The sequence below is a fragment of the Ixodes scapularis genome, unplaced genomic scaffold, assembly GCF_016920785.2.
Source record: "Ixodes scapularis isolate PalLabHiFi unplaced genomic scaffold, ASM1692078v2 PGA_scaffold4__175_contigs__length_147842914, whole genome shotgun sequence".
NCBI lineage: Eukaryota > Metazoa > Arthropoda > Arachnida > Ixodida > Ixodidae > Ixodes > Ixodes scapularis.
In genome coordinates this window covers 70,343,613-70,415,701 of record NW_024609879.1, presented here as the reverse complement: position 1 = coordinate 70,415,701, position 72,089 = coordinate 70,343,613, and the positions used below count along the sequence as shown (strand labels likewise).

At 47.6% G+C, this 72,089-nt stretch overlaps 2 protein-coding genes across 2 annotated transcripts; both read left to right on the top strand.

Annotated features, from left to right (window-relative positions):
• The first annotated feature begins 49,076 nt into the window (after positions 1 to 49,076).
• LOC115328035 lies at positions 49,077 to 53,780 on the top strand. The gene is made up of 3 exons (XM_029989123.4): positions 49,077 to 49,261; positions 49,963 to 50,225; positions 52,243 to 53,780. The coding sequence occupies exons 1-3, from the start codon at positions 49,172 to 49,174 to the stop codon at positions 53,273 to 53,275; spliced, it is 1,386 nt and encodes a 461-aa protein (XP_029844983.4). The 5' UTR covers positions 49,077 to 49,171; the 3' UTR covers positions 53,276 to 53,780.
• A 10,487-nt stretch (positions 53,781 to 64,267) lies between these two features.
• On the top strand, positions 64,268 to 65,343 carry LOC120847629. The gene is made up of 3 exons (XM_042293595.1): positions 64,268 to 64,303; positions 64,371 to 65,207; positions 65,326 to 65,343. Exons 1-3 carry the CDS (start codon positions 64,268 to 64,270, stop codon positions 65,341 to 65,343), a joined length of 891 nt encoding a protein of 296 aa, XP_042149529.1.
• Positions 65,344 to 72,089: the final 6,746 nt, after the last annotated feature.

Genomic DNA, 72,089 nt, shown 5'->3' with positions numbered 1-72,089 from the left:
ATTTGTTCGAAAGAACTTTCGTGTCCGACATTTTTTCTCGTTTAATTTTTTTTTTCTATTCGATATTGAAATGTGTGTCATCGAATTGGGGCCAACGCTATGCTTCACCGACAAACAAGCCACACTCCAGTATCCTCGAATGGTTCATTGTTCCCCGCAGCCAATGGTTCGTTGAGAAATTATACATTTTGTGCGAGATGAACTTCCACAAAAATATGAGCTTTCTAGAGTTTGCCCACTGTCGTAGCAAACGATGAAAGCCTCAGTGTCTTTGAGAACGAATTCGTTCAATAATACAATGAATTATTTATATACTTTTAAAGACATAAGCATTACAATAAACAGTGGGTTATATCAATAACAACCAAATATACTAAAAGTTGGGTTATGCATCGATTCAAATTTTACTGCGATTCATCGGTTTTATAATCGTTTAATCGACCTTGTTCCTTTTCATGAATACCATTTTTAGAACGTAAAATTTATTTTTATTTTCCCTTTGTTCAATATATGATATGGGCCGCAATATGCAATTTTATTTGTGAATCAACCTCGATGTATAGCTTACAACAGCTAAACAAACCACTCAGACTCAAAGATTCTTACTTCAGCTGCATAAGGCAAAGGGGTTTGTTGATACTCTCTGGCAAGATTGACTTCTTTGGAACATTTACAAGTCTCTGCAGCGCTTAAACACTCGCACGGCGTTGATGTGGCCGGGACACGTGTAACCAAGCTTCTGCAGTTTATAGTTTACACACTGTTGTAGACAACGGTGACAACCTCGGGGCATCATTATTTTATTTACATATTATTAAAGACGGAAGCAACACAAAGAAGAGTGGGTTGCATTAATCACAACGACAAATAATCATATTAAAAGTACGGCTGGACGTCCATTGTAATTTTCACACGATTAATCGCTACCCTTTAATTAATTAATTAATATATTATTCGGTCTCGTTTATTTTATGAAAAATATTTTTAGAAACCAAATTAACTTTTTTGGCTATGCTGAATTTGTGATAGACGTCGCAATAGATATTTTCGAATAAGAATGAATTGCGATGAGTAGTTGAGAACAGTTCAAAACACTCAGAATCATAGAGTATTGCTTCCGCTGCATGCGGCAAAGGACTTCGTAGATATTCTCTGGCAAGAGTGGCCTCCTTCGAATGTTCCCAATGAAGTCTGCAGCGCTGAAAGAGCACCCGCATGGCGTTGAAATGGCCGGGACACGTGTAACCTTCTGCACTGTTATGGAGTAAGAAATCTCACCCCTACGGTTTACTTTAGAATGGAATTCCACCTAAAGTTTGCCCTTTCAGTGGATGCAGACATTATTGAATATTCAGTGTTCTATCTGTTCTTCGAAGGCGATTGGAGGCGCTTCCAACACACCTTTGACCTGTGCTTTACTTTGCTTTTATTGTGTTACTTTGTTTCTCTTCGATTTTAGCGTTGACTTGTGCGCCAAAGTGAATGCCTCCGGGTTGTTTTTGGGCACATAAAAGTAAAGATTATAATTATTATTATTATTATTATTTAGGCACGTGGGCTCGTCCACGTCTTCATTGCGAAAGCGCTTAATCTTTTTTATTTATTTTGGTACATCAAAAATTTAGCGATAAACCGGCTAAAATTTTAGTCTCGATTAAAGCATTAATTGATTCATCGGTAAGTCAATCGATCAATTGCACAATAATTTAAATAGATTATACAAACGTATTAGAAATGGCTGATTTAAACAAGTACTGCCGGTGATCAAGCCAATGGAGGAGAGGGGGGAAGGGATTCAAATTGGCGGAAGTCTTCTGGGTGAAGTAACCGAAGTGCACATTGGTGCGGCCGAACGTCACACCTGAACTGATGGTCGATGTTGAGTAAGATATATGGTGATGACACAGGGAGGCGCTAAGGGTAGGATTAGCTTATTAAATCGAATGAAATAGACGAAGGCAAGCAATTTTGCAGCGCTATGAGAGGTCAGGTATAACCACCCTAGATTTCATTGAGCTAACACTGGCAGCTGAAACGTAGTCCGAAAAATTCGTCAAGACCAAGAGATCGCCAAAGAAATCGCTGTTGTTGCCTGTAGTTTGGTGACATGATCAACAGAACAGCGCACAGAAAGACAAGGACAGAGAAAAGGAACATGCACGACACAGAGCGCTTGTGTGTGGTGCATGTTCCTTTTCTCTGTCCTTGTCTTTGTGTGCGCTGTTCTGTTCATCATGTTATCATACCAACTCGCCCAACTTCCAACACTTCTTTTATATGGTCATGTTTGGCGCAGCACTACAGGCTATAGCCCCTCCACGTCCTTGTGTGAATGTCTAGATGGTATTCTCATCATTCATTATAACGTATAAATATGCCTAAGCATTTTGTTTGCGATGTCCCCTAAATTCGTGACGGTGATTGATTGTTGGACCATAATGCCCTGCTGTTAATTTTTGCGTGTTTAAATAAACATATCACCTCTCTCTTTAGGTGCGAAAAATCAGCAAATATTCTCTTCTGCAAAATGTATTGAACAAAAGATGAAGAAATACCTAATCAAAATAACCGCCGGATACTACCCACAGAGTAAAAAAACATTCTGAAATCAGGAAAAACATAGTTCAAGGGCATGTACTTGTTCGACCAATGTACACGCAGCAAAGCTGGTGAGCGGAGCTGCTATTCAATCTCCACAACGTACGTTATGATTCAAAACGTTTTTTTTTCTTTTCTCACGGTCCCGAAGCATCCATGTCATAAATGGCTGACTCGTGATAGACGGCTTGAACCTGCAGGAAAATTGAGGGTTTGGTGCTACAACCGATATACCAGAAACGGGGCGAGGTACTGTCGGAAGCAAAAGATTGGATAACGCCGCAGCGCCGACTGAATTCCATCGCCCCATGATAACTGACGGCACGCCGACTGCTGCCTACACTCTAAAAAATGTCTGTGCGTCTATTTTCACACACAACAGTCGGACAGCCTATCATCGCAACCTACGGAGGCAGCTCAGCGAATGACGATGCTGAAACATATGTTTGGACCAAAAAACGCAGTCTGAGTTGTGACATTAAGCAATACAAGCGTTACGTTTTGCATTGCTAAATGTCACTACTCAGACTGCGTTTTTTGGTCTAAATTTATGTTTCGGAATCCTCATTCGCAGAGCTGCCTCCGAAAGTTGCTGTGATTGGTTCTCCGTGTTGTGTGCGTGAAAGTACACGCGCAGACTTTTTTTATAGTGTAGACCAGCGCAGGTGTTAGTGTGTAGGCGTTGTAGCAGGATATTAGGGAGGAGGGGGGGAGTGAGAGCCAATACTGTACACGAACACTATTTGCTCTCACTTTCCCCCTTCATTTCCTTCTGCACTCTAAAAAAAGTCTGTGATTCTACTTTCACGCACAACACTCGGAGAACCAATCAGCGCAACTTACGGAGGCAGCTCAGCGAATGACGATGCAGGAACATATATTTAGAATAAAAAAATGCATTCTGAGTTGTGACATTAAGCAATGCAAGCGTGGCGTTTTGCATTGCTTAATGTCACAACTCACACTGCGTTTTTTTGTCTAAACAAATGTTTCGGCATCGTAATTCACTGAGCTGCCTCCGTAAGTGGCGCTGATTGGCTCTCCGAGTGTTGTGCGTCAAAGTAGACATAAATACTTTTTTTAGAGTGAACAACGCCTACACGCACACACTGCGCGAGTCTCGTCAGCAGGCGGCGTGCCGTCAGATAGAGTGGCGATCCAATTCGGTCGCTGCTCCGGTGTTTTTTATTCCTTATTCGGAGAACTCATGCATCGCCTAGAAGGCATTATTGCAAGGGGGCGAATAATAACGAAAAGAACGTTTCAGCATTTGCAGCACAAACTCTACATTCCTTTAAACCGTTCCAGTCTTTGACCGTGCTCACAAAAAACAAATTTTCGCAGACCTCCGTCCTAGTGCAATATTCGCGTATCTTGTGCACATGATCATTACGTTTGGAAATATAATTTGGTTTTAAGAGGTATGCTGAGCTATTATTACCACTAGCTTCATGATGAATGCTTTATAAAAATTTCAACCTTAAATTTTTTCGCCAAAGATCCAATGACGACCATCCTAGTGATTGTTTCATGTTAGTTACACTAGAAAAACGGTCGTACTGGCCCAGGACGAAGCATGCCGCACGTTGTGTATTTTTTCCAAGCCATCAATGCGATTTTTTAAGGGTCCCACACAGTGCATGCGTAATCTAGAAGTAGCCCTACATAGGCGAGATGTGCTAGTTCTTTTATATTTTTGTTTGTAGCGTTCTTTAGGTTTATTTGGACGAAGCCAAGTGCGCGACCCGCCCTCACATTGACATCATCACTCTGCGAATCCCACTGCAGTCGCATGACGAAACGACTCTGAAGTATTTTACTTTATTCTCTTTCGTTACTAGCTCATTGCATAAATAATACTATGTCTCAGTTTTTTTTTTACGTGTGACGCAAACATGAACACATTTCTCTATGCTAAGTTGCATCCCGCATTCACAGTACATATGTTCTATTTGATCTAGGTCAGCCTGCAGTTGTCCGGAACCCTCCCGTTCTTTATACGCGTATACGCAGCGCAATCATCTGCAAATAATTTCAGCCGGGAAATTGCATTGACATGAATATCGTTGATAAATATTAAGAATAACAATAGCCCCAGAACCGACCCATGTGGTACAGCAGACGTAACTTCAACAGAATGAGACGCCTCGCCGTTTTAAATTACACATTGCTGACGCGAACTCAAGTATGACTGAATCCCTTTTAGAGAGCAGTATCTGTTTTCAAACAATTCAATTTGTGAAGTACGTACGGGTGTGACATTGTGTCAAACGCTTCCCTACAATAAGAAGAAAAAAAATCAGACTGTTCACCTTCATCTGCGGACGTGACAAGATCGCGATAGAGCTCGGTTGGTTGCGTGACACAAGCATAACTTCTCCTAAGCCCATGTAGAGAATCGATAAAAAATATGGTAACTAAGATGCTGCATTATCTGGCTGAACAAAATGTGCGCAAGTATTTTGCAACAAATTAATGTTGAAGAAGTTGGTCTGTAATTTATACCAACTTTTTGGGGTACCTTCTTGGGCATTGGTATTACATGAGCTACTTTCCAATCATTCGTTAATGGCCCCTCAAGCAAACACTAGTTCATGATTATAAAAAAATATGGGGCAATGGCGTCAGCACAGTGCTTCAGAACCCTAGGCGAAATTTGATCAGGGCCAATCGTTTTAGTTTTGTCTAAATTTTTAATAGCTTTGGGACTTCCTCCACACCAACCTCCACCTGGAGGCATATCTTCGTATCTGTTTGTAAGCGTTACTGGCGTTATATTGTTTGCAGACAAGAAAACAGTTGAAAATACTCATTAAAGATGCATGCTTTTTGACGGGCATCTGTTATTAGCTCGTTATTTTCTAATAAGTCAGGTATTCCCATCTGGTCATTTCCGCAACGTTTCATAAACTTACAGAACTGTTTATTGTTATTTTTCATTCCGTATTCGAGCCGCTGTAGGTAATCGCCTTTTGCTTTCTTGGCGATGACCTTTCCACTTCTTCGTCAGTTCTTACAGTTTCCCACGGTTTACTGCTGAGTTTTTCTTCTTGTACCGTGCGTAAGCACGCATTAGTTATCTTTGTGTTTTTTTGTTTTTTTTGTCAATCGTAGAACGCTTCCGTTGATCCATGGTTTTCGATAGTTTTTTCATTTGGATGCATCAATACATGGTATGTATTTCTTTGATAGCTTCATCACTCTGCCTGAACAGTAACCACGTGTTCTGCACATCTGTTTCTTCAGCAACGCATTCAAACGAAAGAAAGCCACTAGGATGCTCGGAGCTAATGCCCTCATAACTTAAGGTATTCTGTCTGGTGTGTTTGTATGGTGACTTAAGTTCGCAAAGTGCATGGTGCCCTTTAAATAAAAGCACACTAATGAAGGTATGTGTTTATATATGCCATTTTGTGTACTGCTAATGCCTGCCCAAAAGCAACATGAAAGCTATCACTACCAGGATGCACTGCATTTCAATGCGTAACCAAACAACGTGAACAATAAAAAGAATGCGAATAAGTGTCATAGTGCGTTCTCCCATTATAGACGCAGTTGTCGGCATTTCGTGTGGTAGCTGTAGCCATCATTTAAAGGGACACTTAAGGCTAGTTCACACAGACCCGTTTTTTTTTGCGTTACGTTACGGAAAGTGACCGGGAAATCGGTGCTTCGTAATAAGCGTGGCTACTAATTCAAGGAGATAGCCTGGGGCGAGACATTCAAGACACGAATGTTTCGGTGACGACGAGAGATGACGGTGAGTCACCGTGGATACCAAGGACACAAGGCTTGCGGTAGCGTTACGTAAGGTGTTGAGCTCGGTTCAACTTTTAAAAGTGGTTCACATGGCACCGTCTTCTTACGTTACGACTATGTCACCGAAACATTCGTGTCTCGAATGTCGCGTGGCAGGCTATCTCCTTGAATTAGTAGCCACGCTTAATACGAAGCACCGATTTCCCGGTCACTTTCCGTAACGTAACGCAAAAAAAACTGGTCTGTGTGAACGAGCCTTTACAGGGTATTTATGCTCGCCAAGGTTTTTATTTGAACACGCCCTATAAGAGCTCATCTGCCCAGAACACAATTTTCGGCTCAAAATTTGTTTTCTTTCCGCCCGAAAACAGCCGGTCGAGAATTGGTCGTCTTCAGTCGCGCTCTCTTTTCATTGGTCACGTGGCGTTCAAAATATGTATGCCGAATATATTTGAATTCGTTGTTCATATAAGGCCCACATCTATTATCAAAAATAGAAAAGGTGTAAACCTCATATAGAATTAAAAACAACGCGAACAAGGCGAATGACAAGAGGAGACGCAGACAGACAGAGCTCTGTCCGTCTACGTCTCCTCTTTTCCCTAGTCTTGTTCGCGCTGATTCTAATCCTTCAAAATGCAAAACCAACTCGCCCAAGCCTTCACCCTACTATAAGCCTAATTTTTGTAACCTCCAAGAAGCTGCAAATAGATTGATCGGAAAAAAATGTTGCACATGTCACAGGAAGTACATGCTCACGTCATTCCCAATATGGCAACGTACCGTAAGTGGCTGACGCAATGGCGGTGCCTGACAGACCGACGTTGCGAGGGACGTAAGGCCGCTACTTTGGAACTGTCGTTCGCGTACCGGCAAATCATTCTTCCAGTGCAGAACATCGAGAGGAAGGGACATAAGTCCGAAACAATAGAAAGTTTTAGTGGACCGTACGCTATAGCATTGCGTACGCAAGGAAATTGCGGGTCATAAGTGCGCATGTGCAGAACGCAATAGGAGGACTAGCATATTGCGTACGCACGCAACGTTGGGTATTTTGCGTTGCGGGCTAGCGGGCTTTGCGGGATGCTGTCTAGAAATCTCGGGCCCAACGAGTGCGCCAGTTTCAAGATGGCGGTTACCACGACTGGCGCAGCAGGGACGACGTGGTGTTTCTCAAGTTCTGCGTTAAATGAAATTGCGTGGTGTTCAGCCCGGCAATGCTTCTGGAACCTAGCGTCACCGAATCAGATCGCCGTGCAGCTGACGGAGTACGCTATGAAACTGTTCACCGTTCCGAATGTGCGTCGACTTTGCGATCTGTTCAACGCTAAGCCTATTCGCCCAGTTCATCGCCGACGGACGAACGACTTTAGAAGAAACCGCCGAAGTTATCGCTATGCACTGGACTTCCGCCAGAGCATTGGTAAAAGGTGCCGTCTTTACGAGACGACTGACGGAGGCTCCGTGATCGAATTTGGCAAACGCACTCGTACTCGTAGTCTCGGTACCCCACAGGAAACCGCTCTTGACGAGGCCGCTGCGGCTTGGTTTAACCTGAAATAAAATGTTTGGACACGTTTCCATTTTAATATTTCTTTCCAGGAGCATGGAGGCGCTATAAGCACGCGAAATTCAACGGCTCTCTCAAATTCAATAGAGAAGATTATGCGGGATGTTCACTCGGAAACGTAACGCATAAGTAAATTCGGTCCGTGCAGGTCATTTTCAGCGTACGCTATACTATTGCGTATTGCGTACGTAAGATCCAGCAAGGCTATACTTAAACTTTCTGATGGCATGACAAACGGTTACACGGAAGTTTGTCGTCGCTTGCTTCAGATGTCGCAAAATCGGAAAAAAAAAAGAAAACTGTGTCGGGTGTAGCCACGTGACTTCGGGCCATGAGCTTCCGTGCTCGTATTTCGGTTTCCGTTTCGAGCGGTTCAGCTTTTCCGCTTCACGAAATATATTCGTGACTCTGCAGCAAAACAGTGATTCGGTCGTCTGCCGACATCAATTTAAGTCACCTGGCCAAAACTGAAACAGCCCTTGGGCTGGGGGGCGGGGGGGGGGGGGGGGGGGGGGGGGAGTCTTTTTAAGTAATTATAGATTATTGTTGTTTGTGTGCCCGTCTTTGTAGCGTTTTAAGCGCCTCACGGCGTACTGTTGTGAGTCTGCGGGGAACTTTAACTCGAAATAGAAGCTGCCGGGGCTATATATATAGGGTGGTTCAAGTCGCCAGGCTCGATCTAAAATGGTCCGTAAAATTCAACGCCTGCACGTAGCAATCTAAACATTTCGTCAAAGGTGTATTTCACAGGTCGGTTTTTTTTTGTAAAATTATAAAGCGTAGGTCTGTTTCTGTAAAAAAACAAGGCCAAGAAACTTACCAGGGTTTACGGCGGGCAGCGACGTAGACGACAGGGGTTCAGTAGCGGGGTGTGTTTGGCGTTCGTACTGATAGAAGGCGCTACCTCCTAGTCGCGACGGCTCGCGACCACCGTGGGTTATTAAAATGAATATAATATTTTTGAAATGTACCTTCGGCTAAAAAATGAATGCGAACAATAAAAGCAAAACGTAAAGTTAAAAAACGCGTCTGCATAACGGCGGCGCTTTTGCTGCCAATGGATTTCGTCTGCGTGTCGTCTGCTATCTTTCGCTGGTCGGCTGCACCTTCAGACGCTGCTCCCGACGCCATCTATCAGTACGAACGGAAAATACAGCCCGCTACTCGACTTGGTCATCTGGGTCACCGCCCGCCGTAGACCCTGGAAATTATCTTGGCCATGTTTTTTACTAAAAGAGAACTACGCTTTGTAAGTTTACAAGAAACAACTGACCGGTGAAGTACACCTTTGACGAAAAGTTTAGTTGACTACGTCGTTCGTCGATTTTTACGGTCCATTTTAGATCGAGCCTGGTGACTTGAACCACCCTATATAACTTTACCAGGTTTCCTCGCCAGCCCAGAGAGACGGTATTGAAGACTATCCAATGCTGTGTCTAGACGCTTGCGTACGAATCATAGGAATTTGAGCTGCGGTGCTTTTTTCGTGCACCTTTTCCCAGAATTTGATATTCTGTGACTTTAGCTACGCTGGTTAGATGACTTGTATTCTGATTGACTTCGTCAAACCTCAACTTCCTTAGTGATCAATATGAATAAAGCGACAGTAAGCGTCAATTACATCCGTTATGGCAGGTACCATAACAGTTATACTTATGTAAGTTGCGTCTGTAGTTTAAACAGAGCATACCCATGTTCCTGGAATCTGACGGTCGTTACAACTGTTTTTATCTGACTTCATTGGTTCCCCAAGTTCATTCCACAATACCTTCTCCGGGTTAACTTTCGTATTTTTGTTCCGGCGTACTGAGTACGCGAATTGCATCGTAGATATATTTAATGCTCACACCACTTACCAAGTGCACATACACGGAAGTAACAGAAAGCAGGCAGCTTTGCTACTTTATGTGGCCGAAACATAACTTGTGTACTTGTGTATATTCTTTAGACAGCAGCAAGCTAGTCAGCCCCAACGGGTGTATGGTGCCTTCACTGCAGATTATAAACTATCAGGAGTCTACCACTCTTAGCCAAAGGTCATAACGAGCATCACGCAGCATAGTGATACACGACGGCATGCCGGTACGATGCTCATCCAGATCGAAGCGGGCAGAAGTGGGAATAGAACCCATGATCTCTGGGCTCTGCACTGCTCCGAGCTGCTTTCACTCGGTCACCGATCCCTCTTCGGAAGCTACATTCAGCCAGCCGGGCAAATGTTATCGAAATGCGTAAACAAATTAAGTCGGTGCCAGTGTAGTCTGTACCAAAAATATCCCAAGCAGTACAAAAACACAAAAAAAAAGAAAACACACACACAGTTTTCATTCTATGTAGATTGATTTTGCTAAAATCTGGTTTCAACTGTTCGATATCTCTTTTACAGAATGGTAAAAAAAGAACACCACGTGTTTTGTTGTCGCCGCTTTTCTCTCGGCTAGTGGTCAGATACGCACTACATAGTTTCCGTGTATTTGTGTCCAGCCGAAAAAAAAAGGTAATTGACTGTCAACGTACAAAGTCAACTTTTTATTTTTTGTTCATCACTGTTTCTTTTTTTGCTGTTTTTACTGAGTATTATATTATCATCTTCCTTACCATACGCGTTCTATCGTCTGCCAAGGAAAACTAACCATACCTTTGGTTCCAACGAGACATATCCATCTTATGTGCATAAAATTTCCGCATAACACTGACTGAGCCAATCACCGCAATCGACGCAACGATATCTGCAAATGACGAAGATCAATGAAACAGCTTCGAGCTAAAAATAGGCTTCACTGGGTTACTTTTATATCGCAAAGCTCTCATCGTAGATTGTACACATTGGTTTTTGTTACTGCTCGGAGGAAAACTATGGTCACTTGCTGATGCGTCTACATGGATTCGACAATAGCGCATCGATTTGAGATGGAACCAATCACAGGTACCCAGTACCTCTGATTCTTTCTGTTCTGCCCGATTCCAGTCTTCATATGTCTATTAGGAGCGATGGTAACATTCATCCAAGTATCCGCACCGACTGACAGCTTAAAGAACACGGTGAGCGGCTCATTATCTTTGTGTGTCTTGCTTAGTGATTCGTTCTTTGGCGTTGTTATCACCAAATGTTGCAAATTTCGTTGCCTACGCAAAGACAATAAAATACTCGTGACTAGCCAAGCCCTCAGTTTCTTCAAATGTCAGTGACTATAAACGCATCTACAATTTGAAATGGCAAAATATGTTTGTCGGCCACCAGGGGTGCGATATACCACACACAAATATATCTTCAACGTGGCTGGCGGCTGGACTGACATTGTTGATTCGAGATTTTTTCCTATGTGTTCATATATTCGTGTATTTCTTATTTAGCTTTGACCAGAAAGTGCTAAAAATTGCACAGGGAATCGGTTTTTGAGAAATTTATTTTTTACTGGAACATGCCAAATAGACGAAAGTCACACCGAATAAAAATAATGATCAATTATTATTTTCGTCATTTAGTGGGCACTGGGGCTAAGATTTAAACTCGATCGACAAGAACCCGCCGCAGAGGAGGGATGGGGCTGACGTGGAAGTCGATCGTAATAAATGGCGTTTTCCAAAGGTCAGGATATTTTCTCTTGCTTTTCAGGAAAATGTCAGAAACTGGAGTGCTTCTTCGAAGCCTCTGCTCTTTTCATTATAAACATCTGGCGACTTCTTTTTGTTCGAAAAAACTTTCGTGTCGAACATTGCTTATCGTTCATTTTTTTATTGATCGAAGCCGAACTGTGTGTTATTGAATTGGTGGCAACGCCATGCTTCAGTATCGTCAAGTGGTTCACTGTTCTGCGCGGACAAGGGTTTGTTGAGAAATTATGCGTTTTGTGCGAGACGAAGTTCAGCAAAGGTTTGAGCATTTTATAGTTTACGCACTGTCGTAGACAACGACAACAGCCTCAGGGTCTTCGAGAACGAATTCGTTCATTAATACATTAAATTATTTGTTTACTCTTGAAGACATAAGCATTACTAAAGGAGTTGGTTCAACCAATAACGACAAAATATATTGAAAGTTAGGTTAGGTTTCGATTAAAATTTTACTGCGACTAACATCCTCTTAATCGGTTCACGAATCGTTTAATCGACCTAGTTCATTTTTATTAATACTATTTTTAGAACGTCAAATTCACTTTTTTCCCTTTTTCCGAGCATGTGATATGTGCCGCAATATGCAATATCGATTAGGAATAACCTCGATGAGTAGTTGAGAACAGTTAAAAAAACACTCAGACTCAAAGATTCTTGCTTCATCTGAATAAGGCAAAGGGGTTTATTGATACTCTCTGGCAAGAGTGTCCTCTTTCGAATGTTCACAATAGTCTCTGCAGCGCCTAAACCCTCGCACGGCGTTGAAGTGACCGGGACACGTGTATCCAAGCTGTAGTTTATAATTTACACACTGCTGTAGACAACGGTGACAACCTCGGGGCCTTCGAGAACGAATGCATTTATCAATTAATTATTTTATTTATATACTATTAAAGGCGAAAGCAACACAAGCAGGAGTGGCTTGCATTAATCACAACGAAAAATAATCATATTAAAATTACGGCTGGACGTCCATTACAGTTTTTGCCCGATTACTCTCCACTTTTTAATCAATTGGCTACTATTGTCACGAATGATAACTGAGGAGGCGGCGAATGGCTGAATCAACTGAACGCTTGAAGGGGCGAAATTGTGCCCGAAAATAAAACAAGGAACAGAAGATGACAGCAGAGCGTCGCGGGCGTCGAAGTCGGCGTAACAGCTAAGTCGAACGCTTGGGCTAGACTGACTGCAGATCGCCACGCGGAGCCCCTTATGTACGCGCGTTAGTTTCTGAAACAATCTGCCTAGAACGTTCGGGGACTCGAACATTCGTAACTCGAACAGTCCAGAGTGTTCTAGAACTCACGAGAACGCAATGTTGAAAGAATGAATAAAAGAAGACTCCACCGTGTGGAATCGAACCTAGACTTTCCGCGCGACAGTCAAGCGCGGTACCCACTCTGCCACGCACGCGGTCTTTTTTTTATTATTGCCGATTATGACAGTGAGCACAAACTCAACAATCAATGATAATTACATTAATAAAAAAACACGTGCACAACACAGGGCTCGAGCATGAATGTTAAAATTGACTCAAGTCGTCTAGAGCGTCCAATATTGGCAACCGGTCGGGCGGACACTAACGTGGGGTACACAAATTTCAGGCGGCTAACAGATGCAGTAAAATACAATCCAACGGGCCGCGCGTCCACAGCAGCATGCCTTACAGCCATTTTACTGCACCCTATTGCATGCAGGCCCAGACGCATAAAAAGGTCAACCAGAGTTCCGTAGTCTTTGTGAACAGGAAGGAAACTGATACCATGCGGGTGTTAATGTAAAATCTTTTTAATAGTTCTCTGGAGAACATCATAAAATAGAAAGGCGTCCCAGCAGTCTAAAATTACATGTTCCGTAGTTTCGGGCTTTTCGCACAGTAGACAATCAACGCCCCGGGGACAAACAGTTTTTTTCGTGGAGTCAAGTTTTAACTGGGAGAGCGTTTGTGTGTAACTTAAAGAAGAAGGTTTTAATAGAAGGTAGGATTGCCATTCTCTTAACTCTAGATAACACGTCCTGCCCTGGGCCAGCATTAAACATACAACGATAGACAGGTACAGGAAAGACAGCATCTATAATATCTCGCGTAAGGCGTTTTCGGGCGACACCCGACAAGCATTCAAAAGAGGACCGTACAATCAAAAACCGGCATGCGTCAATCACCTCGCAAAGAAAACTGCCAAATCGCCTTTGCTTTTTGTAACACGTAGAAACAACGAACGAGGAAATTTCCTCCCAAAGTCTAGTCTGAATGACAGCACGAAGGAAAAACTTTGTTTGATTTCTAAAAAACAAAACCGCGATACCACTCGCTTAACAAATAGTTGTGATAGGGACAGCCCACCTTTCTTGATGCAGCGAAAGAGATTTTCGCGACATGCTCTTTCCCACCCAAACCGCCAAATGAATACAGCAAAAACACGATGTAATTTTGTACGTTTACTCTAGCGCAAGCCAAAACTTGAAGTACATACCAAAATTTTGCAATTCAAAAAGTGTTGCAGACAGTGGCACGCGTAAAAATTGGCATATCCCACCCACCCCATTTACCCGCTTTCTCTCGCGTCTCTTGAATTACCGTCGACCAGTATTCATTTGATCGTTTTTAATGTTGCAGCGGAACACCAAGATACTTTGATGGCGTTGACATATAAACAGATATCTTCAGAGTTCGGGCTTCGTGGCCCATGCCCCATGCCAGAGGCCACAGCATTTCTGCCAATTAACGGTAGCGCCGGTTAACTCGCAATAGGACTTTATTCACGGACCGCTTCGACAATGCTTGTCTTATCTTTACAAAAAAGAGCAACATCATCGGCAAAAGCTAAACGTTTTACTTCTATATCTTGGAGAAAAAATCCATCTATAAATCTATTTTTAATTATGTTTCTACAAAAGGGCTCGAGAAATATACCGAATAGCAACGGGGACAGTGGGCAACCTTGCCTGACGGGTGACTATACACCAACACGCGTTGTAAGCTTCCCGTTAATTGTCAGCTGGGTAGTACACCCTGTATATGCCAAGCGCACGACATTCAATAATATTTGCCTACTCTAACGTGATGTAATATTTTATACAATACGCTGTGTTGTACACGATCGAAGGCATTTTCTAGGTCGGTCTGAATCATGGCAACTTGATCTAGTTCCTCGTCACCAGGGGTGGGAAAAATGCATGCCAATATGTATCGAAATGCAAATACAAAATACTTCGTCAGAAATGTATTCAATTACTATTCTAATCACATTTAAAAAATCATTAAAGTACAAGATGCAAATAAAACCAAATGTATTTGGTCTCCTCCAAATACTTTTTTTAAATACATTCCTCAAAATTGGCTTCAGTGACTTCAGGGCACCTGCAACGGGTTTCTGGGTATCTCATTTTAATTTTGCATCGCACACTCGGGAGTTAGTGTGTACCCTACTGAAAAAAAACATTTGAAATTCAAACGGGTGGCAAACTGGTCGCCCGTTTGAAATCAAACCTGTCGATCCGTTTGGATCAAACGTGATTATGGGATACGGGTACCCGTTTGGAAACGGTACCCGTTCGAAACGGTACCCGTTTGATACAGGTGCCCGTTTGATACGGGTGCCGTATGGTACGAGTACCCGTTTGACATGGCACGTGACCACACGTTTGAACGTGCCCTTCGAAATGGAAAATTATGCGCTAGCCCTAAATGGGTATCGTCTGGGAGGTTGGTTATCTTAAACATATTTAAGACGTCCCGAAACTCATAAACGTATTTATAACATGGAGAAAACACGTAGAACAAATGCACTCGCGTAGGGGCTTGTAAGTGGACAGGAAAACCGACACAAAAGATTGTTTTCAATTCTCCTCGAAGTTTATTACCTCTTCTGTAGACAAGTACAAACGTGCAAGCGATCTGTGAACACTATACAGGTAGACTTTCGGGGAAATTATTCTCCTGGCTGCCGCGCGAATAGGCGCTGCATAATTCTTTAGATAATTTAGAAGAGTACGCGTAGAAGAACGGTCAATCGTTGCCAACACGTAGGTTGCAGTGCACTTACCATAACAACAGCGGACTTGAAAGAGGTAATCCGTGATATTTGTCGACACGGTCAAAGCAGGACAACCACACAAACACAAACGAGAGGGAACGGCTCCTTGGAAGTTTCAACACGATGCCGCGCACAAGCTGTCATTTGCCGAACCCAACCAAACCGCGAGAATTTGCGACTTCTTTGAAGAATCGCTCGTTGCCGACATACACGTGGGTCTTTTCGAACACTGATAGCTTTGGTGCACATCCAATACGTTGTCGAGAGAGATCCCAATAAGACCGCAGGGTTAGGCGACAGATTGAAGCAGGTAGGACGAGCGAACTTCGAGCAGCAACTGACAACAAGCAGACAAAGAAAAAAGCGGCTGCAAGGCGCGCCCTTCCGGATCTCGATGCTTATCAGGGTGTAGCTCGCGCGCTGCTGGGGGTCACGTGACAGGGGTGACAAGAGAGGAGGGAGGGGGCGAGGTCAAGGCGCTGGGACCACCGGGACAGCCCCTCTCCCTCTCCCCAGGCATTCCAGGGAGATGCGTTTTTGCAGTCCCGAAGAACAAACGCGCGCGCGCGCGCGCGCACTCGAACTTTGGAAATGGCGGCGGGGCTGCCAGAAGCTCGGCTTGCGCCCGAGCGAAGAAAGAACTCAGCGCAAGCTCGTAGTTTGAGTGCTGCAACGGCGGCCGTGCTCTCGCAATGCTCGATGTTCTTGCAGCCGCGTGTACGCGTGCTACCTTCGCTGCGTCTTGAATTAAAGTGAAACGGAGTCTAAACGTACATTCTTTCACGCGGTCGCGTCTTCTGCGAGAGAGATTCGAGCTGAATAAGTAAATTGAAACAACGAAGATGGACAAAGTATTAAAGGTCTGTCAAAAATATCGGCTCACCAACGTCGCGCGTTTACGTAAAACAAAAAAAAAGGTGTTAGTTTTAGTTGCAGTATAATCGAAAATGAGCGCAATTGAAATATAAATATAATTACTTGCATTACGCGGACGATCTGAAATCGATGAACCGGCGCTCCCAGCCTTCCGGAAAACATTGGCTGCCACGGCTGAAACGCTAGGCGTGCCCACGCCGCCGATCTGTACGTTCAATATCAAACGGGCTCCGGAGAGCCGTTTGATTAAACCGGTGCAGTTTGCAACATGGTCGCCGGTTTGAGCAAACGTGCGACAACTTTGCCCAAACGAGTCGCCCATTTGCCCAGACGAGCGACCCGTTTGCCAAATAGGTGACCGTTATGGCTCATACGGGGGACCCCTTTGAGCCATATGGGCGACCCCTTTGACAAACTGGTGACCAGTATGGTTAAACGGTTACCGGTATGGACCCGTTTATTTTCATATGGGCGCCAAATGGTTTTTTTCAGTAGGGTAATGCTCTAGTAACGTAATAGAAATTTAATCACAAAAAATGTAATCAGCTTGGACGTAATAGATGAAAAAGTACAGAGCTTCAAGCAGCTCTTTCTGTCGATTACATTTTCGTATAGACCAACAAAGAACCGAGACGACCAAGACGCGCAGCAGTAAATAGAGAATTGTTTATTTTTGCAACTCGCACCAGTTACAAAAATCTGTACGACCCGCGCATTTAGAATGTTCCAGGCAAAAATATGGATGAAAATCAAGCTGGAAAGCATCACAGCTTGTCACAGGCACTTATTTAGACAGTCTACCTGTGAACGTCGATTTCGTCACAATTCTTGACCTGGACTAGCACCGTAATCACAAAGTCACTAAACGCTTCTGCTTGATTGAGAGACACTCCATTCGGTGCAGAACGTAGTTTTCTTCCTGCTCTGCAAAGTGACAATACGCTTGAAGCATGTATTTTCGCCCACAAAATTGTATCTAATTACAACTGTATTTGAAATGCCCACGTTTTAGTATTTAAATACACATGTCAAATACAATACCCAATTTGTTACTAAATACCAATAGAAAATACACAAAGTATTTGAAATACGTATTCCAAATACTTGCATTTGAAATACTTTCCATCCCTGCTCGTCGCATACCTCTTATATACTTCGCGCAATGTGAGCATTTTTTAGAATTGAACGACCTTTGATACCAGAAGTTTGATGCTCACCCAAAATCTTACAAATAACGTTCTGCAACCCCCGGGCTAAAACTTTCATTATAACCTTCTAATCAACATTACCAAGGGCTATTGGCCTGTAGTTTTTAATTTTTTTTTTAAATTTTTGTTTATAGTTAACTTTGGGTATGAGAAGAGCGTGTTTTTAAGAAAGACGGTGGTATTGTAGTTTGTGTCACATGCTTCAATTATTACAGCATGAAGGTGGCCTGAAATTACGTCGTTGTACTTTTTATAAAAAGCCGCCGTCAGACCGTCGGGCCCAGGACACTTTTTTGATGGAAGGTCATCGATTGCACGAGCGATTTCTTCCACACTTATCGGAGCTTCCATCCATTCCTTTATTTCATCACTTAGACGGGGCATTGCCGCCAGATAATTTTTAAGCTGCGAGTCACTGCCGTGCTCCCATTGCCGAAAGAGACTGCTATAATATTAGATAAAAGACCTTTCAGTAACTGCAGAGGGAAATATAGGTAATGTACGTGTTACTGACTAAAAAAAAAAGAATCGGGGCTTTCTTGGCCGTACTGTAAAAATTCGTTGTTTTCTTTATGTGGTCTTTGATACGTACTTTAGCTATCTAAAAAAGTTATTTGACACCGTTATCACGCCCCTTCGTAAAATTCGGGGCCGTCTGTTCGACTACAGGACGCTGTACGTCGAATTGAAGTTTTGCGGTGTATTATATGGGACAATACACTCTTTTACACCCTTTTCTGTTGAGAGTGTGGGGCTCTCTCTACCGTCATGCATCCTAACTAATAATGAATCTATAGACTCATTAAACACGTCATTCTTAAGCAGGCTATTATTAAGTTTCCGCAATACCCATTGAAAGCCGGTGTCTTTTATGTTTTCCCCCGACAAAGAAAGCAACCAACGCATGATCGGAGAAATAAAAGGGTGACACACTGTAGTCATCGAAACCAGTTAAACGTTCAATCGACACATACGCTCTGTCGAGACGGGTATGACTGGTCCCTTGAAAATGTGTGCACCGCAACGCCAGGTCATTTCTTTGGTAATTTGCCACATTATATATAGTGAAATCGGTAATCATTTCATTTAAAATACCCCTGCTAATATCATGTTGCCGTGTTTTACAAGAGGGATCTCTTATGTCACAAACGCAGTTGAAACCTCCTATCATAATGATTTTCCTTTGGCAGTCTAGATACGCATCAATCCTTTCAAAAATATTTTCCTAGAATTAACGTCGTTTGGCGCGTACAAATTTATTATTCTGTATTCAACATTGCTCAAGCTGCTATCACAAATAACAAATCTGCCCTCGCTATCAATAGTGAGGGACAGGTCGCGCGCGTTTAAAAACTTCTTTAAAAACAATATACATCCTCCAGACAGTCCGTTGGCACGAGCGACGCAAACCTCGAAGTAATGTAAAAAGGGACCAGCAGGGAAGCGGTTGCCTCATCGCTTTAAACCTTTGTCTCCTGAATCGCGAGGATGTCTATGCCATTATCAGTTAGCAGCCTTCTAACCTGGTACTGTTTCTGACGCGAGGCGAACCCGCGAACATTTAACGTCGCTATTTTCAGATTTCCGATAAGACTATCCCCGCGTGTCAGTGACTTGCTTGGGAGCCGTACCCTCACAAGGAGCTGGCCCGGGGACGCTTCAACCGACCTGCTTGTCCGGTTCCCTGGGTTCAGGCGCAGGTTTTGGAGAGGGTCGAAGTAGCTTCTTTTTAGGCGGTGCCGCCTTCACCGGTGCTTCCGTCAGGATCGGTCTGCCGTCAAGTTGCTGAGTCCGAGTCTTCAGGATACGGGCGTTTCGTAGCCAGCGCGCTGGCGTCGACCATGTGAACCTCGTTAACCGGTGGGACCGCAGTGTTTAACTGAAGCCGTTGATTCTTCAACGTCGACGGTTCATTTCCTGTCGCCGTCTCGTCGTTATTGGTCGTCGCCTCTTCCCGGTTTCCCGTGGGTGCGTCCACCGATGAAGCAGCGACCACCTTCAGCGGGTGCTCAGACGTGGCCCGGTCGGCCTCCGTGCCTGTGCTTTCCGGCGACTTGGTGGCGGGGCCCGCCCCTTCGAGTGCTTTCTGCGCGTCCGTTTTATCCATGACATGCTGGGCGTTGGCGTCTTGTCCACCCGATCATGTGGCCGTTGCGTAGGTCTTAATGCAGTTATCCGCGTCATGGCCGAACCGGTGGAAGGTTGCGCACTTTGGCACATGGCAGTCCCGGCGGATGTGCACGGTCCGCTGACAGCGCAGGCAAAGCGGGGGTCTGCCCGGCGCCACGACGAGAGCCGGTCCTCAGGGTGTAGGCAGCTGGTGGGGCAGGTCTTCCAACCCTATCCCTGGCTTGAGACGGATAACAGCCGTTCGTGTCATCGAAACGCAGCCCATGACTCCTTCAACCAGCTACTTCTCAGTTCCTATATCAATCACCTGGTTATAAGGTGCAAGTGCCACCCTCACCTCGTTGCCGGGAACGTAATGAAGCAGCCAATGAATCTTGACTCGGACGTCCCTGTTCGCCGGGTCCACAACGACGCATCGTCGTCCCTTGATGACGAAGTTGCCAGCATTGATGATTTTCTGCTTACCCTCGGGAGACCTGAAGGTCACAGCTTAGACGTGGTTCATCTGATATGCCCTTAAGGTAAGAACCTCGGGGAGCAGTGCCAGACGACTCAGGGTGTCGCGGAAGTCCCCCACACGGTACGGGCGTCCTCGGTTATCGGCGTGAAGAAACACGGTGTTGAGCACCGTAGGTCCAGTAGGCAGAGGCGGGAAAATTATCTGATACTCCGAAAACGCAGAGTAATTTCTGTCACCGCGGACCGACTGGGCCGATATCGCTGCTCCAGCGGAGCCTGCCATCCCACGTCCGCACTCGGTGAAAGCCGGAAATGGAATGCCACGCACGCGGTCACTCACCGACGGGCGTGGCATTACTACCCGCTTTAAAAAGGCATCGCCTTGATGCCACATGAAAGGCAACAAAACAGAGCAAGACAAACAAAAGAATGGGAAAATACGGAAGCTGGCAGTACACAATCCTATCAAGCGTTGCGCAAGATCGCAGTTCACAGTCTTATCGCGCCTTGTACGGCTTGAGACGCACGACGTGGACGACTTCCGGTCGTGGGGGGCGGCGTGACGAAGTTCGTGTTCCGTCGGGCATCAACTCGTTGTTCAGATAACCGAGTCGACGAAGCACTTTGTAGGTCCGAAGTAGCGCTTCAGGAGTGTCTCGCTTAGACCACGTCGTCGTATCGGGGTCCAGACCCACACACGGTCTCCGGGCATGAAGCGAACTTCGATGCGGCGAAGGTTCTACCGGGTAGCGTCGACACGTTGTTGATCTTGAATTCGGAGTCGGGCGAGCTAGCGAACTTCTTCGGCTCGTTGAGCAACCACCTGGGCGTCGGGGTCCCATCGCCAGCTGGTTCGTGGGGTAGCGTTGCGTCAAGCATGGTCGTTACTTTTCTGCCATGCGCCAGTTGAAACGGGGTTACTCCTGTGGTCTCTTGCACCGCCTTGTTGTAAGCAAACGTGACGCAGGGTAACACCTCGTCCCAAGTTTTGTGCTCTACGTCGACATACACGGAGACCATGTCCGCGATAGCCTTGTTTAGCCGTTCTCTTAGACCATTTGTCTGCGGATGGTACGCAGTGGTTCGACGGTGGCCGGTGCCACTAAGACGAAGGGTCTCTTGCGTCCGCTGGGCCATGAACGATGATCCCAAGTCTGTAATGACGACTTCCGGGGCACCGTGCCGGAGGACAATTGATTTGATGAAAAACTTGGCCTCTTCCACAGCCGTACATGGTGCAGGGTTTCCGTTTCGGCGTATCCTGTGAGATAACCTGTGGCGATGATTATCCAGCGGTTTCCCGATGTTGACGGCGGGAAAGGGCCAAGTAAATCCATTCCGATCTGCTGGAAGGGCCTGGGCGGGGGATCAATCGGAAGCAGAGGTCCTGACGGCTTCTTCAGCGGTTCTTTGCGTTGCTGACACTCGTGGTATGATTGAATGCAGAGGTGAACGGTCTTCGGTAGCCTCCGCCAGTAATACTTTTCTCAAATCCCGGCAAACGTCCTGCTGAAGCCAAGGTGTCCTGCCGTTGGGTCGTCATGGCACCCTTGGAAGATTTCGTCTCGAAGGCTGGTAGGAATAATGAACAGCCATGCTGTGTTGTTGTTAACGAAGTTATTGTACGGTACCCCTTGCCGCATGGAGAAGGCGTGCAGGATTCTCAAGAAAGGACGGGGTGAGTACTCGCTTGTCCCTCTGAGTGATCGATGAGCGCTCGCAGTTCAGGGTCGTCTCGTAGGAGTGCTGCCATGTCGCTGACGTCCAAAGCGCCGAGGAAACACTCATAGTCGTCGTCTTCGATACTGACAGGACCGGCCTCCACAGGAGTTCTTGACAGGCAGTCGGCATCATTGTGCTTCCGGTCGCACTTAGCACTTATACACAACGGTCATGTCGAACTCCTGCAGTAGTTGGCTCCACCGGGCGAGGCGTACGGAAGGGTCTTTCCGATTCGCGAGCCAGCAGAGCGAGTGGTGGTCTGTGACCACGCGAAAAGGACTTCCATACAAATATGGGCGAAACTTTGTTATTTCCCAGACGACAGCAAGGCACTCCTTTTCAGTTGTAGAGTAGTTCCTCTTCGCCTTAGACAGCGTCCGACTCGCGCGCTCTGCCCCGTCCTACCTTTGAACCTATAGCACCGCGCCAAGTCCGGTGTTCCTGGCGTCCGTGTGGATCTCTGTATCAGCAAACTGGTCGAAATGGCCAAGAATCGGGGGCGTTTCGAGTCTTCGTTTCAGCTCATCGAATGACCACTGGTGTTCTTCTGTCCATTCGAACTTCACGGCGCCCTTCATGAGGTGAACCAGCGGTGCGGACAGCTTGGCGAAGTCCCGAACAAATCGTCTGTAGTAGGCACAGAGTCCGAGGAATCTTCTCACGGCCACTTGACAGACGGCGGCGTCAATGCAGCTACGGCGCGGGTCTTCTCGGTTCAAGAAGAAAACAGCAGAGCTTCGTGGGCGTCGATGTCGGCGAAACCGCAGGATCGAGTGCAGGGGCAAGACTGACTCCGGCTCGCCACGCGGGCCCCTTTTGTACACGCGTGGGCTTCTGGAACAATCGGCCTAGAAGATTCGGCGCGTAGAACATTCTGACCTAGAACAAGCAACACGGTTTTCGAAATTAAAGGAAATCTGAACTGAAAGAAAATAAAAGATGCGGCGCTCTCAGGAATCGAGCCCTGGGCTACCCACGAGAGTCAACTCCGGCAACCACTCGGCCACGCACGCGCTCGCTCGCCGACGCGTGTGGCAATATTGCTCTTAAATGAATAATTGTGCGCGAGGGTTTTTTGTGGCAACGTAAGTCTCACTGAAAATGTTATGAATTGAAGAACAGGAAAAAGTTCGAAAACTTAATGTCTACCTAAATCTCAAAAACAAAAGTGTAAATGCTGGAAATCCGAAAGTGCATGCGCAACAACGCGGTGCCTGAAATTCTCTTCGAAGCTTTTGATAACCTTGGAAAACAAGATAGAATGGTTAGAAAGGTATCGAGGTTTCTTTCTTCCACGAACAAGCACGTTTTCTAGCAGTTCGTGCTGGTGTTTTCACACGTCGCCTTTGTGTAATGGTGCCTTTCTACGGCGAGCCGCCCATAGCCTACAGAGCTCCACCTTGTCACCGTTGTTACTCACGACCAGTCATGGGCACGTTACCAGTGAAAAGTAACAGCGTTACAGTTACCTAGGGGGAAAATCAGTGTTGAACAAAATACTCGATAAAAGTATTTAAGTTAAGTTACTAAATACCTGCTTCACAAAGTATTTAAAATACAAGTGAAGTTACTTTCACTGTAAAGTATCTTGGGTAGGATACAAATACTTAGAAATGTAATTCAAGTACTTTTTAAAGATACTTCCGCATTGCTTAATTTGAATCGACGTCAGGGACAACGACAATTATATAGTTGCGCAAATCTGGTTTACCAGAATGGTTTATTAGCGCGCAACAACACAAAACAGAAAAAAAAAACAATTGGTCTATTTTATGCAGTCCAACTATAAGGAGCAGAATATTGTCACGAATGACAAATGACGAGGCGGCGAATGACTAAAGAACCTAAACGTTTAGATGGGCTAACTTGTGCCCAAAACAAAATAGAGGAAGGCTAGCGTCGCAGGCGTCCATGTCGGCAAAAAAGCAGGATCGAGCGCTAAAACAAAAGTGACTCCGGACCAAAAAAAAATTGGCTTGCTTTTATATGTTTATACAGCCTTGATATTGGTACGCCTCAAAGGGTGACCGGTTGCTTAGCTGTAGATGAGAAATTTAGCCATTGCAGTACAACCGCTAACCTGGGGTTTTTAACGTGCATCACCCAGTCGTGATTACACGAACGCGTGCCGGTACGAAACTCGTACAGCTCGAAACGGGCGGGGGCTGTGGGGATCGAACCAAGGAGGTTCCCACCTCAAGTTTTTGCTACCGTCACGCCGAGCACCTTTTGCACAGGCGTGGGTTTCTGGAACAATCGGAGTAAAACGTTCCGCGCGTAGAACATTCGCAACTCGATCACACGACAAGGATCTCGAACTTGCGAGCATGTCAAGTTGAAGTAATAAATATAAGAGGAGTCAGCTCTCTGGAATCGAACCTGGAGGCTCCGCGCAAGAGCCAAGCGCGCTAACCATTCGGCCAGGCGCTCGCTCGGCGACGCGCATATCACTGATACATGTTTTCAAACGTTTCTGGGATAGAAATAAAGAGGTCGCTTTATCTATACGCGGCTTGCACGGGACGTAATTCAAAGAGCGCTGCGATGACCCCCCGAGAAGAGTTGAAGAAGGAGCTCCCCTCTTACCAGGGTCCTCTTTTGTGCCTCCCGGATTTGCACAGACGTCGCTATTCTCCTCCCAGTAGTTTATAGAAGATTAACCGTCACTCAATATTCCTACAAAAGAAGCTTCCCTCTCCTCCTTTTAGATGGTGGACAAAAGTGTGATGTGACATCAGTGCAGGCCATGTATAGTGACATCGCTGAATATCACGTCCTATACGGCGCACCTTAGACGCATCGTTTAACTACAATCCATATTCCCTTTATTCTTTATTCATGAAAAACCCGCAGCGCCTGTACAGGCATAATTGCAGCGGGGCATAATGCATTAAAAAAAAGATCCACAGTATCGCGGCACACCACTTCCGCGGGTAATAAATTTTATTCTGCAATGATTCGAGGAAAAAAAGTGTTTCATGACGTTTTTCCTGTAAAATACGGCTGAACCTTATAATAATGGTCTATACGAGCAGAGCGGTAAGATAGTGAATACCGAAACTTTGCAGCACAAATTACAGATACGGTTACGAGTGAATGGATAACAAAGAGAACCCACATAATAGCCACCCCACTGGTCGCTCCTTCTTCAAGTAGGTTGCGTTCAAAAAGGCACTCAGCGTTGGCGGACGCTTTGTTGGGATTTTGAGAGGTAATCCAGCTTTTAGTTTGTTTCCTCTTCTGTTCTGTGCTTATCGACGTTTTGCAGTAGCGGGGCCAAATATGCACCAAGAAAAAGAAACATCTTCTTTATTTTGTGTTTCCACTTCTCATTTTGTTTTATTTTATATTTTCTTGACACTGAAGTCTGCATTGTTGTCTTAGGTCGTTTTTCGGTCTGCGTTGCGCCTCATAGGGGCTATCCTAACTTCCGTAAAACCACCCCCTTTGTATTGGTATTTTTCGGGGGAAACTCTAAGAAACAAAAGCAAGAGTTGTCCTCTCGCCTTTGGGAAGGCGAGGGGAAAACCTTCATTGTACGAACTTTGGGCTGAAATATTGCCACGCACGTTGGCGAGCGACCGCGTACGCGGCCACGTGGTTACCGTGCTTGACTGTCGCGCGGCAAGTCTGTGTTCGACTCCAGTTAGTGGAATGCTATTTTATTTGTTCTTTTAACATTGCGTTCTCGTGTGTTCAAGATCATTGTTGTATGATCGAGTCCCGAATGTTCCAGGCGCCAAACAATCTAGTCCGATTGTTCCAGAACCCAACGCGCGTACATAAGGGACTCCGCGTGCTCATCTGCTGTCAGTTTTCGTTCGAGCGTTCGACTCGGCTGCTACGCCGACTTCGACACCCGCGAAGCTCTGTTATTTTTCTTTTGTACCCTTTTATTTTTGGCGCAAGTTCGCCACATCAAACGTTTATTTCTTCCTTCTTATTTATTGTTTTTTGGTCTCCACCCGTGACAATATGAGTCACAATCGGCAAAAAAGTGATCGTTTTTTCACGAGCTCAACCAAAGTCACCGTAGCTAATCGTAGCTAGCAACAGGATTTGGTTGCTCGAAAGAATGTTCACGTTTGCTCGTGCCACGCCCACGACACTTCATACCGAAAAACTCAAAAAATACTGAATAGTCAAAATGTATTTAAGATAATAAGTACAAGATACTCTGAAATGTAATTATGATAGAGTATCAAGTACTCTCGATCAAAAGTATTTGAAGATGCCAAAATACTTCAAAAAGTACTTGAAATACAGTGTTTTGAGTAGAGTATTTGAGATAGGCACAAATCTGGGGAAAATGCATTTCTATTACAGTTACAGTTACCGGCTTCAAGAAGTGGCGTGTTACAGTTACAGTTACTGCAAAAACAGTAACGCCCTTAATTTCTCGTTACAGTACAAATATTGGACACAATAAATCACAAAGCCAAACAATATTATTTTATTTGGATCAATATAGTTAAAAAAGGTAAAGTGATAAAGTAAAAAAGAAAATTAAACTCGAAGGAATTTTTTTTCGTCATTGAACGTTTCAGCTTTTTCATGCGCATAATTTATTTGCAGTAATTGTTATAGCTTAGAATAAACTCTTTTTTTTACAAAATGGGCATCGGCGCGCTTCAGTAAATGTTTTTGTTTTGTTGTTTTTTTCACTCCTAAACAAATGAGATGGTCACATAATTACCTTACCGGATATACTCGGAAGCAGGCCTAAACACAGCTAGCAGTGGCGGAACGCGAATGATAAGATTATTATCGCGTTTCGCCCCTGCTAGCTTTGCACCTGCTTCACGACTGGTGACTTCGATGCGCCCCCGAGTTTCCCACGAGCTTCAAACCGTTCTCAAATGGGCTGATTTAGTGGTTTTCGATGACGCTCAGTAAGTTTCTAATTTCAACCATATCTCTATTTTCCCTCATTCAAAAGTTAACTAACAAATTTGAATTCCTAAGCCGACTTATCGCAACGATTAGCCACCCAGATAATGTCCCCCTGGCCGTATAACTCACCTGCACAAGCCACTTAAGTTTAACTTTTACGGCTTTTTAATACATATCTGTAAAGCTTAAAAAAAACACCATATATATATAGATGTGTGTGTGGCGACATAGGCTGAGGCAGGCCCAATAGCAAGCCAGGCCTGCCAGACCTGCTCAGTAGGCCACGCGCCAGGCGAAAAGGGCGAAAGAAGAAAAGAAAATTTACACTAGCCCGAGGAGGTGCTTCGAAGACAGTCGTCTATTGAATTCGTCCCGTTGAATATTTCAACGGGACGAATATATACATATATGTATGTCGAATATATGTCGAATATATCCGACAAATTGGTGACCCGGACGAACGACACCTTCACAATTCTTCACCCTCTTCAAAGATGGATTTGGCTAACGGTGAATCGCCTGCGACGGAAGCAATTCTATCGAGATCTTTGGCGGCATTCCACATCAAGCTGCTGGCATTTTGGGTGAAGAACGCTATGGTTTGGTTTGCGCAGGTTGAGGTGCAATTCCAGCTCCATCACATCACCTCACAAACAACGAAGTACTTCCAGGTAGTCTCGTCGCTGCCAGCAGAACTTGCCGACGAGCTAGCAGACATCCTCACAGCTCCGGCCACATCGAAACAGTACGACCTTCTTAAGGCAGCCATTCTAGCCCGGCAGACCCCGTCAGAGCGCAGCCGACTTCAACATCAGCTCAACATGGAGGAGCTCGGCGATCAACGTCCCTCTCAGCTACTGCGCCGTGACGTGACTACCGATGCCGATACATCACTCCTCCGTGAGCTATTTTTACAGCGCCTGCCGCGCAGCATGGTACCCATTCTGGCAGCGGCCGAGGACATGCCCTTGGATCAATTCTGGTGGTATCATCAGACGTTCGGACAAGAAGCGCGCAAGTGTTCTCAGCCTTGCTCATGGCAGGTAAACTAGAAAACCGGGCACTGGCAGCGGCAGGTGATTCCGGGTTACACGAAAGCCACCTTTTTTATGTATTGGATCGCGTCACGCGACAACGCTTTCTTGTTGACACCGGCGCAGAAGTCAGCGTTCTGCCAGTATCGCCTTCAGAAAAACGCCGGTTGTCCCAGACCTCGCCTCTTAGAGCCCTAAAATGTTCATCCATCGCTACGTATGGCCAACGCTCGCTTACCATCGACTTGGGCCTACGCCGTACGTTCCGATATATTTTTACTGTTGCGGATATCAGCATTGCAATCCTGGGGGCCGAGTTTCTCAGTCACTTCAACCTAAGTGTTGACATGCACTCTCGCCGCCTTGTTGACACTACGACCCGGTTGCCCATTCATGGCATCGCCTCCCACTACGTTGTATCCGAAGTCCGCCCAGCGCCCCCTGCATCCGAGTTTGAGGAGCTCCTGAGTAAATATCCGGACATAACAAAGCCTACAAACTTAAACCAACCGGTCAAGAACGCTGTCGCACACCATAGTGTGACCAACGGACCTCCAGTATTTGCAAGACCACATCGTCTCACGAGAGAACGCCTGACCGTGGTCCGACGGGAGTTCGATCATATGCTGCAGCTTGGCATAATTCGCCCATCTGCAAGCAATTTGTCGTCCCCCCTCCATCTCATCCCAAAAGCAACCGCTGGCGACTGGCGCCCTGTGGGGACTATGAAGGCTTATCATCAGATAGCCGTTGAACCCTCTGAATATTCCAAAGGCGGCCATAACCACTCCTATTGGGCTTTTCGAATATGTACGGATGCCATTTGGGTTGCGCAATGCAGCGCAAACTTTTCAACGCTTTATCAATGAAGTGACAAGAGGCCTCGACTTCGTTTTCGCCTTCCTTGACGATCTCCTCGTCGCGAGCACTTCCATGGACGAACATGAACATCTTAAGCTCATTTTCGACCGCCTTCAGTCCTTCGGCTTAATCATCCATCCAGGCAAGTGCGTATTCGGAGCCTCCGCAGTCGACTTTCTTGGCCATTATGTAACCGCCGCCGGTGTCACACCATTGGAGGACAAGGTTCAAACGGTGTGTAATTTCCCGGAACCTACATCACTGCGCAAGCTCCGCGAGTTCCTTGGCCTTCTCAATTTTCACCGACGCTTCATTCCTGACTGCGCTCGTATTCTCAAACCCCTCGCAGACCTCCTCAGAACAAGAAAAGGTCCCAATACAACCGTGGAGTGGTCAGCCGAAGCAGCGTCTGCGTTCCCAAGCGCGAAGAAAGCCATGGTTGACGTTACTCTCCTCGTCCACCCGGAAACTGACGCTCCCATACGACTAATGACAGATGCCTCAAATATTGCAGTTTATTTATTTATTTATTTATTATACCCTCAGGGCCGAAGCATTACAGAGGGGGTGGGCAACGGATGTACAAAAACGCTGAAAAGGGTTAGTCCGGCACAGATCATAAATAGTAACTTGTTGTGCTTCTTTAAAGAGAACAAAATCGCCAATAATCGCAATAGATGAGGGAAGGCCGTTCCATTCACGAGATGTTTTTGGGATGAAAGATTTGAAAAAAGAATTTGATATGGAAGTGGGTATACCAACTTTGCAGCAGTGATCGAGGCGAGATGATGCGTAGATGGGGTCACTGATAAGTTGCTCTTCCAAGAGTGAATCGGCATAGTAAATTTTATGAAATAAACAGAGACGGGAGATAGTGCGACGAGTGGAAAGAAGGGGCAGAGAGAGACTAGCTTTCATGGATCTGACGCTTGATGTACGATGGTAGTTTGATAATATAAAACGTGCTGACCGGTTTTGGATGGCTTCAAGCGCTGATATGAGGCTTTCTGCACCGGGATCCCAGACCGAGCATGCATATTCAAGTTGTGGTCGCACCAGTGTTTTATAAAGTAGTAATTTTAATGATGATGGAGCTAGAGCAATGTTACGTCTTAAATATCCAAGCATGCGGTTACTGTTATTAACGATATATTCCGTGCGAGTTTTCTATGATAGGTCAGAAGAGATATGAACACCTAGATATTTGTAAGTTCATACGTTTTCAAGGACGTTATTTGATAGGAAGTAGTTAGGACAGAGTGCTGCTTTGCGGGAAATCCTCATTGTCTGACATTTCATAATGTTTAGTTTCATGTGCCAAGCATGGCACCTGTAAGAAATTGCATTTAAATCAGATTGAATTATGTGTACGTCAGAGTCATTAGTAATTTTACGGTAAACAACGCAATCATCCGCAAATACACTTATGGGGGAGGAAATGCCAGTAGGTAGGTCATTTATATATATTAAGAACAAGAGGGGGCCTAGGACAGAACCTTGTGCTGCACCGACTCAACGAGGGACGATGACGAGTTTTTGTTAGTGAGGAAACACTCTAACCAAGATAAGACATATGGATCAATACTGAGTAGGCTAAGTTTGTATAGTAGTAGTTTATGCATTACGTTATCGAAAGCCTTTGCAAAATCCAGAAAGATGCAGTCAGTCTGAGATCCACGGTCCAGAGCCGAATGGAGGTTGTGGGTGAAAACGAAGAGCTGAGTATCCCATGAGAAAGATTTGCGGAATCCATGTTGAAAAGGGCTAAAGAAGGAGTTGTACTCCAGGAAACGCGAGAGCTGTGAAGAAATTATGTGCTCCATAATTTAGCAGGGTACGCTAGTAAGAGATATTGGCCTGTAATTTAAAGGGGAGAAACGGTCACCAGCTTTGTAAATTGGAACAACCTTCCCTACTTTCGAGTCCTCAGGTAAGACGCCATGATCAAGTTATTGTTGAAACAAAGATGACAAGATGATCGATGAGTACATTTTGGTATTCTTTAGTAATTTCGCGTTTATCTCGTCGACACCTGATGCCGACGACAGCTTGAGGTTTTCAATAATTTTAACAATACCGGGTGGATCAAACACAATGGATAACACGGGCAAAAAATCAGAAGATGGTAGTATGGGGTGGTCGGCACTTAAGAGACCACTAAAGACACTGATGAAACATTCGTTGAAAGTCATAGCGCAATCTTCACCGAAAATCACCTCTCCGCCTGAATTTTTAAGTTGTATTAAATGTTTGTCGGCAGGGTTGACTAAGTTCCAAAACTGCCTTGGATTGTTAGTGAGCATTGAAGGTAATTTTATGCTGAAGAAGTTATTTTCAGTTTCATCGACGGCCAATTTGTATACTTCAGCTGCCGAATGGTACGCGGCCCAGCGATCAGAAGACATTGAAGATCTAGCTGTTCGAAACAAGCGCTTTTTCTTATTAGACAGCCTTTTTAATGTCGTATTATACCAAGGTGATTTCGAGTTTGATTTGACAACACGAGAGGGAATGTAGTTGGTGATCAGTGAAATAATTTTATTTTTGAACAGACACCAATTGCCTTCAACCGATCGCTCTGAAAAATTCTGCATAAAAGAGTCCATGAATGTACATAGCTCGAGGTTTATGGATTCAAAGTCGGCTCTGGCGTAATCACGGATGTGTTTGACACACCCAGCAGAATTGTTCTTGGGAAGTTTTAGGAAAAAATGCAAGGCTAAATCGTCACTAAGACCTGGAAGATGAGAGATCGGCTCTACGAGGTCCTTAGACGTAGTTAAAATAAGATCAAGAACGTTGGCTGTTGAGGACGTAATTCTCGTGGGCTCCGTTACTAATTGCGAAAGATTAAAATATGCACAGAGATTTAGGAAAGCGTTGCTTTCAGATGAATAAGGCACGCAAATAGGAATATCTTGTGACCGGTTAATGTTTGGGTAGGTAAAATCGCCGAAATAAACAGCTGCGAGTTGGGAAACCTTGATACAGTCCTGCTAAGTGTGTCATGTAATAACTCCACAAAATTCGTAGTAAAGTTAGGTGGGCGGTAACATGCACATACAACAATATTTCTGTGACCTAGTTGGAAACGTACGCATACAATTTCTAAGCTAGATGCTAAGTTAATATGAGATGACACAATGAAATCAGCAACTGCAACTAGCACGCCTCCGCCCGTCCTGCAATATTACACTGAGGAAGAGTGGCGCCCGCCCAGATTTTTCTTCCAGAAGTTAAAACCAGCTGAGTCAAGGTATAGAACCTTTGGAAGCGAATTGCTGGCCATCTTCCTGAGTGTAAAACATTTCCGTCACAACCTGGAAGGCACTACGTTTTACACACTAACGGACCATAAGCCTCTCACCTTCGCTTTCTAAGGAAATCGCACAGACTACTCCCCTCGTGAGATAAGACAGCTAGGATTTATCTTCGAACTCACTGTTGGCATCCGACACGTGCAAGGATAAAAAATGCCGCTTCGGACGCTCTTTCGAGAGTGGAGACCCTCTGAATCCAACCTGTCACAGTGAATTTTCAAGCGATGGCCGAAGCTCAAAACAACGATCCTGATCTAGTTGAAGAGCGACAAAAAGAATCCTCACTGCAACTTAGATATATCCCTTTACCACTTGCCTCATCAACTATCACTTGCGATCTATCAACCAACACACCACGCCCTTACGTACCTCTGACATTCCGGAGAACAGTATTTGAGGCCCTACACAATGCTAGCCATCCGGGAATTCGCTCCACACAGCGGCTGGTCACTGGCCGCTATGTATGGCCCAGCATAAATGCTGACTTACGTCGGTGGACCAAGAATTGTCTGCAGTGCCAGCGGGTCAAGATCACCAGACATACTAACACCCCTAGTTCATTGCCGGCTCCCTAAAACGAGGTTTTACAACATACATCTCGACCTGTTTGGACCCTTGCCTCCATGCCAAGGTTTCAGATACCTGCTCACCTGCGTATATAGGTATACCAGATGGCAGAAGGCGATACCACTCCCACACATTACGGCCGAAACTGTTGCCGATGCCTTTGTAATGCACTGGATTTCTCGTTACAGGTGCCTCCCCACCATCACAACTGACAGGGGACGACAATTCGAGTGTGTATTATTCACAGCACTGACCCAACTCCTTGGTGCGCGCCATAACCTGACCACAGCATACCACCCTTCCGCTAACGGGATGGTGGAGCGGCTACACCGTCAACTCAGGGCTGCGCTCGTAGCTCAAGATGACCGCACTCATGGGCTTCAACATCTCCCTCTGGTTCTCCTGAGCATAAGATGTGCCTTCAAGCCTGATCTCGGGTTCACATCATCCGAGCTAGTATAAGGTGCCACACCTAGGCTCTCCGGGGAGTTTTTTACCCCGCAGGATAAGAACGTATCATCTCCGTCAACCTACGTGTATAGATTGCGCGAGTTCTTTCGACATATCCAGCCAACTTCCCCTCGACACTCCTCTCACCAAAAGCTCTTCAGGTCTGAAGATCTAGAGTCGTGCACACATGTTTTCGTACGCAGTGAACTCATCAAAAAGATCCTTACTCCGGCGTACGATGGACCCTTCAAAATTTTCCAACGCTTTATGAAAACAATGGCATTGGAATTCAAAGGCCGTCCGCCAGTCGTCACAGCCGATAGGATCAAACCTGCTTATACCGCCACACCTTCGCCCTCTCTTTCATCAACCGCATGGATTTCGGAAACTGAGTCCCCTGAAACATATCACATCCAACCTTGTGGGGATCCGTCCGGCCGCCCCACCCTGGAGTTCCGTCTTTTTCGCATTTCCCCCGCTCCTTCGCCCGTTCTACCCGTGCCCTGCCAGGGCCAAACATTCCTGCTCACCCGGATCCTTTGACGGGGGAGCGTCACCGTACGGTGCGTAATCCCCGCTCGTGGATCGTGCGGGGCCCGTGGCGGGGGCGTGCGTGTACACGTGGACGGGTCGTGGTGGGCACGTGATCGGTGGGGGGCGAGGATATAAAAAGGGGAACAGAGACAAAGGAAGGCTCTCTCTGGCTGCCGTCTCTCTTTTGCTCCCGACTTGGGGATCAACAAGTCACGGAGGCGAGCTCGGACGGCGGGGGACGCTGGCGCGGGGAGTGCGGGCACCACGTCGAGTGGCGGACTCGACAAACGGACCGGATAGCAACCCTGGACGACGACGTCCCCATGACGCGGTGTGGACGACCACCGCTGGGACTTGGAGCGCCTGCAGTGACAGCGGACTCTCCCCCGGCCTCGCTGATGACTGTCCCCGATCCTGAAACCCCCCCAAGGCAATGAGTGAGTGAATAAACCCTTTTGCCGAGAGCGAAGTATTGAAGTGTCATATTCATCCGGAGACAGGATTTGTTAGAATCGGAGTCAGAAGATGTCCGCATAAACTGGCGCCGCAACGTGGGGCCTGATTTTCGATCAGGCAGGCATTTCGATTCCCAACCTGTTTCCGGTTGAATTGGGGCACTGTTTCGCGCTCATTTTGGGGGTCATCTTTGTCGCGGGAGCGCCGCACGGAGGCCCTGTCATTATCGCCTGTCTGACTAGGAGGCGCGAATTTTGACCGCTGTTTTAAGGGATTAACCCTTTTCCCCAGCCTGTTAGGAATTTGCTTATCCCCCGTTGCGAGAAGCGCCATCAGTATTTGCTGTTCAGAGCACCGTTGGATACTGGCAGGTTGATCCTGCTGCTCAAGACCACTGTGTGCGTCGAACATACCGCAGCTCTCGAGGCCTGTAGCGTCGGGCGTCACCCCACCTACGCCTCCGGCCGTCCACCTCTGCTGGGAAAGATGCCGGCTCACGGTCTGTGGGATGTGCCTTTGCTCGCGTATCGGACGCGTTAAGGAGGCATCGCTCTGAGTGGACAACGCTCTCATTGCGGATGGCGGTTGCATGGACTGTGTTTGGAAATTATTCCCGAATTGCATTTTGTCCGGGAGGAGACTAGCGTCTCTGTTTGACCGCATGGTAGCTCCTAGTTGGCCTTTGCTTGAGCTGTCAGCGCGGTATTGAGCTTCGTTAATTGACAGCGTCTCAAGGTACGGATTCGCTCTTGAGGTTCCGACCAAGATCGCTTTGAACGAATACCTTGTAGCCAGAGGCTACACTTAGGGGCTAAGCCCCCTAAACGTTGCCGGGTACGTGATGTCTGCTGCGCAGACATCGGAATGCAGAAAACCACAGAGTTTCCGTGTTCACTTATCAGTGGCTTTGTGTAATGCCCGTGCAGTCCAGTCTGACGCGATGGGCATGACCCGTGCGTATCTGGTTGTTGAGTCGTGGGGTTGATCCCGTTTAACTATGAGCACAGTTGGTTCCGGATCCTTATACCGCCATATCGAAGGTTGAGTATCGCGGCGGGAGTTATCTTTAATTTAGTTTTCTCCGTCTCCAGAGTAGCGGTGGCTAGCGCGCGCTGTGCGCTGCCGCCGGATACAGTACGGTTCTCAACCGTGCTTTGATTCGCGTTGGGACGCGAGGGCTTAGGGAGCGTAATTGGCCGGGCAGAGACCTGAAAAAGAGTGAAATTATAAATTTAGGGCAGAAAAGACTGCTAGGTCGGTAAAGAGCTGCGCTCGTGCAGTGAAAAGGTGCACGAGGGGAATGGCGGTCTTGCGAGGATGTGACGAGTTCTTCATCGTTTTATCCTGTACAGATGCACGGTTGGCCCGGGAAAACGTTCGGTTTACGTCGGCGGGTACGTGCCCGGGAAGCCTAGAAATTATGGCAGCGGCATGGCCGTCGGCGGCCTATAACTGTTGTGCGTTGGGTCAGCCCGTTGCTGTACAAACTGCAGCCTTTGCATAAATGGGTAGCGGGTGTTGGAATGCGGCGGTAAATGCGGTAGACACTTCGACGCTGCGGAAACTGTTTATGCAGAGCAAATGTAGTTTATTAGCTCGTCCATTTCCAAGACCGGCCGGTTAGATTATTTGGCGTTTCGGTATCTCGCTCGTTGCGCGGAAGTTGAGAGGTGCGCGTGTGGGATACTTACATTGTTCGAACCCTGCCTGTCCTCACAGTCGCAAGAAGACTTTTCGGTAATGCGGCGTGTTGACTTGGCTGGAGGCGAGCTTTGTGCGTAACCTACTGCGTTTGTATGTGGACACGTTGCTCGATTCGAGAACGTTAAAGAGTAACGAGACGCGTTGACGGCGTACATTTATTGCTCGATCCCGGCCGGCCTTGACATCAGCTGGAAGACTTTTTAGTTATGCGGTGTCGGGGTTCGGCCGGGGGAGAACTCTAACGTGCGTCGATGCGCTTATCGCAGTTGTCGAGCCCGTGCAGGGTTTGGTTCGGACCGCCGTTACGCGCTCGTCGCTCCTGTTGGGTGTTCCCCTCCGAGCGGTGAACCGGTAACGTCTGGTACATGCCCAGACGTTACGGACATAGCCGTGTAAATAGGCTGTCCAATGAGATCTGCTGTTCGCACGATCCAGGTACTGTTCCCTTTGTACTGGTGTTTGTGGCCGATACCACGGAACAACAGCCTCTCAGTAGGGTATCCCTTCGGATTACGGCTTGCTGCGTAGCTTGGCTGTAGCGTGTTTCTAGCTCGGGTTTCGCGAACGCCGAGTGCATGGGTGCCTGTCTTTGTGTAACTGCTACTGTTGCCAGCGTGTTTTTTCCGAGTTGCACCTCGCGAACGGTACAACATTTATGGCCGTTTCTGTTTTACGGAAGGTTATTCTTAGTTTTTGAGGTTTTGTGCGTTTTTCGCGAGTGCGTTGGAGATTAATATTGTTGTATGAGGTTTGCTGTTCTGACGCTCTGCTAGATTGTTTTCTGTTTTAAAAGAATGCGGTTGAGTTTGATAGGAGCAAATGTTGTATAGTGGGCGTATGTACGATTTGAGTATACAGTGAGTGCTCATGCTTTTTATTTCAGGAATATATTTCCTCTTAGGTACCTCTTGAACGTGTAGGGTGACGTTCTTGATGATTGCCTGCCCGCTGGTATTGAAATGAAGAGTTCTGTTTTTATTTCGTGGCATTTCCAACGATCCAAAGATTTTGGTTTCGTCGCGCTCTCTCGTATAGCGTGCCGGTATTCGTTTTTGCGCGATTCGCTGTCTGTTACATTAGGGACGGAAGCGAACTTTCAGAGCCGCCGTGTTGTGTGTGCCTGAGTGCCCGTCCGTGTTGTGAGCTGTGGTGCTCCAAACTAGTTGTTCGTGGACCATGCTCCGTCGGTCACGAGCTTCCCAGTGAATGTACCTTCACCGCTGACCTGCTTGGTTTGATGCCATCATCATTATCGAGGGTGCTCGTCGTCATCGGTGACATTCAGGCGATCGAGCTCCCTGCCAAGGTTCCTGGGGACCACGCAACCTCAAGCACCCCGGAGTCCGAGCCTTGAGGAAGGGGAGGTGTGGCGATCCGTCCGGCCGCCCCACCCTGGAGTCCCATCTTTCCCGCATTTACCACACTCCTTCGCCCGTTCTACCCGCGCCCTGCCAGGGCCAAACATTCCTGCTCACCTTGATCCCTTGACGGGGGAGCGTCACCGTACGGCGTGTAATCCCCGCTCGTGGATCGTGCGGGGCCCGTCTCGGGGGCGTGCGTGTAGACGTGAACGAGTCGTGGTGGGCACGTGATCGGTGAGGGCGAGGATATAAAAAGGAGAACAGAGACAAAGGAAGGCTCTCTCTGGCTGCCGTCTCTTTTTTGCTGCCGACTTGGGGATCAACAAGTCACGGAGGCGAGCTCGGACGGCGGGGGACGCTGGCGCGGGGAGTGTACTATGTCGAGTGGCGGACTCGACAAACGGACCGGACAGCGACCCTGGACGACGACGTCCCCATGACGCGGCGTGGACGACCACCGCTGGGACTTGGAGCAGCTGCAGTGACAGCGGACTCTCCCCCGGCCTCCCTGATGACCGTCCCCGATCCCGAAACCCCCCCCCCCCCCCCCCCCCCAAAGCAATGAGTGAGTGAATAAACCCTTTTGCCGAGAGCGAAGTATTGAAGCGTCATATTCATCCGGAGACAGGGTTTGTTAGAATCGGAGTTAGAAGATGCCCGCAACCTAAGAAGGTAACGTGAGCCCCAGCTTCGCAGCATTAAGAGTTTCCCCGCAAGTACGAATCTTTGGACACTCCCTTAAGATTCATTGTATGATTCTGAAAAACAATTATCTGCGAAGACCAAGACAATTTCTGCCTACACCTCGCTGCAAGACCACTTCTACTGAAGATGGAGGAGCTCGGCGACAGACATTTATACAATTTTCTCTCTTTCCTCTCCCTGTCAAATTCGTATCCTGCTTGAGCCTCTTCCACCAGGACACTAGGGGGGGGGGGGGGGGACCTCTGTGGCGACATAGGCTAAGGCAAGCCCAACAGCAAGCCAGGCCTGCACAGGAGGCCACGTGCCAGCCCAAAAGGGCGAAAGAAGAAATGGAAATAAACACTAGACCGAGGAGGTACTTCAAAGACAGTCGTCCTTTGAATTCATCCCGTTGAATATTTCAACTTCGACATATATATATATATATATATATATATATATATATATATATATATATATAATGTCAGGAAGACAGAAACTCAACGACCGCTTTCAGTGATGATTATATTCGAACTGCCCGCGGTTGCGAGCACGGGCCACACGAGCTATCGGTGATGACGATGATGGGGGAGATATGATGCTGCCCGATGACGACGATGAGGGTCTTCATCACATTACCCCCCTCCTGGTGGGGGGGGGGGGGGGGGAAGCTATTGCAGTGGTGGGTGGTACGGTTTCAAGCGGTTCACGTGTAGAACCTCCGAAGGACGACGGCGGCCATCCGAGGAGGAAGAAATGGGCTCAGCGAGGTAGGAGACAGGTGATGTTTTCTCGGTGATTCGATAGGGACCGATGTACTTGTGGAGGAACTTGTCCACTCGGCCAGGTTGTCTGGTTGGTGTCCAAACCCACACAAGGTCACCAGGGGAGTAAGAAGGGTTCGTGTGGTGCTTGTCATAGCGGTCCTTGGTGACCTGTTGATGCCGCGACGTGCGGAGCTGCGCGAGCTGGCGGCATTCTTCGGCGCCAAAGATGAAGTTCTCTAGGAGTTCACTTTGATTGTGGATTGAAGGAGCGACAGGAAAGATGGTGTCCATTGTGCATGATGCCTCGCGTCCGTACACTAAATGAAAAGGGGAGTAGCCGGTGGTAGACTGGAGGGCAGTGTTATAGGCAAAAGTTACGAACGGGAGTACAGTGTCCCAGTTCGTATGGTCGGGGGAAACATACATGGATATCATGTCTGCAAGGGTCTTGTGAAAACGTTCGGTTAAACCGTTTGTCTGTGGATGATATGATGATGTTGTTTTATGAATTACGTTGCAGGCTTTCAGAATAGCTGTAACTGTACTCGAAAGAAACTGCCGTCCTCGGTCGCTTAAGAGGACTTGTGGCGCACCATGGCGTAGAAGTATGGTGTGTACAAAGAATTGAGCAATTTCTTCAGATGTCGCAGAGGTCAGCGCGGCAGTCTCGGCGTATCTAGTTAAGTGGTCAACGGCCGTGACTATCCAGCGATGACCATGAGAAGAAACGGGGAACGGACCGAACAAATCGATTCCTACTCGTTCGAAAGGCGCACTGGGGCAAACTAATGGTTGCAGCAAACCAGCAGGGGCAGTGGTTGGACGTTTTCTACGCTGGCATTTCAAGCAGGACTGCACATATTTAAAAACAGTTGTCTGAAGCTGCGGCCAGAAGTAGCGTTGCCTAATGCGGGCGTACGTTTTGTTAAACCCCATGTGTCCTGAAGTAGGGTCATCATGAAACGATCGAAGAATGTCAGTGCGCATATGGCGAGGAACTACGAGGAGCCAGCGGTGTCCTGAAGGGGAAAAGTTATGCCGGTAGAGTATACCATCTTGGAGAGAGAAGTTCTGTAACTCTTTTCGCAACTTTTTGTGAACGAAGTTATTCGGCTTCTTAAGGTGGTCGATGATGCCTTTGATCCATGGGTCTTTGGATTGGTCATGTGTAATAGAGTCAAAATAAAGTGCTGAGACATCAAAAACGTCATCCATGTTTTCAAGCCGTTCATCTGGTTCGTCTACTGGACATCGAGATAGGCTGTCAGCGTCTGTATGTTTGCGCCCAGATTTGTATACCACTGTATAATTGTATTCCTGAAGCGCAAGCGTCCATCGACCGAGTCTGCCAGTGAGATCTTTCAAGGAAGAAAGCCAGCATAACGCGTGGTGATCGGTCACAATAGTAAAATGTCTTCCGTAAAGATATGGCCGGAATTTGTTAATGGCCCAAACGACAGCTAGGCATTCTTTCTCGGTTATAGTGTAATTCTGTTCGGCGGCGGAGAGCATTCGGCTCGCGTAGGCCACAACATATTCTTTTAGTGTGTTGGGATCGCTCTGCAATAGAACAACACCAAGGCCATACCCACTGGCGTCGGTGTGCAACTCTGTAGGGGCAGAGTCATTAAAGTGCCCCAGGATTGGATCGGACTGGAGAGTGGCTTTGAGAGAGTGAAATGAGTCTCGACATTCAGGGGACCAGATGAATGGTGCATTGGCCTGTAACAACCGTGTAAGTGGGGCAGCCAGTTGGGCGAAGTGAGGTACAAAACGGCGAAAATACGAGCAGAGTCCTAGGAAACTACGAAGTTGTTTGATATTAAGAGGAACAGGAAATTCGTTTACTGCCTTGAGCTTGTCTGGGTCGGGCCGAATGCCATCTTTGTCTACTACATGCCCAAGGATCTTAATTTGTCGAGAGGCAAAGCGGCACTTTTTTGTGTTAAGTAGGAGGTTAGCTTTTGTGAGACAGACTAACACTTCTGATAGGCGAAGGAGATGGTCGTTAAACGTACGAGAAAAAATAATAATGTCATCAAGGTAGCAGAGGCATATGTGCCATTTAAGGCCACGAAGAACGTTATCTATCATGCGCTCAAATGTTGCCGGCGCATTGCAAAGGCCAAAAGGCATCACGTTGAATTCAAAAAGACCGTCAGTTGTAATGAAAGCTGTTTTTTCTTTGTCTTCTTCCTTCATTGGTATTTGCCAGTAGCCGGTCTTTAAATCCAGGGATGAAAAATATTCGGCTCCTTGTAGGGTGTCCAATGTATCATCAATCCGTGGTAAAGGGTATACGTCCTTGCGAGTGATCTTATTGAGTCTACGGTAATCAACGCAGAAACGTATGCTGCCGTCCTTCTTTTTTACAAGGACTACTGGTGAAGACCAGGGGCTCGAGGACTGACGGATGATCTGCTTACGCAGCATTTCTGACACCTCTTGGTCAATAATGCGGCGTTCTGAAGGAGACACGCGATATGGGCGTTGGTGAACTATTTCTCCAGGAGGCGTATTGATCGTATGTGCTACCGAGTTTGTTGTGCTTGTGAAGGACGTGTAAACGTCAAAGCACGATTGGAAACGAGTTAATAAATTAATTAATTGCTTTTTATGAATCTCTCCCAGGTCAGAGTCAATGGCATTCAAAAGTATTTGGTTGGAAATAACAGGCAACGTTGGAGGGTCAAAATGATGTGTTGATTCGAGCGAAGCAAGTTCCAAAGAATTATGAGGTTCGATACTTGCGACGACTGTGTCCTTTACGAAAAGAAGTGGCTGGTGTGTAACGTTACATACAGGGAGTACTGTTTTGCCGTTGGTAAGTTTAGATAGGGTATAGGGTACGATGAACCCGTGCGATAGCAAGATGGTAGACAGAGGAGTTACTAGAAAAGTCCCCGAAAGGCTTGGTTCACTCGAAAAATTCAGCAGGAAAGATGCTAGCGGGGGAATGACAGTATCCTCACAGGCCCGTAATTTGGTTTGAACAATTATGGAATCAGACTCGCGGTTATTTGAATCTCCCAAACTGACGCCTTTGCAATTAATGACAGCTTCAGCAGATTGAAGAAAATCCCAGCCTAGAATCAGGTCGTGCGAGCAAGACGACAAAACCATGAACTGAATGGTGTGGCACGTACCTTGTATGAAAACGCGAGCCGTGCATTGAGCGGTGGGATGAATGATGTCTGTGGACGCCGCCCGTAATGAACAACCATGGAGGGGTGTTCTAACTTTGTGAAGGCGTAAGCAAATGTCCTCTCTTATCACTGAAGTAGCCGCCCCCGTGTCAACTAAAGCGTACAGGAGTAAGCCGTCGATATGTACCTCGATGAGATTGGATGGGTCAGAGGGAGGATGATGAAGACTCTCCCGTGACGCAGTTGCTCCTCCAACAACTGCGGAACCTAGTTTCCCGTATTGGGCCGCGCGTCTCTCCTCGAGATCATGGGTGAAAAAGAGCGAGGATATGGAGATGGGGAGCGGCGCCGTGGAGCTTCCGGACGACGTGCTGGATAGGGATCCGGGGGTGGAGACTGATCCCGCGGCTGGTTCCAATACCCTCTGTTGTTTCGCTCTCGACTATAGTAGTCGCGGGTTTCGTAGTCCTGTTGTCTTCTTCGGCAAACTCGTGCCACGTGCCCGGTAATCCCACAATAATGGCAGATTGGACGCGGCCGATATCCCCAGGATCCGTAGTTGGGATAAGTGGGGCGGCTGCTCCAAGGGGGTAAAGGACCCCTGTTAAAAGCAGGAGAGATAGAAGCCAGAGCAGGAAGGTCCGGAATCAGTTGGGGAGCTCCCGAACGAAGAGTTTCATCAGAAGCTCGAAGTCCATCGGTGACTTTAGGGGAAGTCTCTCTTGGTGTGACGACAGAAGCAATCTCCTGTTGGATAATGCGGCGCAACCCGCTGTCGTCGCTCTCAATCGTCTGGTGGCTTGCAGCAGGTCGGAGAAAATGTGAAAGTTCATCTCGTACAATCTTTTGTATCATTTGCTTCAGGGTATCGGTCGATAAAGAAGGCATGGTAATTGATGAGCCGTCATGCAGTGCTCGAACCTGAAGACGGGAGTTGCGAGCCTCATCCAGCCTTTGGCAATGCGTGGTGATGTCCCTAACAGTCGTGGGATTTTGCACAAGAAGGACGTTAAATGCCTCTTCAGAGATCCCTTTCATCACATGGCGGACTCGGTCGGCCTCCGACATGTCCTTGTCGAATCGGCGGCAAAGTGCGAGGACATCCTCGATGTAGGAAGTATACGTCTCACCAGAAGATTGAATGCGTGCTGCCAACTTTCGTTCGGCTACAGCTTTACGATTGGCGGGTTTGCCGAAGATTTCGGCTAGCTGGGTTTTGAATAGCAGCCATGTCACGATTTCATCTTCATGGTTGGTGAACCAGATCTTGGCCACATCGGAGAGATAAAAAATAGCATTCCGCAGTTTCGCCTGGTCGTCCCACTTGTTATAAAGACTCACTCTCTCGTAGACGTCCAGCCAGTCCTCCACGTCGTCCTCTCGGAGTCCGGCAAAGGTTTTGGGATGTCGGAGCTGGCTGGGGGCAGGGCTGACTGCAGCTGCAGGGGCACCGGAGGAGGATTGGCCACTGCTGGCCATTGTCACTATTCGCCTTCTGGGACGAAGCTCCAGAGTGATGGAACGTCGCTACTGGGATCGTGACCCCGCACCTCCACCAATAATGTCAGGAAGACAGAAACTCAACGACCGCTTTCAGTGATGATTATATTCGAACTGCCCGCGGTTGCGAGCACGGGCCACACGAGCTATCGGTGATGACGATGATGGGGGAGATATGATGCTGCCCGATGACGACGATGAGGGTCTTCATCACAATATATATATCAACCTTGCTAGTGTACCTTAACGGAGGTATTACCCCGAATGGCATGTCGCTTTCCATTTCTCCCGCCTGCACAAACCTCGACCAACATGACCGATCGGAATGGCAACAAGTTCTCCTTGAAGGTTCCCTTAAACTGGTCCAAATAGCAATTCAGCATAGTGACAAACAAGTAAAACAGTTAACGCCCGCGACCGCTACACTTCTCCGTTCAAATGGCCCCTTATCGACATGCGAAATTAGCGCCCTATCTGAATTCGATAAAAAGAAACACCATGACCTCGCAACAATCAAGCTACGTAAGCGACAGCGCGATAAGGTTCCTAACCCTGTTTTAACTCAGCTCACATCATTTAACTATAAAGAACATACTCAACCGGCCATTAGCATAACAGACGATAGGTCAAGCACTAGTGCCCCTTCTGGCACTACAGTTGTTAATCTATCTGGCGTGACTATATCAACAGAAGAGGAAAGACTCCTTTCGAGAGGATTAAATTTCTGTCCCGCCACAGGTTATGTTGACGAATTTCAATTACTACGCGACCTCGACAACTTTGCTCGAAATTCAAGCTTGCGGGAATACCTCTTGGACAAAACTTCTAGCTCCAACACCTCTCAGCAGCGCGCAACGAGCGACTGGACGCCAAAGGCTAACCGTGATGATTGTCTTGACTTATACATAGCCGCTGTGCAAAAAGACATAATGCGGGAATATCGCAGGCAGGCGGGAAGACGGGATAGCCTCACTAAATCCGAACGGGCAAGCTTGAAAACCCTGAGCAATAGGACAGACATAACAATAAAACCAGCCGATAAAGGAGGAACAATTGATTCTTAGCACTTCGGAATACAACCGAGAAGGAAACCGCCAACTAAATGACTCAAAGTTTTATGAACCTCTTGCGGATGACCCTACGGTGCACCACACTCAGATTGTGACCTCGGTGCTTAAGAATCTCCTAGAGGAGGGAAAAATAACCGCTAACGAAGGTAAATTAATGAAACCGGTACAGCATTCCCCGGGCCGCTTCTACATGCTCCCTAAGAGTCACAAACCTGGTAACCCAGGGCGCCCAATCATATCCGGAATAGGTACAGTAGCCGAACCCATATCAGGATATGTAGAAAGTTTAATTAAAGATATACCTACAAGTCTTGATTCGTACATTAAAGACACAACTCACTTCTTAAGGGAAATATCAAATTTATCCATACCAAAAGGATCCTATCTGGTTACACTCGACGTGTCATCGCTGTATATGAATATCCCACGCGATGACGGAATAATTGCTTTAATTGACATGTACGAACTCCACAAACAACCGGATAACCCAGATGGACACGTCGTCACTACTCTAGCGAGGCTTGTCTTAGAACTCAACACATTCGAATTCAACAATAAATACTTTAGGCAGGTTAGCGGAACCGCGATGGGCACCAAAATGGCCCCGAACTATGCCAACGTATTCATGGGAAAATTAGAATCTCAGTTCCTTTCTGAATGTCCCGTAAATCCGCTATTATACAAAAGGTTTATAGATGATATATTTATTGTCTGGCCGCACACTGAGGAGGAGCTGGTGAACTTCATCGATCGGTACAACGCTGCTCATCCGAGCATCCGCTTTACACAGTCGTACTCTCAAACCGAAATAAACTTCCTAGACGTCAACGTTAAAATAGACGAACGTAAACTCGCCACGCGCCTGTACCGTAAGCAAACAGATCGACAGCAACACCTGCATTATCAAAGCGACCACCCTCACCATTGGAAGAACAGCATTCCCTATAGCCAAGCTCATCGTTTCAAACGAATTTGTTCAAAAGAGACAGATTTTGATGCGAGCAGTCAAAATTTAACGTCAGTGCTTGAGAAACAAAAGTATCCACCCTGTATAATCGACGATGCAATCAGAAAAGCCAAGCAACTGAACCGCGCAGACCTTATCAGCCCGCGCCCCACGCAAAGCGACACACAACGCACAAATCTATGTCTAACTTATAGCATGAACCATCCTAATGTAAATAATATCTTAAGACGGCATTATAATATTCTCGAACAAAGCGAGCACCTTAAACGCGCGTTTCCATCCGCCCCTGGAGTAGTCTACAGACGATCGCGTAACCTCAAAGACGCGCTAGTAAACTCTCGGATAAATTCATCGCCACCACCTAACGAATGTAGGCCTAGCATGCACCCAGGATGTCTGATCTGTAGACAGATGCAGCACACAAGCACGGCCATCAGCACGCACTCGCAGTTCTCGATCAAAATTAAAGGGAACTTAACATGTGCCTCGTCGAATGTCGTGTACTTATTGGAGTGTACGGTATGCAAAATGCAATACATAGGGCAGAATAGAACGGCATTTAGACTGCGCTTTAATAATCACAAATCTCACGCCATAAATCTTACGACACTGCCTCTATCCAAACATCTCGCTCTCCCAAAACACTCGTTTGATAAATTGTCAGTGACGCTCCTAGAATCTGGATTTAAATCAAATCGCGAACGTGAACAGCGTGAATCCTACCTAATTTATCGATTCAACACTATTAAGCAAGGAATAAATGAAAGCCCTGGTACTCTGGCATCGATTGAAATGCTAACAGACGAATAGCAACAGCAACAAGAGGACACATATTTATTTTTTCTTCTTCAGGTCTTATACTTTTTTGTTAACAGTGGTACTGTGTTTGTGACCGAAACTGGACCATCAACTTTTTTCTTTTATTTCCAGGTATTGATATTCACTGTATTTCTTTTGTATTTCTAGGTTGAGCATTGTTCCCTTCCAGGTCTGACTCATACATGCCTCAGAAAACAACACAAATAACCGTTTTTTTTTTTAGACAGCATTTTAGTTTGCGCGTGTAACTTTCGCCTATTGTACGCTATCGTCCAGGTCACCCCTGCCCGCCCGGACAAAAAGTCCTCCTGCGTCCCATCTCACGAAGCTACTACCGTCATCCCGCCGTCCTTAAAACTTGGCCCCGACCGTCAAGCTTCTTCACCCGGATATGAACTGCCTTAGGCTTCTCTCTCACGGAAGCTCCAACCCCCGCCGAAATTTGGACTCGACCGTAGCATTGTCTAAATACCACCCGCGTTCATCTGTAAAAGTTCTTCCTGACGAAGGCCGGATTCCGGCCGAAACGTCGTAGATTATATCGTCCGTTGTTTGTGTTTACACTAAGGGGTTTTTTCTTCTCAGTTTATATATATATATATATATATATATATATATATATATATATATATATATATATATATATATATATATATTGCGGGTAAACCAAAAACCGCTGTTCCAGTCTCGTTTCATTGTCCTCAACTACTTCTTCTTCCGTTTGTCCACCTCTTCTACCTTCTGGGACGCTCGGCCCGCAAAGCAGCGGCGAGTGCCGACACCAACGGCGGGGGCGGTTCCCACGCCCGCCTAGAAATTTGACGGCCGAGCCGGATTAGTGGCAATTGACTGTTAAATTTCGACCGGGCTTCTATCTCAGTCATGGCAATAAACCCTGCCGAAGTCCACGGAACGCGTCTTCTGGTCGATCGCCTGCGGCGGAAGTTGAACGCCACATCTGGCGCCCAAGGGGGATTTCGTCGCTAGTCGTGGGTGGTCTTCTAGCCAGACGTTTCGCTCTGCTTTTTCTAGCTTGCATTTTTTCGGCTTTTCTCTGCGTTTATTTTTCATTTGCATTATTGTTGTCGTTTACATTTGCGCCGAGACCGCGTCTAGTTATTTTCTCGTTTTATCGAGTAGCGTGTCTCCTTTTTTTTTTTTTTTTTTTACATTTCGTGATAGGCCGGCTTGGCTCGCGGCCGGTTTCCCCTTTAGCGCCTAAGTGACGCTGCGGGTTTTGTTTCACGTCTTTTCGTGCGGTCGCGTCTATTGGTTTTTCCCCTTTGAGCGCTTCTTTTTTTTTTCTCTCTTTCCGTGTGTTTTCTCTTTATTGTTTCGTTGTCCCCTCAGAAGCAAATCCCGGACCCGTCCGAGCACGGAGACTCCAGCGACGAGGGACTTGGTCCATCGACGGCTGAGATTCTGGCGCTCATGAAGCAGATGTCCGCTACCTTGACTTTGATGTCGGAGCGCCTGGCAGCTGGCGCGGGCGAGACCGGTGGCCAGCGGGAGAGTAGGCCCGAGCTGCGCCCTCGGCTCCCGGTCCCCGTCTACATAGGGCTCGGCGACAGGAAGTCCGTCGCCGACTTCCTGGAAGAACTGGACGCGTACGCCCGAGCGTCCGGCGCCTCGGAAAGCTACGTGCTGGAGCGCATCCTCCCCCATGCTTTAAAAGCAAGCGCGAGACGATGGTGGGTGTTGCAAACTTCCTTTTCGTCTCTGTTGCAAACTCCCTTTTCTCGCAAGCTGCGGCGCAACGCCGCAGCTTCCGAGAAAAGTTCCTGCCACCGGGGTACGACTCTTAAGTCCAGAGGGAGCTCGAACGACGTACGCAGCGCCCAGAAGAAAGCCTCGTCGAATATATCCGGGCGATGCAGGAACTGTACAACCGAGCGGCGTCAGCTGCCCCCGAGTCGGAGAGAGTTGCTCGCATCGTTCGACAGACCTATCCCCGTTTCCACGTGTACCTTCACGGACGGGACTTCGACACGGTGGAGGACCTCGTCCGTGCAGCGCGCGGCGTGCAGGAGACCCTCCTGGTTACTGCGGATACCGACCACCACCGCCTGCTGCTGAGGCCCTCAAACCGTCCTGCGCGTGGCCAGGCATCAACCGAGCAGCTCCGACTCCGCGCCGGCCTGAAAGGTAGGGCGCCTACGCCTACATACCCCGCGCCCTGGACACCCTTGAGTGCACTCGGGACGGCGTCGGAAGGATCGGTGCTGCATCACCGGGGGGTTAGCGAGAGCTTAAATTCCCGATCCAGGGAAGCCCCTGGCGCCTGGGACTGGTCCTCCCAGGGCCCGCGCTTGGGTGAGAACCCGTCGCGGGTGCCGCGCAACACCGAAAGGGGCCGGCTGCACGACCCTCGGCAAGATTTTTAGGCGGCCGGAAGACCCCAGCGTCAGCCGAAAGGTGGCTGGCAACGGGAACCGGACGTTTCGGTACCGGACATTTCGGTACCGGACGATTCGGTGCGGACGTTTCGGTACGCGGTCGTTTCGGTACACGGTCGTTTCGGTGCACGGTCGTTTCGGTGCGCGGTCGTTTCGGTACGTGGTCATTTCGGTACGTAGTAATATCAGTACCGGTCTTTTCGGTACCAGTCATTTCAGTTGAATGCGCCGCTGACCTTGACCTGCCCTGCTGACCTATATATCCCCGTCATGCATACACCAAAAACAAGGAGTGCGCCTTCTTTTTTTTTTTAATTCGTACTTGCGACGTTTTGTCTAGCCTCTGGTTATACATGGCTTCAATGAAGTGATGTCATTCAAAAAACTCTTTGATGACCACCAGAGTAGAAAGGAAGGAGATCCCTTCTTAATAGGATCCTCTTTTGTGCCTCCCGGATTTGCACAGACGTCGCTATTCTCCCCCCAGAAGATTATAGAAGATTAACCCGTTACTCAAGATTTTTACAAAAGCAGCTTCCCTCTCCTCCTCTTACATGGTGGTGAAAAGTATGCGATGTGAAGTCGGTGCAAGCCATGTATATAAGGGGGTTAGTTTTCCTGTCCGTCATTGCCTGTTTTCGCGCATCGGGGCTAGATCTTCGGCGATGGCTTCCTTTTTACCGAGCAAACGAGGAGGACTCAAGCTTTTATTCGATGGGTTCGAATACGACAAACAACGAGAGAACGGCGACAAGGTATGTGCGGTCTTATATTTCGTAAAAAAATACATGCTGTATGACTTGCATTTAAATGCTACCCACTTAAGCACGACTTCTGTAGCTATCAGTGAACGTTGATATTCAAACACAAACTTTTCTATGTCGGCTTACACTGCCAAGTACCCGCTATTAGAAAGAGTCGTCCCATCTAGCTTTCACGATGCAAACTTCTTACTTTATTAAGACATATGCAAATACAAAATTTGCCACGAAAGAAATATTTAATTTACATCTATATTGCCACCCGCAGAGCGCAGAAAGCAACACTTGGTCACGGTCTCCTAGAAGATTCCTGTTCATTCTCGCACCAGAAGTAACTTTCCCTCGGCTTTGTTATTCTCGAAAGTGCCAGTTCATCCTCGCCCCGAGCGCGCGACGCTCGAGCCTTCTTTGTCAAACTTTCGAGATAGTGACGCACGGTAGATAAGCAGCTACCCGCGACCTTGTGGAGTCAGTCTCGCTAGCGCTCTGTAGTGCCGCCGAATCGCCGCCCGATTTTCTGCTGCCTCGACGCTCTTTCGTTACTTATTTTTGTTTGGCACAAGTTCACCAATTCAACCTTTATCCTTCAGTTCACTTTTCGGCTTCCCGTCAACTTCATTCGTGACAATATTAAGACCTTCCATGTATATGGCTCCTGCAAGCGGATACTAATGCATTGCATGACGACCTTGCAGATCTACTGGCAGTGTAGTCGAAAGCTCGAATGTAAGGCCCGAGCTCACACCATCAACGGAGACGTGGTCAAAACGGTGAACGACCATACACACGGGCCATCGCTGCTCGAACAAGAGGCGAAATTTGCTTACGCCGCCATGAAGGAAAGGTCCCAACAGACGGAAGAAACTAACCAGTGCATCGTCGGCGATTTCGTGGAAGCAACGTCTGCGGAGTCACGGTGCTACCTGCCCTCCCAAGCAACCATGAAAAGAAGTCTGAGGTGAGTTGGAGCAGTTAATTATCTTCGATAATCAACTCATTATTTGTAGTTCTATGTAGAAGTGAATGTCTTGCACGATTATTGTTTTTATGCATGTGTAGAAAACGGGTCCCTATCAAAACGCCGAAAATCAAGAGACCGAATTAGGAAAAGGCCGAACGTCAGTACACCGCAGGATTGAAATGCCGAAAAATTTAAATGCCGAATAGTCAAAATCTCGAAAATACATAACGATGAAACCCATGTGACACGAGCCTGTTTAACTCGTTCTGCAAAGACACGAGTATCAGTATATCAAACTGATGTAAAATTTTGTATTCTTCTATCTGTCGTAAAGGTAGGAGTATCAGTAGGACAAAACAGCTCTCATTAGCCAGCAAAAAAAAAAAAAAAAAAAGCAGTGATGCCCAGTGTTCAGAGTACAAGAGCAGCAGCAATGTGCGGCAGTAATCATTTTATCGATGGAGCGATCAGAGGCCAACCCCGCCGCTCACAAAGCCAGAAGCAAAAGTTGCGCGAAAATCATTTGGCAGCTGCTCTGGGCAACCGGGACGATGTCAACGTTCTAAGCTTTCTTTAAGGAATTGCACACAACTTATCTGTCTAAAATGCAATAAACACGGAATCGCTCTGCTATGCAACGAGATATGCAGTAATACATTTTTCCTTTTTTGAAGACTTGAACCATGCGAAGGGAAGCTACACTTTGGGACCTTTCAGGGCTATTAGAAAAGAGGGCGAATGAGCGCACATTGGCCGGCGGAACTTCTCCCCTAACTTTGATTACATTGCCAAGAAAATTTATCGTGCCAAGAAACTTTATATTTCTTTATAACTAGGTGATGTTTCGGCATCTTGAAACTTCGATGTTTTGACTTTTTGGTTTTTCGAATTTTTGGTATTTTCGGCTTTTTGAATCTTCGGTGTTTTAAATTTCGGCATTCCGATAATTCGGCATTTTGATTTTCGGCGTTTTGAATGCCACTCGTAGAGGACATTCCTCTATGCAGTGTTTTAATTACATTAGAGAGTTTTAGTAGATCGTTTCAAAACCTCCGATAGCCCCGATAACGATACTATGCATGCGCAAGGGAGGCGGTGGCGGAGTATCGGGTATCGTTACCGGAGTCATGAGGACGATTTACTAAAAATCTATATTATGTACAGAACAATTTATAACTGAGAAGCGAAATCATCTTAAAGGGAAACGGAAGCGGTTCTGTATCAAAAAAAAAAAAAAAAAAAAAGAAAAAAGAAAAACATAATTTGCCTTCATTTGGCCTCCGGAATCACGAATATCAAAATTATTTTTCAATTTGGTGCACGGGGGCTGCAGAAAATGTTTTAAAGTACCGTTGAAGCCCACCTTCCCGGAGCGTTACGTCATATTCAGAGTTTTCAGAATCTCCGCTATCACGCATCTTCAGCGCCTATCAAAGGTGTGCACGCGCACTCTTGCTATTTTCAGAAAGGTCAGAAAAAGACGTCACGACTGGTGTCAGTGCTGGGGAAGCTTTGCAATAGCACGCGCTGTCCACACGAGCGACACGCGCTTGGCGACCCAAAGGTCTGCATATGACGTCACGAGTGGTCAGAGAGTTTTCGTGTTTTTTCGCGTTGAATTGCAACTTCGGGGAAAACAAACGTGATATTCAGATTCAAGGGATCAAAATACTCTAGAATTCACTTCTAAATCGGTTTTTTTTTTTCAAGAACATCTTTAGCTTCCCTGTAAGTCGGGGCGGGGCGGTCCTGGGCTCGTGTTGGCGTAATCGCCTTCTCTTTCCTCGCTGGCTGATCACTGCACATGGATGTAAACGATGGCGGATATAAGGGAAAGCAGGAGTGCTCGCTTGGAATGAAGAGCGTGCTGGTAGGGGTAAAGTATAAATAAGGGAAGAACATGAAAGACGAGGATGGACAATATGCCACCCTCCTAGCCATGAAACACACCTCTCCTAATTCAACAGTAGTGGCAATACCTTACTAGTATACTGTTATCTCTTTTCGTTTCAAGGAGACTTCGGGCCCACGAGACACGGCCTCATCCGTTGCCCTCCCGCCTGCAGGACGTCGTGATTCCAGACGAATACGCCGTGAATAAGGATGGAGCACCGTTCCTTCTTCATGATTCCGGTGCGACTGACGCAGAGCGCTTCATTGTGTTCTGTAGCCCAGACATGCTGGCGCTGCTAGGCTCTTCACGGCAGTGGTTTGCAGATGGGACCTTCAAAGTTGCACCTGCTCTCTTCTACCAGCTGTATACAGTTCACTGCAAGGTTAACGGCGCGGTCATCCCTGCAGTGTATGTTTTGATGAGGTCTAAAACAGAAGCTGCATACACTAAGCTGCTCTCGGTTCTAAAGAGCAAGTGTGCCGCTGCTGATCCTTCCACCGTTCTACTGGACTTCGAACAAGCAGCTATTAACGCATTTAGGAGGGTGTTTCCGTCTTGTCAAGCTCTTGGCTGCTTCTTCCATTTGTGTCAATGCGTGTACAGGAAGTTGCAAAGCGAGGGTCTTCAAGAGTCGTATCGGGTCGACGGCGCGTTTAACCTGATGGCACGCATGATCCCCGCAATTGCTCTCGTACCCGAAGGAGATGTCTTTGATGCCTTCGAGGCGTTATCGACGATGCCAGGATTTCCTCCGGAGTTGCTACCGGTCTTGGATTACTTTGAGGACACTTTCCTGGGACGTCTGACAGCCCGCGGCCGAAGGGATCCAAGGTTTCCAGCCTCTCTCTGGAACCACCATGCAACCGTGCTCCGTGGCGATGCAAAAACAACGAACTCTGTGGAAGCGTGGCATCGAGGGTTTCAGACCCACGTTCAATGTCACCAGCCAAGCCTGTGGAAGTTCCTGGCCGTCTTGCAGAAAGAAGACGCCCTGAACCTGCACCGCCTCGAGCGTGTCATCATGGGGGTTGAAGAGAAATCGGCGAAAAAATATAGAGACTCCGCTTCTCGGCTTCAGACGCTTGCGGCGCGCTTTGCAAGAGCGGGCATCATCGGCTATCTGAAAGGTGTAGCTAACAATGTTTCGTTTTAGCATACTGTACCATTTTCGAGATGGTCATGTTATTAAAACTGTGTGCCTCCAATGACTTTCATTTGTTTCTCCACGTCATTGATAATGATCGTTAATCCTGGATAAAATTATAGCACGCCTAATACTTTCTAAATTGGTTAGTTTCTGCTTGTAACATGTATGTATGACAGACAATAGAACTGACAAATACGCAAGTTCTCACATTTGCAGAGAACACGCCCGTTTCCCTCCAGCACAGCCCTCGATGTTTATATCAGAAATTGCGTAAATAACATTAGATATTATGTATTTATAAGAAAATAGATAAACTTGTTAAAGTGTTATCTTTTATCTTGAATGTGAGCAGATAAAGTATATCGGCCAGTAATATTTAAATTGGAAAAAAAGAAAAAAAAATACCTTCTGGCGCTCTCACAACCAAAATTTCCCAATGCACTGTTCGCCGAAATTTTCGGTACCGAAATGTCCGGTACCTAAACAACCACGTACCGAAATGTCCGGTACCGAAACGACCGCGTCCCGAAACGACCGCGTACCGAAATGTCCGCACCGAAACGTCCGGTCCCGAACTGTCCGGTACCGAAACGTCCTAGACCCGCTGGCAACGTGGGAATGATCCGGCGGAGCCGAGAGGTAGCCGACGACGTGGGAGTGAACGGGGCAACCTGGGAACTCAGCGTCAGTTCGACCTCCGCTTTAACTGCGGACAGAGTGGCCACTTCCGCAGCCATTGCCCACAACGGTGGCCCCGTAAGCAGCGAGAACTGCAGTACCAGGGAAACCAACGCAGCCCGCGGCGCTGAACCCGGAGATGTCGCCGCCAACGGCCGCTAGCCCTGGAAATGTTAGTCGCCAGCAATGATTCCTTCTCTATGACGAGTATGACCTACGAATCAAAGTATCGAGCATACGATGACGGCTACTTTACTCGGAATTCCGTTTACCGCACTTCTTGATACTGGCGCCGGCGTTTCGATTATCGGCGCGGTAAGTTTCGAACTCTGCAAGGCGAGGAAAGTGACGCTTCGTTCTCCAACTACGCTTTTGCAGTTAGCATCAGGCAAGTCGATAAAATCGGAAGGTGCAGTACTGCTTAGAATTTCCTTTAACGGAAAAAGGCGGCGTCAGCGTTTCTTTATCTGCCGGGGTGAGCCGTACCTATTAACGTGGGAAGAGATTTCATTTCAGGCGAAAACATTTCACTCGACTTCGCTCCCGGTGGTTATCGTCTGAACGACCAGTCCCACATCACACCCTTCACCAGGCGGAAATACTGCATCACTGGCGCAACCCTTCCGGCCCACTACACAACGCGGCCGGCAGCAGCTGTTCCTGGTAGCATCAGAGGCGCCCTCACCGCGTGCCCAGCCACCGCTCTGCAGAAGCAACAGCTCGAGAGCATCCTGCACCCGTTCGGTACGATGTTTACAGAAACCTCAGGCAAGACCGACCTGTTGTTGCACCGCACTGAGACTGGCAACGCCCGAATACTGCGGTGCAACCCGAGACCTCTCAGCGTCCACAAGCGAGCCCTTCTAGACGCAGCACTACATGAGATGCTGGATACAGGAGCAGTGCAAGAGTCCCAGTGCCCCTCGGCCTCTCCCGTCGTCTTGGGTCCGAAGAAGGACGGCTCCGTACGACTGTGCGTGGATTACCGCCGCCTCAATGAAGTAACGGTGAGAAATTCATACCCGTTTCCTTCAATTGACTTGATTATGTATTCTATCGCCAACGCAAGAGTGTTTACTACTTTGGATTGCAGCCTAGGATTCTTACAAATCAAGATTGACCCGGAGGACGTCCGAAAGACTGCGTTCACTTGCCACAGAGAATTGTTCGAATTTACTCGCCTCCCCTTTGGCCTTGCGAATTTACCCGCTAGTTTCCAGCGCGTAATGGACATTGTTCTCGACGACACAAAGTACCAATTCGCCATGGCTTACATGGATGACGTCGTCGTTTTTTAAGAACTTGGGGGAGCACCTCGAGCACCTACGAATTGTTCTCGAGCGCCTTCGAACTGCCGGCCTAACAATTCACCCTGGGAAAATGCAACTCGCTTCACCACAAATTAACCGTCTTGGTTTCGTGGTGGACAGCAGTCTTCTTTGCCCCAACGAGGACAAAGAAGCTGCGGGCAATAGCAGAGTACCCGCAGCCACACGACGTCAAGAGTTTGCAGCGGCTTCTTGGCTTGATTGGATTTTATCGCCAATTCATCCCTTCCTGCGCCGAGATCTCTCACCCTCTGACTTTGCTCTTGCGCAAGGGCGAGAAATGGTGAAGGGGGGAGGAGCAGCGCGACGCCTTTCTTTGCCTCTCGAAAGCAACTATCGACGTTGCCTCTTTGCAGTTACCGGATCTCAATCGTCCATTTGTTGTTCAAGCAGATACCAGCAACTTCGTCCTCGGCGCGGTCCTGCTTCAGGAACAGAACGTCCTTCGCCCAGTCGCCTTCGCCAGCCGCACGCTGACAGCGGCCGAGCGGAACTATTTCGTAACGGAAAAGGAATGTCCCGCCATCATCTTCGCCCTCAAGAAGTTTAACATGTATCTCGACCATCTGAATCATCCCAGCCTCCTCCGCCTTGGTCACCAATACTGACTTGTTCAAAACTACCATTCCTAATAATTTTGCATAGTCCATTTAATTAGTGCCGAGGAGTAATTGATCTATTAACCTACCAATTAATCTATTAATCCTTATCTATTAATCGAATAATAGATAAGCATTAATCTTTTAATCTATTAATTTTGTAACCGGAGAATCAGTAAAAATTTTCCTAACCAAACTAAATTAAAACTCAACGTCTTCACCACGAAGATATGGACGGGTACACTTCTATTAAGGGAAAACTTTAGGTGGAATTACATTCCAGAATATATGTAGGGGAGAGATTTCTAACTTCATATATATGCAGAAGATTTCACGTGTTCCGGCCACCTCAACGCCTTGCGAGTACTCTTTCAGCGCTGCAGAGATTACTGCGAACATTCGAAGGAGGTCACTCTTGCCGGAGAATATCGACGTCTCGCAGCAGTCACCTAGCTGTGATTGAAGATTTGTGTTTGTCCTTTGTCCCTCTTGTTCTCCTTCTCTAAGGATTATTTTCGTCATCAACAAACTCCTTTGCCTCATGCAGCTGAAGCAAGAATCTTCGGTTATGCGTGTTTCGAACTGTTCCAAATACTCATCGAGGTTTATTCAAAATAGAAATTGATGTATTGCGACGTTTATCACATATTCAGAAAAGGCAAAAAACAAAATAAACATGATTTTACGAAAATAGTGTTCATAAAATGACCGAGACCGATTAAAAGATTGATTGATTAAAGGGGTCGATTAACTGGTTTAAACTTTTAATGGACGCACCAGCCCTACTTTTAACATGCTTATTTTTTGTTGTTATTAATTCAAACCACTCCTCTTTGCAAAGTTTTCACCTTTAATGGTATATAAATAGTACAATCAATTAATAAACGAATTCGTTCTCGAAGGCCCCGAGATTGTCACCGTTGTTTATAAAAATGTGTAATCTATAAAGGGCTCAAACTTTTTTTGCAGTTCACATCACACAAAATGTATCATGCCGTAACTACTCGAGCAATAGCTGCATAGTTTATGAAGAAAACCTGAGGGTTCGCTTTTCCGCGAATGACGCGGATTGCCAATCACCGCGATCGACCGCATGATTCCAGCGGTTTACAGGACAGAGATAACGTCTTCGTGCGAAGATACCATCTGTGAGGATTGCATTTCTATGGAGAATCCTTTTCTGTATCTGGTTATTCCCTCCGTTATTTATGCGCAACGTGATGATCGGCTGTATTTGTGTTCCATGGGAAAGTAGGCTCAATGGCCTTGTTCATAAATAGTGCGACTATTACTCGAGTAAATACGGTATCTCAGGAAAACATTTTCGGCACGGAACAATGAGCACTTTCGGGATACTGCAATGTGGCTTGTTTGTTAAACAATCATGGTGTTTTCTTCCAATTCAACAACAACGTTTCGGTTTCGATTTATTAAAAAAGAAAACAACTTTGAACATGAAAAGGATATAAAACACAAGAGTTCTTGCGGACAAATAGAAGTGGCCGCTTGTCGCTACTGAAAAGAGCAGAGGGCTTGAAGAATTACGTCAGTTTCTGACATTTGAATGATACGTAAGAAATAACTTCCTGACATTTGGAAAACGACATTTATTACGAACGACTCCTGCGCAAGCCTCCGTCTTGTTTTCGGGAGCGGGCTTTTGTCGCTTGAGTGTGAAAACGTCTATACAGGCCCCGTTAAGTGAGAAAAATAAATGTCTCTTTTTTTTTATTTCAAGCTACCGACGTCTGTCATTTCTGCATTTGCCAGTGAAAGCTAATATATAAATCTAAACATATATGTAGATACATATACGAAAATTTATATATATGTATATATATATATATATATATATATATATATATATATATATATATATATATATATATATATATAGGGTGGTTCAAGTCACCAGGCTCGATCTATAATGGACCGTAAAAATCGACACCTGCACGTAGCCATTTAAACTTTTCGTCAAAGGTGGAATTCACAGGTCGGTTTTTTCTTGTAAAGTTACAAAGCGTAGCTCTCTTTCTGTAAAAGATAAGGCCAAGAAACTTGCCAGGGTCTACGGTGGGCAGCAACGCAGTCGACAGGAGTCCAGTTGCGGAGTGTGTTTGGCGTTCGTATTGATAAATGGCGCTACCTCCTTACCGCGACGGCTCGCGACCACCGTGGCTTGTTAAAACTAAAATAATCTTTTCGAAATGTACCTTCGGTTAAAAAATAAATCGAAACAATAAAAACAAAACTTAAAGCATACAAACGCGTCTGCTTAACGGTCGTCTGCGTGTCATCTGCTTTCTTTCGCTGGTCGGCTGCACCTTCAGACGCTGCTCCCGACGCCATCTATCAACACGAACGCCAAATGCACCCTGCTACTGGACTTGGTCGTCTGGGTCGCAGGCCGCCGTCGACCCTGGCACGTTTCTTTGCCTTAATTTTTACCGAAAGGGAATTACGCTTTGTAATTTTACAAGAAAGAAACCGAGCAGTGAAATACACCTTTGACCAAAAGTTCAAATGGCTACGTGCAGGTGTCGATTTTTACGGTGCATTTTAGATCAATCCTGGTGAGTTGAGCCACCCTATAGATATATAGAGTGGCTCAAGTCGCCAGGCTCGATCTAAAATGGACCGGAAAAATCGACGCCTGCACGTAGCAATCTGAACTTTTCGTCAAAGGTGTTTTTCACAGGTCGGTTTTTTCTTGTAAGAAACAAAACATAGTTTTCTTTCTGTAAAAAATAAGGCCAAGAAACCTGCCTGGGTCAACAGCGGCCGGTGACGCAGATGATCAAGTCGAGGTGCGGGGTGTGTTTGACGCTCCTATTGATAGATGGCGCTTCCTCCTTGTTTCGGTCAGGGCTCTGCTTCCGGTTTGCTTTTAAAGAGATATCGAAAGTGCCCGCGTCGACCGCGGTTGATTGGAAGGAACATAATCTTTTTTGTAATCTACCTTTGGCTTGAAAATAAGTGCAGACAAAAATAGGAAAACTTTAAGTAACAAAAATAAAAGAAAACGCAGTTGCATAACGACAACGCTGACGGCGCTCTTGCTGTCGGCGGATTAAAAACAAAACAAAAATGAACCGTGTACCGGAGGGGTCGTATCTCGTTACCCTAGATGTATCCTCACTCACAGGAAGGCACACAACACGGCGCAATGGTCAGGTGTGTGTAAGAACTGTTCGGATTTCAAAACTATGGAGGCAAAATCTAAAATGTTAGTTCGTTGCGACAAATACCGATGTATTAACAATAAATCTTAAACCGTTCGCGAAAAAGTTCAATTTTTTGTTATTTTTTTGCTTGACTAGTGTTATGAGCAGCCCGACCTACTAGAATTAGATAGAAAAACAAATTAGTGGCATTTTATCATTATATCAGTGGTATACACCCACCCCCCGAAAGAACTATAGGCTAGGATCCGTACACTCTACCATCCTTACTAAACACGTTTCATTATAAGGGATATTTTTCTCCCCATTTGCCATTTGAAGTATTCATGCATGCTCTGTCTACCCTGTGAATGTTAGTTATTTGCTATTGCTTTTCAAGTGTGCATTGTTAATTGGTGTAATAAATAACAATAATGTCTTATTTTATCTTGTTAATTATTTTTTTTGTTTTTGTTTGTTTTGTACTTTGAGCTAAAAGTACGCCTCTGTGTATATATTTATTTTGCCTGCACTGTTGTGCATTAGTGCATGCTTGACTGTTGTCTAATGCAGGCTGCCACCTTGGAGCTGGGCCTCGTCAAGCTGCACTTGTTGCAGCTTTTTGCCCCAGCTGCCATTTTTCTTGTGAAAGACATAAAGTATTAATTGATTGATTGATTGAATGTGCATTTAAAAGTAAATGAAAATGATCCTTGCGCAAAGCATTTTTTATATATTCTTTTGAAGGACACCCGCCCAACACTCCACTTCCGCTAGCTGCAGGACGCGTACGGGAGCAGAGGCCTTCATTTTGGGGCGTTTTGATGCAGTTTGTTGTCTTATGTCGCGTCGGTGTCGAGTGGAGCAATGGGGCTTGGGATTTTTTGACCGGTGTTATTCGTGATCACTGGTGTGGCGCTGATGCATTTTTCCTTATACCGCCACCACCCCGAACTTTGAAGATTCACGTGCCCGTATCACTGAATTATGCTGAATCGCGAACACCTTCTGTGATGACGTCGTTTTCCTGCTACCCTTCGTGGTTACTGCAAGCGTTTAAACAGTGCGCACCGTCTAGCCTACATCCCCGGTGACGTACCAGTCCTGTCGAAACTTATTGCTTCCGTCATTTTGCAGTACGCAAGGCAGTTATCTCGCTGCTCTGGTTTCGTTTACAAAAGCAAGGCGAAATGCTCGTAGTTCCCGCCCTCAGTACACGTTGGACATCTTCCACACTTTGACACCGGATAACTGGATGAACGAGGGTTTACATTTACTTCAGAGGTCACTCTCGCTGCTCCCTCACCGTCAAGCGGCAGGATCAGCTGGCAACAACCCGCGGATGAAAGGTTTGAGCATCAACAGCACAAGTTCACTCGGTGCCGATGCGGGCGATGCGGCTTTCTATCAACCGGTAGGCCAGCACAAACCGTGACCGTTCCAGCTCTTCGTCATGACACGATGTTGCACAGAGTAGGGTGCACAGAGCACGGATTACCGAAGCAAACGCACTGTTATCGTAAATCTTGGCTTGTGATTACGCCTTTAGAAATCATCTTATTCGTTTTGCTGGAGAGACACAAACGACGGGCATAACAAAATCGTTTGAAAATTCCGAGTACCTCGCAAAAGCACTTTTTTGTTGTTGTTAGAGCTGTGAATGATTCGACAACGGTGGTGATCATGACATATCGGCTGGAAGTGCTCGATTATTTCGAGTTACACGAGGGGCTGGCACGGGCCTTGACGTCGTCGTTTGCACTAGGCGTTATTTTTTAGAGAAGACACTCTTAGCGAGCTCAAGCTCTGTTTTATTCTGACTCTTGCGAGGACATTTTATGATCTCAGTAAACGTTTTCTTTGAGTATGTTTGTGTGATTGCGTTGGTTGCGGTACATGGCAAACAACAGTTCGATTTGGTAACGGGGCACGGTGCCTTAGATGCCTTCCGTCGATGATAGAATTTCATTTTGCTGCAGTAGCGGCCTTCCTTCGCGGACACCCAGAATATGTGGGTGAGTGGTTGCCGCTGCATTTGGCATATTTCAGTACTTTTCTGCAGCTACATTCCTTTGGACTATAGCGGTCTTGCACGTAATTTGCAGTGACGTTCACCTCTACAGTCCTTGATGATATTTCCATATCGTTCACAGTTGAAGTATTGAACTGCTTAAACAAGTATTCTTCAACAGGATGGCCTCTGAATCTCAGGTTGACTAGCTGAGGCATAGCTCGGTCCGTCCGAAACGTGAGATCTGTTGGCAGTGTTATAGACCGTCACGAGATGGCGCCATGTACCTAATAATAATTTCGTGCAGTCGTTCTTTTTTTTATTTTTTGCATTTCCCGCTTCATACATAATAAACAAGATGGCAACTTGTAAGCTGTGTGTTGTTTCTCGGCTCACGGCCAATCGACTCAATCCGAGTCCCTAGAAATGTTGTCACCCGGCGTACTCAACAAAACCAACAAGTTAAGGGTCCAGGACGACGCATCTATCATTATTTTGGAAGAAAAGAATAGGGATCGCGTTAAATATGTGATAAAGAGATGAGACTACGTTGGGGAAGAAGAAACTGTGAAGCAACACTGTCTTTGCTACGCCGTGCCGATGTCTGAAGAAGTTCGGACAGGCGTGAGCATATTGAAACTGTCTGGCCGAAGTGACGTTCAAACGGTGCGTTTCGATCGAGAAAGTGGAAAAGTGTTTCGTCAGATGGACGGAGTGTCGCCGGATACCGGTTTTGCTGCGGACTCCATGTTGGTGTGTTCGGAAGACGTCTAGAAACACCAAGTGTGTGTGCAGCGAAGTTGTCGGTAAGAAGGGACTGACGAACGGTGTATGAGAAGCCTTGCGCTTTACGTTAGAGAGACGGATCGTCGTACGATACCTGCGATTGTCGGAAAGAAGTGACTGACATCGGTTCGGTGCACGCCAGTGGCGAAAGTGTCGGGAAGAAGTGACTGACGCGCTAGTGACAAATTTTTCGGGATAGAAGTGACTGACGAGGTAGAAGTGACCTAACCAAAACTGCATAGACGATTTGTGGAAGACGTCGCCAAACCAGCACGTGTGTTTCTGCTTTGCTAGAAGCCGCAATACATGCTACGTGAGCCCAACGCAAGTTTATTGTGATAAGCTTACTCGAACCACTCTCGACGAAGCAAAGCGACACGATGGCGGCACTGGAAGAATTCCAGATACGAAAACTTTAAACGAAAATCACCTTGCGTACGCGATTGCAGCCAGAGCGGCACTCGTCCAAAAAGGCTGTTGGGAGCCCATCGAGCACAGGTATGTCGAGAGAAAAATTACGAACGACGGGAGGAACATAAAAAAAAGTGCTTTGACATTCATGTTCCTAGTAGTGGAAGACATCTACCTGGACGACATTGGGGAATGTTCGACAGCATCCCTGGAATGCACAGGGAAAGATACATTGATATTGTGGCCTCCTGCTAGCTCGTCAGTTGATGCGAGACTTTCGCAACGCCGTAATGAAGCCAGACGAAACCATGAATGAGTAGCTGGTCGAATATTGAGCCTACACAGGAAGCTTTCAACGACACGATACGCGTTCACCGACGGAAGACACGCCCTGGTGATGCTGATTGGGTTTCCAGAAGCGTAATAACTACTTTTCCTAAATCTTGAGCAAGACGAAGGAACGCTCACGACGAAGAAAGGGAATGCAAGGCTTCTAGTAGAAGAAGCACGCCAAGTCAAATCTGAAGAAGAGAAACTAAATGAGAGTGAAGAAAACAAGGCCCCCATGGTGAAAAAGAAGCCCTCTACTAAGAGCGGTCAGATTCACAGATATAGCAGGCAAGAACATATTTCAAGGAAATAAGCAACTGGCAGTGGTAGAAGGTCCTCTGAACCGAAACAAGGAGCTTGGTGTTTTGCGTGCAGAAAATTTGGACACTGTAAGGATCGACGAGAGCTCCGCGGGTGGGCCGTTAGCACCAGGGAGATTTGGCTGGGGAAAAAGCGCTGTTGTAAACACTTCCCTTGGCGGGCGACCTCGAGAGACAGGCGTACTTTACGACGCGAGGTTCGGGCGCGCGTTTTCTGCCGAGAGAATCGGAGCGTGCGTTCCGGGCCGGAAAAAGTAAAGTTACACCACCACCGCCACCAGAGCGCAGTAGCTCTGGCCGGCGCTGTTTACACGGCGCGTTTACATCGGTTTAGTCTTTCTCGCCCGAGTGTGGCGGGTCGCGGCAGAACGGCAACGTCAGACCGCCTCTGGCAGAATGAATTGCGGGATGGCTCACTTAGTCGGCGCTATCCACACTGGGGTCGGTTGTCCACTTCGCCTTGCGAGAGATGGTTTTGCTTGCATCCGAACCAGCCCGACCTTTGACCGTGAGATGTACGCAAACCGCGGGTTCCCACCCGGGAATACAAGCAATTCCCACGTGGCGAGAAAGTGAGCCGATTGGTTGGCGGTGGGAAACGCCTGTCTCACAACGCATCGAGGATTCGCCGGTCCACTAAAAGGGGACGGACCAACGAGTAACTTGGATTAGAAACTCAGCGAGTGAGTTTAGTTCGTGCTGGGGCTCGAGAGCTGTCGCTCCGTAATCGAGTCAGGTCGTGGGATTCCGAGGGACCTCTGTCCCCGTAATCGGGACGTAATCCCACGAGCCAGCCAACTCCCGAGCTTGGATGAGCTAACACCCGACCACCTCCTTCCCAACCCCGTACAGGGGAAGTTATCATTTCGCAGTATTGTTTATCTTTGTATTTTCATTCTCTACCAAAGTATTAAATTGTTTATTGAAAAGTAATCCCCGAATTCAACTGAATTAGTCGTCGACGGCCAAGGGAAGCAACTTCGTCTCCGGCAAGACCCGCCCAGCTTCCCACAACGAAGCCCGTCACCCCATCCGGACCTGGCAGTCCGGACGGCGCAAGGTGACCGAGCAACGAAAGAACCCGTACTGGCGCAGTCGACAGGATTGGCTTCGACGACATCAAAATTCAAGAAACATCATCGAGCGGCAACAGAACGACTACCGCAGAGAGCCCACGCATCAGAGACCGACTAGCGTCAAGGGAGCCACGGTCACCCCGTGCCATCCAGTCCAAGGGAGACTCCGCGGCGCCGGTGAGTGGAACCTTCACGTTTCTTTGGTGTGTGCGCAGACGTAGGAGTCAGTTGGCAGGAAAAGATGAAGAAATCGGGGGATAGAGCGAAAACTGCGCTATGATGGGATGGCGTCGAAAAGATGTTCGCGGCCTACGGAGTGCCGAATGAGAGCCGGGTACATCTGATCATGCCGGCCTTGTCGGAGAGTTAAATATCTTTTTACGAGGTTATCTGCGGAGGAGATAGCTAGCTACGACACGGTCAAGGCCGCCGTCCTGGACGAGCTCCGACTCACCCCTGGCGAGTACCGGAAGCGGTTTGCCGGCGCGCGTAAGCGAAAAGACGAGGGATGGGCGCAGTTCGCCTCGAGGACGGCCAGCTATTTCAACTACTATCTCGAGGCGCGCAACGTAGAGAGTAAGGAGGACCTGATTCATCTAATGGTCGCAGACCAGGTGAAGTCGAGCCTCAGTGAGGAGTGTCTCCGACACGTCACGCTGCGCGAAGAGACGAAGTGGCTGCAGGCGCACGAGCTAGCTAAGGTAGTACAGATGTACGAGGAAGCAGAGAGAGACGGACGAGCGGCGAGGGGGGCGGATATCAGAGGCGAGGGATCGAAGCCGAAAAATGACGGTGCGAAGCAGACCTCTTTTCGCCTTTCACCCCGTTGCTTCAGTTGTAACCAAAGTGGTCACATGGCGAAGAACTGCCCTGCGCGTGAGGGTCAGACTCAGACCGCGCGAAAGTCACACGTGCAGGCAGTGGCAAAAAAGGACGAATCCGCACCTCCGGGTGCCCCAGATCAGCTAACGGCTGTGATAGATACGGACAAGAAGCAGGGGCTCGGAGGATCGGGTTTGATCCTGGTCGAGCTCTCCTCCGGTGACCGGGAGCTGACCGCCGTGCTAGACACCGGAAGTGAAATAACAGTCGTCAGAGAGAACGCCGTTCCGCCGGAACTGGCCGAGCCTAGCGGCACAATTCGCCTTGTTTCAGCCTTTGGGCAACAGGTAACAGCAAAACTCGTGCGTTTGCCGCTGCAAGCCGGACCCCGAAGCGGGGTTAATCAGAAAGACCCGGTTAGCGTGCTATGCGCGGTGACCGATAAACTGGCTACCACGGCGGACTGCTTACTCTCCTCTGACGACTGGCGGTTGTTAAACCAGCGCGAGGACCAGGATTTCGTTCGAATTCGAGACAAAACGGTGCCCCTGAGCACGACAGCCGCGGTGTCGAGCGCATCGGCTCAAGACGCTGGGGAGAGAGATCGGGAACCCGCTTCACCGGGGGGGATAGACCCAGAGGCCGGTAGTACCGACGCGGGGGAATGTGGGTCAGGCGGCCCGCCCGAGATCGCGAAAAAAAACGCTGACGGCGGGGATGCGCTCCCCGATGGGGGAGAGAGAGGACGGTTCCTGGAGTTACAAAGGGGCGACGAGACCCTCCGTTCCGCTTGGGAGAACGCGAAGGGTGGCGGGGGCGGTATGTTTGTCCGCGATCGACTGTTATTCCACAAGGACACAGTGGACGGAATCAGGGTGGCTCAGTTAGTTTTGCCTAGGGAGAGACGCGCCGAAGTTTTGGAGCTCGCCCATGAATCACTCTGGGGGGGCCATCTCGGGTGCAAAAAGACAAAGGCGAGGATTAAGGGCGGCTTTTATTGGCCTGGAATTGAGACTGATGTCCGAGAGCATTGTCGCTCTTGCCATGGCTGTCAGATTAGGTCGGACAGAACCGTGAGGGACAGAGTTCCCATCACACCGCTCACGCGGCCGGAGAGACCGTTCCAGGTAGTCAACATCGACTTAATTGGCCCACTGGACGTTGCGTCGGCCAGGGGACACAAATATGCTCTGTGCCTGATCGACCTTTGCACGCGCTGGCCAGAGGTAGTACCTTTGCGTAATCTCACGGCGAAAGCGACTTGCGACGCACTGCTGGATATTTTCAGCCGAACCGGGGTGCCTGAGCTCGTGTGTTCAGATCAGGGAACTAACTTCACGGCGAAGCTCACGCAAGAGCTGCTCTCGAGGCTGGGCTGCACACCGCGCTTCTCGACCCCAGAGCATCCAGAGAGCAACGGCTCGGTCGAGAGGTGGAACCGAGTGTTTAAGAACATGTTATTCCACGCCATAGAAAGGGACCCGCGAAACTGGGACCGATTGGTGCCATTTTTGCTGTGGGCGTATCGAGAAGTCCCACACGAAACGACAGGCGCGTCGCCCTTCCGGTTGCTATACGGAAGGAGCCCCACGGGGCCACTAAATATACTTCAGCATACTTGGACGGGGGAAGTCCCCGTACCCAGCACTCTCCGAGAGGCGCCGGCGAAGTACTTAAGGCAATTAAGGGAACAGCTAAGCGTGGCGGCAGAGGTTGCGGGTCTCACGAGCGGAGTCCAGCAGCGCGCTTACGCAGAGCGCTATAACCGCTCTGCCAAGAGCAAAGGGTTTAGGGTTGGAGATCAAGTGTTGCTATTCGAAAGTGATCCCCCCAGCAAGATGGCTCCGAAGTGGCTCGGGCCTTTCACAGTTTTGACTATTGAAAGACCGTGTTCCTACCGGCTGGAACTGGGGGAGGGCAGGACCAAAGTAGCCCACGCGAACCAGCTAAGAGCGTACAGGGCCCGGGTGGGGCACGTGGGCGTCATATTTCATGAAGACGTGGAGTTCGGAGAGGTCAGCTACGCACCCCGGGAAAGCAGAACGACCGAAGAGACGGGCCAGCTTAACCCCGAAAAGTTTGATCACTTGACGCCTGACCGCCGCGACGAAGTGCAGGCCGTGTTCCGAGACCATGACTCCGCGTTCCGAACCGCTTTGGGAGCCGCGGAGGTGGGCGAGCACGAAATCAACTTAGAACACGGATACGTGCCTAAAAGGTCGTACCCGTATCGAATTCCGGAACTGCTTAAAACAGAGGTCAGCAGACAGGTGGGTGAGCTGCTAGAATCAGGGCTCATCTACCCGGTCGAAAGCGAGCATGCGCACCCGGTAGTGTGTGTCTCCAAAAAGGATGGCAGCATCCGCCTTTGTGTCGATTACCGTCGCTTGAATACTGCGACTATACCGGACGCGTTTCCAATGAGCAACCCTCAGGAGCTCATCCTCCAAGTAGGACGAGCGAAATTCATTACTATCCTCGACCTCCAGCGCGGATATTGGCAGGTGCCGGTGGCCGCCGAGTCACAGCACCTCACAGCCTTTGTAACGCATGAGGGCCAGTTCGCGTGGAGGGTGATGCCGTTCGGTCTAAAGAACGCGGCCGCTACGTTCCAGCGGTTAGTCAATCAGCTGTTGACGGGTCACCAGTCGTACGCCTGCGCGTACTTAGACGATATTGCCGTCTTTTCCGAAACATGGGAGGACCACCTTCGCCACCTCGACGCCGTCTTGGGAGTTCTGGAGCGAGCAGGGCTGAGGGTGAGCAAGGAAAAGTGTCAGGTGGCTAGAGGGTCAATCGCTTTCCTCGGGCATATCGTGGGGTCAGGAGCGCACGGCCCCGACCCAAGCAAGTTAGCCGCGATCGAGGGCTTGGATCGTCCGCACACTAAGAAGGAGCTGCGAAGCGTCCTAGGACTCTGTGGCTATTACAGAGAGTACGTGAAAGACTACGCTACTATCGCCGAGCCCCTCACGGCCCTCACCAAGAAGGGAGTGCCGAACGCGATACCTTGGCCCGAGGAGGCAGAAAATGCATTCCTGCGTCTCAAGAAGGCGCTCTGCGAGGCGACGAGTCTTTCGACCCCGAACCTGCAGGAGCCTTACTGGCTTTTTACAGACGCGTCAGCAGTGGCAGCAGGGGCATGCCTGGCCCAGATCGGGAGTGACGGAGCTGAGAAGCCGATCGCGTTCGCCAGCCATAAATTCACTCCGACTCAGACGCGCTGGTCCACCATTGAGCGTGAGGCATTCGCTATCATTTGTGCGCTCGGCAAATTTGATAACTGGCTCTTCGGCGCAAAAGTGCACGTCGTGTCGGATCACAACCCTTTGTCCTACCTGACGTCCTGCAGTCCGCATGGGGCAAAGCTGTCAAGGTGGGCTCTAGCGCTACAGCGCTACGATGTGATCGTCACCCACAGAAAGGGGTCCGCTAACGGTAACGCAGATGCTTTATCTCGCTTGCCGAACAGATATTGGGGTACCACTGACTCGGCGCTGCGCCCACCCGAGAGCATGAGTGGTTCCACTTGCCGCGCGGCCTGAGTCATCCATCTCAGAAAGTGTGGCGTTGCTGCTGTGTCCGTGCGTGGAGAAGAGACTTCGTTGGACCTTGCGACCCTTATAACTTGAGATTTGCACGAGTCCAAAGACAATTCTGTTTTGCGAGGCGTTTTTGTTTTGTTCCCAAGCGCGGATATTGCAGCAGGCGTGTTCCGCCCAACGTTTTATATTTTTTATTTTATTTTTATTTCGCTTCTTTTTGCGTATACGTTGACGTGTGCAATGTGACATGTACGTATATTTACCCGTATAGTGGTGTACTGTCATTCAATAGGCGGACATTGCAAAGCGCGTGTCTCATGGATTTTCTTTTACACTTTGGTGTCTGTAACGTTGAAGTGCTCGGTTATATGTATACGTATTCATCTTCAGTGTTATGCGCTTATTTTCGAAGATAATCGTTTTGTTTTACACCGCCAATTGCGTGTTTTTTTTCTGTTTTTTTTTTGTTGCTTTGTATGTAGAAATGCGAATGATGTCTTCGATCCTTTTTTATGTTTGACTCTTAGATGTTCTTTCAGTCCAGCAAGAGTCTTAAGGGGGGAGGTGTAAGGATCGACGAGAGCTCCGCGGGTGGGCCGTTAGCACCAGGGAGATTTGGCTGGGGGAAAAGCGCTGTTGTAAACACTTCCCTTGGCGGGCGACCTCGAGAGACAGGCGTACTTTACGACGCGAGGTTCGGGCGCGCGTTTTCTGCCGAGAGAATCGGAGCGTGCGTTCCGGGCCGGAAAAAGTAAAGTTACACCACCACCGCCACCAGAGCGCAGTGGCTCTGGCCGGCGCTGTTTACACGGCGCGTTTACATCGGTTTAGTCTTTCTCGCCCGAGTGTGGGGGGTCGCGGCAGAACGGCAACGTCAGACCGCCTCTGGCAGAATGAATTGCGGGATGGCTCACTTAGTCGGCGCTATCCACACTGGGGTCGGTTGTCCACTTCGCCTTGCGAGAGATGGTTTTGCTTGCATCCGAACCAGCCGGACCTTTGACCGTGAGATGTACGCAAACCGCGGGTTCCCACCCGGGAATACAAGCAATTCCCACGTGGCGAGAAAGTGAGCCGATTGGTTGGCGGTGGGAAACGCCTGTCTCACAACGCATCGAGGATTCGCCGGTCCACTAAAAGGGGACGGACCAACGAGTAACTTGGATTAGAAACTCAGCGAGTGAGTTTAGTTCGTGCTGGGGCTCGAGAGCTGTCGCTCCGTAATCGAGTCAGGTCGTGGGATTCCGAGGGACCTCTGTCCCCGTAATCGGGACGTAATCCCACGAGCCAGCCAACTCTCGAGCTTGGATGAGCTAACACCCGACCACCTCCTTCCCAACCCCGTACAGGGGAAGTTATCATTTCGCAGTATTGTTTATCTTTGTATTTTCATTCTCTACCAAAGTATTAAATTGTTTATTGAAAAGTAATCCCCAAATTCAACTGAATTAGTCGTCGACGGCCAAGGGAAGCAACTTCGTCTCCGGCAAGACCCGCCCAGCTTCCCAGAACGAAGCCCGTCACCCCATCCGGACCTGGCAGTCCGGACGGCGCAAGGTGACCGAGCAACGAAAGAACCCGTACTGACACATTGCCAGAGATTGAAAGGAGGGTACTGATGACGAAGGATGCGGCATACAGAGAACAAATTGTAGTGAACCGAAGAAGGCGCTCTGTGCCGGAGGTGAGAGTTCCTGAAGGTCACACATCTGGTAGCTTGACAGTGAACCAGCTGACCACATGACGTCAAACTGCGCCATATTCACCAAATTGCAACCCTGCTACTCGTCTGTTGAGGCAGCGAATAACGATGTCATGGAGGTTGTCGGGAGAAGGCAAGTGGAGATTGAACTCTTGAAAAACTGCGGTGGCACTGTCATCGAGCTCAGAGACGTCTCTACGGACCAAGCTTAGAAGGTAACCTCTTGTCTGTTGGGAAGATTGAAGAACGTGGGCTGTACGGGACTTTCAGCAACGAAACAGCTAAAGTAATAGAAGCAAATGGTGACCTAATTTTCATATCAAAGCGTGATGGTAACTTGTACACTGTGAGTGAGCCGCTTGCAACATTCAAATTAGCATAGGCGACAGACGTTGCCTAGTGGCATGGACGACCCGGTCATCTCCACCATAAAGCTGTCGAAAAACTTTGCCAAAGGGAGAGAAGCAGTCAAGATATAAAGATGTAAAGTGCACTCTAAGTAAAAAGTTGGCCTCAAGGGACTAACGGCAGCATTTGGTCCTCTGAACTCCCACTTGCTCCCCAAAAGGACTATCTGGTTCAAGCTAGGTACCGTGCGCAAAAGCTGGGGACTAACTGCGCTCGACTGGGACTAACCCATAGGCGTGCGCGAGCAAAAGCAGCCATTAGACCCCCTTAGACAGGGCGCATCTGCATGGTTTAGTCCCCGAAGGCAAACGGAATGTTCGCCAGAAGGACGGATGCTATTTTGCTTGTCTTGAGGATCAGCGAGACTCAGCCCAGCGCGGCTGAAAGTGCTGACAAAACTCGGACGGAACTGGCGAATTTGTTTCATGTGCCACGAACGTTAAGACATTACATGGTATAGCTCCACGCGTTGTGTGAATTCGAGTTAACGAATGTGTTGACTCGACTTCACCCAACTATCTCGTGAAAAACGATCTGTTGATATTTCACAAGTCCCATTCACGTAATTTTCCTTCGCAGAAAAAATGAGCATTTATAGAAACGCAGTACCTCCAAATACTAACTTTTATTTTTCTCTTAAATGAAACTTAACAGTTCGTAGAAGCCGCGCTTTCAACATCGGAGTCTTGCAGTCGGAATAAATGGTCACTTCAGTCGCTAAAACTGAGTTACTGAGAACAAGTCGAGCCTCGTCTCTGCGTCTCCCCGTGAGCAACCTTTCTGGGTAGTCCAATGTCTAACTCAAAATCCGCAACGACACACTTGATGCACAGCACGTTCCACTCAAAAAGAACATTCAGGGGCAGTATCCAGACGCCTTCATGCCATCGTCGTCGCTGTTTCAGATAAGATTCGAAATGAACAATGAAGAACGAACCGCGCCCGGAACGTCACCCATGGTAACACCCTACAAATACAAAACAAATGTGAACTAAAAAAAAAAAAAGCCACCCGAGAAGGCTGAAAATAGTTAAGAGAGAGAAAAAAGACGTGTTTGCTTGTACGTCACTCGACCGGCGTGTTGAAAATGGTGGCCTTCTCCCGTCCTTGGAGCACTGCTGGCTGTGTCCGTGTGTAGAGGGAGGGGGAAAAGAGATTTGCTCGTCCGCGCCCTTTCCCTCCCCCCAACCCTTCTGCTTCTCGCTAACGCGGAGGGTTGGGCAGATAGGGCCGGTCGGGAAAATGGGAAGGGTCTTTGTTTGAAAAGAACCTGTTTCTATTTCGCGGTCAGCTTTCTGTGGCAATGCAGTCAATACTAGGGGAGAGGTAGCACCAACCGCTGTACATACTCTTTCCTTCTTTCTTCGGACTGTCTCAAAAAGTTGACCGCGAGTAAGTTGAAAGTTGACATACAGCCATCGTCGCAGGCTGGTCGCCTTTTTTCTCCTTGTTTCGTCTCCGAACATGGCGGGATCCGGTTTGGATTCGTGGTACTGAAGCACTGCACTTGATCTGTTCTGAAGTCACAAGTCAAGGGAACTCGATTAAGGTATGTCGAAGTACTTCTGTTTATGTTGTATTTATTAACCGCGGCTTCAGCAAGTGTTTTCTTTTGAGCGCGTTCTCTAGCTTGCAAAGCGCAC

Excerpts from the sequence above, each read along its gene's own strand:
- LOC115328035 (XM_029989123.4), top strand. The coding sequence starts at position 49,172 with ATGGCTTCCTTTTTACCGAGCAAACGAGGAGGACTCAAGCTTTTATTC. Across the intron at positions 49,262-49,962 it reads AACGAGAGAACGGCGACAAG|ATCTACTGGCAGTGTAGTCG; the intron begins GTATGTGCGGTC and ends ACGACCTTGCAG. Across the intron at positions 50,226-52,242 it reads ACCATGAAAAGAAGTCTGAG|GAGACTTCGGGCCCACGAGA; the intron begins GTGAGTTGGAGC and ends TTTCGTTTCAAG.
- LOC120847629 (XM_042293595.1), top strand. The coding sequence starts at position 64,268 with ATGTTCGCGGCCTACGGAGTGCCGAATGAGAGCCGG. Across the intron at positions 64,304-64,370 it reads GAGTGCCGAATGAGAGCCGG|ATAGCTAGCTACGACACGGT; the intron begins GTACATCTGATC and ends TCTGCGGAGGAG.